The sequence below is a fragment of the Phasianus colchicus genome, chromosome 15 (genome assembly GCF_987193195.1).
Source record: "Phasianus colchicus chromosome 15, bPhaCol1.hap1.1, whole genome shotgun sequence".
Taxonomy (NCBI): domain Eukaryota; kingdom Metazoa; phylum Chordata; class Aves; order Galliformes; family Phasianidae; genus Phasianus; species Phasianus colchicus.
Genome location: NC_143450.1, coordinates 9,897,213 through 9,959,281, shown reverse-complemented (window position 1 = coordinate 9,959,281; position 62,069 = coordinate 9,897,213). Strand labels below are relative to the sequence as shown.

At 41.1% G+C, this 62,069-nt stretch overlaps 1 protein-coding gene across 4 annotated transcripts; it reads right to left on the bottom strand.

Moving 5' to 3' along the window:
- Window positions 1–1,789: 1,789 nt before the first annotated feature.
- On the bottom strand, window positions 1,790–38,382 carry CPEB4 (cytoplasmic polyadenylation element binding protein 4). Of its 4 annotated transcripts, none has more exons than XM_090150596.1 (9): window positions 35,439–38,382; window positions 26,379–26,460; window positions 14,489–14,512; window positions 12,276–12,449; window positions 9,973–10,062; window positions 9,203–9,321; window positions 8,218–8,332; window positions 7,821–8,002; window positions 1,790–4,556 (listed from the first exon to the last, which is right to left on the bottom strand). In XM_090150596.1, the coding sequence occupies exons 1-9, from the start codon at window positions 36,558–36,560 to the stop codon at window positions 4,329–4,331; spliced, it is 2,136 nt and encodes a 711-aa protein (XP_090006722.1). In that variant the 5' UTR covers window positions 36,561–38,382; the 3' UTR covers window positions 1,790–4,328. The 4 variants fall into 4 exon arrangements, with proteins under 4 accessions (XP_090006722.1, XP_090006723.1, XP_031453968.1 ...); XM_090150597.1 differs by having other exon boundaries at window positions 37,813–38,379; XM_031598108.2 differs by lacking the exon at window positions 14,489–14,512 and having other exon boundaries at window positions 35,439–38,381.
- Between the last annotated feature and the right edge of the window lie 23,687 nt (window positions 38,383–62,069).

Here is a 62,069-nt window from a genome sequence, read left to right as displayed (position 1 = left end):
GACATGTGCCCACTTCATCAGCATCACCTCGCGAGCCCCAGGAGCTGCAGTCACAAAGGAACATTTATCCACTGAAAGCTTAAAAAAAAAAAAAGAGGTTAAGGAGAAGCATTGAGTTAAAAGTTTTATTCATTCAACATCTCACATTACAAATATTTAAAAATTATATGCATACTGGTATAAATAGTCATTTGCAAACTATTTAATAACATTAATTTTCACTAGCACTTCAACAAATGAACTCTTTAAAAAAAGTAACTTGTGTTATATAACTTAGAGTAGAACATACAAAAATATGAACTTAAACGTGAAAATGACTTTAATAAAAAATGAATTACCCTTATTTAAAATGCTATAATAAATACTACAACCTCCCCATACACAGTAAAAACTATATGGAAATTCAGCCAAGTAGTACAATTAACTGACATACTTAAATAACTTTTCCTTCTGATAATATGAGCAATACATTGGGGGGAAAAACATATTAGGGATTAGTAAAAACTAGACACCCACTTGCTAAAAGTTTCACTTCCAAAAAATATAACAAAAAAATCTGATGAAAATTATAAAAACTAATTATACTTTAAGATTTAAAAATATAAAAAATAAAACAGTTGAATACAATATTGTCCCAATTCTTACAATGCTATCACAGTAGCTTTAAAATAATAAAATAAAGCAAATGACCAAAACCTTTTATTCCATTTTTTTTAAAAATAATCTCAAATTTACATTAGTAGAAAGATCGATTTCTGATTCTTTTCTTTAGAAACGCCAGCAAGAAAGAGGATTTACTAGAACAGTAGAAAATGACATTTTTAAATGTCTGCAATTAAAAACAAAGAATTACACTGCAAAGATCTTCCAGAAGTCTGAAATAGGTATTGCACATAACTTGAAGTTAACTTGCCACAATTCATCACATTCAAGTTTTAAATCACCTTTTAACAGAAGGTTTCAACTCCTCTAAAAACAAAAGGGGTGAATTATCAAGTCTTTCCAACAGCATCCTTAGAAAACGCTAAATTCATTCACTGCAAGTTTTTAATTTGCATTCTGCAGAGGTCTGTGTATGGAGAAGTAGATACTATACCAAAAAAGCACGGGGCAGTGGGGTTCCTTTACATACAAAATAATCAGAAACACTTTATTTTACATTGCAAAAATAACCATGTAATTACTCTGTAACTACACTGTAAATACATGGCCGGTGCCATGCTAGTGTGATAAAACTACATGCTCATCAGCCCCTTTGCAAATCCAAGTGATACCCTAAGACCGGTAAACTAATTACATGTTAATTATGTTTGGAGCTACATGGTAACCCCAACTACAAATCCCATGTAATCAGAAGGACGTGTCGTCACTACTTAAGTATACAGAGTAATGCCTATAATTGTTTATGCCCTGTAAATCGAAGTGTAACCAAATAATCTGTAAACACGCTTGTCACACAATCACAAGTGAATATTAGTAGAATAACAACTTCTTACATTAGTCATGCATACTAACATTACGCGCCTGCCACCTAGCAGGCTCTCTTTTATTCTTTAAATATAATTTAAAAGAGTAGACACATTTCTGCATCAAACACCTAACATCAATTCTTTATTAATATTAAAAATGGCTAAACATTCACCAAAAACGTCTGCATTTGTGTATCATCTTTAAAAACTCAGTAAGAAGCGGTAGACAATTTTGATGTTTCTTTGCTTTTAAATCCTACGCTATATTTATGCATTTAAATTTCAGGGTCTAAAGACAGTGTCATTTGTCACTTTCATGCTTTTCTTCTTTAATTCTCAACTTTACATATACTATTTCTTAAATTATATGTACACCAAATACCTGGTGCTGGGCTAAGATGTTTAAGCAACATGCTTTCTTTTCTCTGCAGATTCTAAAATAGCATTGCCAGTGCACAACATCCATAATTCAAAATGTATGCAGAGCACTGAAATGTATAAAAAGCAGAATATAAGAAAATAAAATTTATTAAAATTATTTATATTAAAAAATGAAGTATATGAAGATCTCTCAGTAATAAAAGTACAAAAAGCTACTCTTTGCAATATGAAAAATTGAGGTATTGCATAAAGAGATATCCCGTCAGTGAAAAGTGTGCCTAAAAATGCTCACTGTTGGAAAAACAAGATATACAAAAGTAGTGCATAACAAATATACATTATGTGCATGACAAAATAAGTTAGCTACAAAAACACTGTACCGAAATTCAGCAGGTCATGTACAAAGGGAAAATTATTATTCAAAGCTAGTTCTCAAACAGTGTTATTTCTCGTAATGGTAACCCATCTCACCTGTTTACTGGGTAGGATCGGCACAATAGCACACCCCAAAGCCACCTACAAGCATTAAAAAAATTAAAGGAACATTCCAACTCTAATTATGTACTTCAGAGAAAAAAAAGTCCCTGACAATCTACACAAGAGCACTCTGCATTTGCATTACTGTTGTCAATATTTTCAGGGATTTCATTAAAAGCAGCTCCCTTTCTATACTTGACTAATAGACAGCAAATGTCTCCATTTTGACCTTTGGAACTCGAGAAGGTTCATTAAAGCCTGTATTGAAAATAAAAACTGCTTCTCATAAAGATAATCTGGGCTGGGGGACAGGACGAGGGGGCCGGCAAACGCTTTCAGCGCAGCAGATGTTTCCCAAGCAGTGCTGAGGCAAGTCTTTGGTCTGAGAGAATCTAGGATGGTACCACGCCAGTCGGGCGGTTTAGAAGATTGCCACTGAACCTGTTTGGTTGCACACTGCTAAGGAGTAGTTTCAGAAGCTGGCCGGGGCTTTAGTTCAAAAGTAAGAAAAATTATGTTCAGAACTACTCCTTCATTCAGCTATTTCAAACTAAACCCCTGCACCCACTCTTTATCATTCCATTAACATGTACTGTGTTAATGCTTCTCAAGGTAGAATTTGTTTATAATAAAGCAGGCATTAACTTAGCAATGTTGGCACTTCAAATACCTGTGTTTCTCTATTTTTCCATATTAAGTTCTGAAGAAGAGGAATTTTAGCTGGGATTCTTTCTACAAGAAGAGTAAGAAAGGCATATGCATGCTTGCACCGTTTCATGCACAAAACAGTGCAAAACGAGACCTGGAAACTATGGAGGTTCATGCCTTCTGTTACAACTAAGTTAGAGAGTATTCAAAACTAACTTTACATCCATGATGGGAAACCAGTAAGCAGCCGATTTTAGTTTGTGTGACACACTGGAATATCAAAACTTCAGTAAAAATTAGTGATATCCTTGAGGTATCTTAAGGTTTTCTAGTTTTTCATGTCAAAATGGAGAGCAAAGGCTGGCCCCTGATGAATGTTAGTATATTAGGATATAGAGTTATATATAGCCATCAAAAATAAAATCTATATATTTATCCTTCAGGAGAGGAAATGCCAGTTAACTAGTTGTCATTACTCTAGCTTTGGTTGGACTTCTAGGGCTGTAACCAGACAATTGAATTCTCTTAAACATAAAGAAAAAAAAGTGCACTCCCCCCTCAGTAGTAACTTTACTCAACTTTTACATTCAGGAATTCTTAAAATGTAATAATTTTGATGAAAATATAGTAAGCTCTGCCTATCTCATTACTAATTTGGATGTGGGTGGTAGTCAGAGGCAAGGTCAGATATATACCGAGCAAAAATTTCAGCCTCAAAACCCTTAAAAGATTAAAGAAAGAAAGAAGGAAAGAAAGAAAGAACTATCATTATTAAAATGCTGCTTCAACTTTACTCATGCATTTTTGTTGCTTTAAACATGCTCTTTCCTGTTGATAGGTAAACGCTAACTTCATCTGTTGCTGGAAAAATCCAAAGTCAAAACAAAACGAGAGGCAAAAACAGGCTTCCCTGGGGAAAAGTGTCAGAACAGACTTATAGTGTTATTGTTACACGGTTATTTTAATAAAAGTATTCTTATGTTCTTTATTAACAATAATTTAATTAAAAAACCAAAATACTCTATTGTTTCAATTCTCTTAATATTTTTCTCTCCTCTAAGAAAACGTTGCATGAAATTAAGTGTTCTCTCCCTAGTAAAGACAAGAGAATGCAACTCACTTGCAACATGTTATCAATACGAAAAGGAGTTCCCAATACAGTTTTCAATGACAAGATTCTACAAAATACCCATATTATAGGTCATTCTTTCATTATACTATTGTTAAATTACAGACTACTACAAAAGGACATGCTATCTTGAATAAGAGAAAGGGCAGGGTGGGTAGGGACAATCAGGATAACAGAAGAGTGCACTTAATTTGAGGCCTGCATATGAGCGCTGCAGCGATCATTTAGTTCCAGCGGAATGAAATATGTCTTGGGCGATCTCCTCCCTCCTTCACCAGGGGCTTGTGGAATTCCCTGCCAGCGCGTGAATGGATAGCAGCCCAGCAATATTCACAGTAATACTGCAGACAGGTAACATTAGCACAGAAAAATGGAGCAAATTTTCCACCGCAACGGGCCCCCTGACATTCATCACAAAGTTGATCATCCAAGACATATGGCTTAACTTCCACCTGCATACAGAAAACGAGAAGAAAGTTTACAATTCTTAATTACAATGTAGATGAAGACAATCCCACAACATATACTATTTGTATTCTAGCAGGGAACAACACAGACAAGAATTAAATGCCAAAACTCATAGGCATTTAACACGAGAACAATCTTGTTCCCACTGCCTTCCTTGATCCTTCAAAAACAACCAGAATCCAATGCTCAGCATCAGCTTCACGCAAGCTGTCATTTGTTTGCAGAAAGGAACAATCAACATGTTGCTGTAGAACTGATACACACAGATTCACATCAGAACACTGGAGAATTCTGGGGATTTATTTTTAAGAAGCGTGATGCACAACTAAGCTCCTACCCGTTCAGGTAGGAATGTAAACTGTTTACACAACACTGCCTGCAGATTAAATGTAGTTTGCAAATTTCAACGTCTGAATCCCCAGCTTTAAAAAAAAAAAAATCATTATCTTCAATAAACAGCACATCTCTGTTCTCTTTTTCTGTGGCTTTGTCCACTCAGCAAAAAGAGACCCACCTACTCTTGCTGGTATCAAATACGAGGCTTAAAATGGGACTGATGACCATCTACTTAGTTGGCATGAAGGACCAGATGAGCAGCAGACAAGAAAGAAGAAACATTTAAGTTCTTAATTGATAATGACTCACAGGAACTTACCAGCTGGTGCTACAAGGATACATCTACGCTGCAACATCTGCAGGCTACTAGCTTTTAATCTAGGCATTTGCATACCAAAAACAAACCCCTGCCCACAATGCAGAATGCTGACTGTGTGACAGGAAGGCGAAGCTTGCTGCTCTCAGTATACAAGCTGGCTGGAGTACAGCTCATTTAGACATGCCTACGTGTTCAAATAGCACTGCCATCCCTTACAGGCTGGATTTCACCTCATAACCAATAATCACTTCTGCTCCCACTCCTTCACTCCCTAGGACTATGGAAGGTCCATGTGCGCATCAGGAGCACAACAGCAAACCTTAAACCTCACCTTAAAGAAGCATACAAACAAGTTCCTGTCCTGATCGTGTTTGTGAGCCCCTCTCTGAAACCCGTGCCATCAGGCATTTTCAAAACCATTTCCAAATATCCAACAGCAACTGGTGTCTCTACCTTGTCCTGCTATTTCTGCATCTGTTTAGGGATGGCTCCTTCTTCAACTCATAAATCTCAACTGTATGCCAGCTGACTCACAGTTCCTAGCATTTTAAACTCACCCAATCCTAATAGGCTCCAGAGAAGGCATTGTAGTTGGTTCACATCATCTGTACTTACAAACTACTTGGGAGACAATACAGCAGCCTTTTCCCTCCTTCTTTTTCTTCCCTCCTACTGATACTGTTTCCCAAACACTCCTCCACACCAGCTCAGAAGAATGGATTTATAAAAGAGTAGCAAAAGACTGAAGGGAGGGAGACTTCACTTTCTCCCTTTGTCATTTGAGGTTTGCTAAGCAGTTTGAGGTTGAGCTAAGAGGACAAAATACAGTTATGCTGTGCTGACCTCCTTAACATGGCAGCTCTGCAGCTTTACTGTGCTTGAATATATGTGTTCAGAGGCTGGCTTAGGCTGCAACCTAAAGGCCATACTACAGCACAGGTAATTATACCTCTGCTTGCTTTAGCCTGTTACTGCACCACTGGTTTCTGTGCAAGTCTATAAACCACAGATATGAGTCAGAGTCCTCAACACATTTATTCAGTGTGTGCTATAGTGCACAGGACCAACATGACCTGAATTTCTTACCCATGCTGGCTACACGGAGGCTTTACAAGAAGTACCTTAAAGTACAGCAACTTCATCAGGCACACTTAGGGTGGCAGCACACAGCAGAAGCTCAGTAGCAGTGGGCACTGCAGGCCACTGAGCATTTACCTTGCACTGCCTCTCTGAAGGGCACATCTGTTAGCAGCACCTCCTTGCCTAATTTTACAGGAAATCCTTTCTTGTTATTACTTTCATTTTTATTTGTACAGAAAAACTTAATTAGAAAAAAACAACAACAACAAATAGCAAGTAATTAATAAAAAGCATTATTTCCATTGTTGCCTTTTTTCTATCTTTTATGCAACCAAACGCTCTTATAACGAATCCTCTGAGCATTTATCTCCCCATGGCTTTTCTGAACACACAAAATGGGGAAATACAGAGGAGGAGGAGAGAAGGAAGGGGAAACAGATTGCAAAATACTTGCCAGAGTTCACAATTACTTAAATTTCTAGTCCCGACAGCTTCAATGGACCTATTCACCCAAATGTCTGCTTATGCAAGCAGAAGTTGCACAAGGGCAGCCCAAATTATTTGTTCAAAGCCATACAGAACTTATTTCAGAGCCAAGATCAGAACAAAGACATTCCATCTCACAGGCCCTGAGACAAACAGTTGTTCTACCCAAGCTTTATAGCCAAGGGAGAAGTGAAATGATAATCAGCTCATCAGCCAAGTTTGGGGGTTTTCTTCTATAGTGATAATAAAACTGAAATAAATAGTGACAGTCATGTAAGGAAAATTCAGAGACAAAGCAGCAGTGAGAACAACAGATATAGGGATCTCAGTTTCTCAAAATTGAGGCCCAAAGATCATTGCAATGGATAAAGTCACATTTGATATAGATAAGGGCAGACACAAGCAAACTACAAATCTTATCAACATATTCCTTTAATTTATATTAACAAATTAAGCAATAAATAATTATAGATTATCACTGAAACAATTAACTGGGCAGCTTTTACACACGACGTGCAGGATGACTATGAGGCTGTGATGCCTGCTGAAGAGTTCACAATGCATTACTGTGATGTTCTTCAGAACCACTCAGCTAATAATGCATAACAGTAGAGCTACATTCTGCCCATTCTATACAAAGATGCAGAACACGAGTAAAAACTGCTCCACCCTTAACAGATACCCTCCTCTCTGACATTATACAAACACTACGAGTGCAAATCCTTGCAGTGGGAGTATATGACGAGTGTAATATTCTTATAAAAGGGCAAGGCAGCTGACATGCTTCCCATTATGCTAAGCAATTTGAGGAAGTCAGCTTCACAGTTGCCTCCCACGTTCCAGAAGCAATAGCTTTGCACCACTCCATCATTTTTATTCTGTGTTGTATCTTAGTGGCACAATCTAGCCTTAAATACACAACGCATCTGATATAACATTTACAGTCTTCACAATGACACACATTTACATGGAAAGCCATTTCTAGAGAAGGCACTGAAAAAAAATAGAATACGCTTGAAGACCTTACCCGTTTATCTATCTCTCCATGCTGCAGCTGAACAAAGCGAGCACTGATAGCAGCTATGTAACTCTGTTGATTAGAAAATGCAACCCGCCCAGCTCCTTTTGGGTACTTCAGCTCAGGGTCTGTGTCAATTCCAGCATAGCACACCCCTCCATAGAGTCGATCCATTATCATTGCAAGTTCCACTAAACCAGAAAGGAAAATGAAACAGTGTAGGCTTGGTTATTTTTTCTCCCCCTCTACAAGCATCCAATGTGATAGTTCATTTGTATCCATGTGCCCCACTGCAAGTGTCAGGAACACTTCATAGTTCATTTGCTGAAATAACTTCTCTCCCCCCTTGCTCCCCAAATCAGACTGCATATTCAACATGCCCAGTGCTGCGGAACACGCAGTGTACCTGCTCGTAAAGGCCGAGGAACACCACCAACAAAAATGGTTTTTCGTGGGTCAAGAGGCTGTGAACCATCCATAACAAAATCACTATCACTAAGGTTCCAAGGCCGGATCTGAACCTATGGACAAAAAGCCTTTTTTTTTTAACCATTCACAATTCAAAGTATATCAGTAATATAACTTAAAACAGTATTCTACAAAGTAGAAAGCCTGCTAAACTGCACTATTTTTAACTCCCTATTCAGCAATCATTTCCCAAAATGAAACGTTAATAAGCTCCACTTGATTGTACCAAATTTCACCACTTCCTTGTTACCCACATTTCTGGGAAAAAAACTCACCCCTTACTTACGCATTTACTTAATCGTGGCCAAACGGTGCTGTATGAACCACACCACTGCACACATATCTTCACTATTCGAGTTGGTCTAGGCAAGTGTAAGCACCAGACCAGTGTTATCTCAATGGAACAGGCTCAAATGTGCGTGTTTATTTACTATGACAAACTAGCAGCTTTATATTTACCTACTGCTGGCTGAATTTGAAAGTGCAAGAATATGACAGAAGTCTCCCAGTATTAACAGACTTGCATCAGTCACAGAATCATTTGTATTAATAATGTACAGTTCTGTGCCATATTATGCTTTTTTTATTTGTCTCTGTCAAAACAGGTTGCATGCAACACTACAGATAATATTACAATTTTATTGCATATGAAGGATAAAATACCTGCCTGAAAATATATTTATTACATCAAAAGTGAAATTCAGCAAACCTTTTTCTAACAAAACTGAGAATTGTAACTATACTTCAACACTTCCTGATGTCTACTTTAAAAATATGCTATTCATCTTTTTGAAAACTTAATTTGGCGATGTGGGGAAATTTAAACATTAGCATTCTGAAGACAGGAAAAATAAAAGGCACCTGAAGAGTACAATTTCTGGTTATCATACGAGAATTGTGCAGGCCCTGAAAATTCTACCTACCGGTTTGTCTTTGATAGTGGGGCTGGAAACACAGAGATAGAGCTTTCCGTCTTCTTCAATACATGCATCAATCAGTGCCTGCACAGAGCTTTCATCTTGGAACAGCAAAAATGCGTATCCTACCAAAAGGGAAAACAAGCACATAATTTCTTTCCTCTATTCACCTTATAGTACAGTAACTTAGCCCCAAATTGTGCTTGGCACCGTGTCATCATGCTACTATATGACAAAGGACAAACTTTAAGATTCCCTCACACATTCCCGACCAAACTTCCTGTAAGATCTCTGACAGTCATGAAGGAAAGAAGGGAGGGAGATTGCTGATCAACACATTCTCTCCCCATTTCCTTTGAAAAAGAAAAGCCAGTAGTAAGAACTGAACAAAAGCCACAGCTGTGGAGGCATGCTTCCCAGCACTGCTGTTAATATAAGGTGCTAGTACTCTCTGGCATCTGTGAACAGTATTTAACTGCTTTACAGAAAACTAGCCTTGATTATTATTACAAAAGCAAGTAAAGCAGAACAAGGAACAACAGGAAAAAATAAAAAAAGAAAGAAAAGGAAAACCGAATAAAGTAATAACAGGAAGTTAGGGAATAATTGTTTTAGTGCAGAATAATTGCAAAGCCCATTCTAAAATCAGTTTATAACCCAAGGATTCATCATTCTTTCCCCTAAACTTTGGTCATCACCATAAAAATCTCTTTTGAAGTTGAGTCTTATCAAGAAAAATGAATTCTAGAACAATGATACCATTATCAGATATTTACCCTTAGGAGGAAAATAAGATTTGCTTTCTGCCTTGTGTGGCCAGTCTACAATCAAAGGTCCAAAGCGACGAAAGCTAGCAGTGATCTCATCTACACAGAGAGGAAAAAGGCATAAACTGAAATTAAAATCAGTTGATTGCAAGACAATTGAAAAACACAGACTTCATTTAGCTTCACTACATAAACAAACGTGGCATAGCCCTAATGGTTTACCAAATTACAGCAGTGCTTACTAGCTGATGGGGCATCTTCAGGACAAGTCAGAACACATGTTACAAAACAAGGCAGTTCAAAGATCTCTCTCTTATTTTAACTGCCGATTTCAAACCCACTAACAAACAGAAACTAAGTCTATACAGCTATCATAACACAGCTTCAACTATTCTGCCACAAAGAGTTCAAAGGCAACTTGCTAGTAAGCAACCAGCACCGCCAGTGGGTCTTAAAACTGCAGAAAGACTGGAGAAAAATGAGCAGGCTATCACAGGAGTCAGTCACACCTGCTCATACTGCATGTCAGTGCCACATCAGCAAATACTATCTGAGTGTGACCTCCAACTAATACAGAGCGAACTTCCACAATGGTGTTATGCAACATTATAGGAGAAGTGGCAAACAACACATAACTACAGCAAGAAACAACTCTTGCATCCATTGCAAATTTGCCTTCCACCTAAAGTTGCTGGTAAAAATGTGCATGTGCTAGTCCTGTAGGAGTCTTCTAGCTATAATTCTTGTTGAAAATGATAGTTCCCTTCTCCACAAAAGACATTCCACTTAAAGTTCTCTGAACAAGAATTTTTCATTAAGAAAAGGAAACAAAAAGAACAAACTTTCTGTTGCTGCAGTGCCATCTGAACTGGCACAATGCTTAGCTGAATTCTGCTTAAGGTGTTACAGACCCTTCTACAGCAGCACAGTGTTGGGGTTAGAAATCTGAAAAGGTGCTACTGGTTATGTTCCTTTCAGTCTGTTTATACCTGCTGATGACATTGCTAATGAAATAGCAGCTCACAAGCCATAGTACTGACAGCTGCTTTGTACCCAACAGATCATCAGAAATCCACCCAGGAAAAGAAGTGTGTCAAGGCTGCGTGGTGACGAAGATATTAACCAAAGAAAACATTACTTATTACATCTCTATTCCTATAACAAATCTTCATTTAGAACAGTAGTAAGACAAATTTCATTTTAAATTACATTACATAAAATGCATCTTAGAATTACAGTCAGAAGTTCAGACTCAGGTGTGAGACGCTTTAAATCACATCATCCTTTTTCTAATTCACACTCGTGCATTTAGCAAGAGGAGTGCTGACATGAAGCAACTGTGACACATACAAGCTACCTTCCCAGCACACATTTAGCAAAGGCTTTGTGCCTCGATAACTCAGCTTCACACAGACAGAACTATTGGTCTCATCTGTTTTTAAATCAACAAAAGTGACGAAGAAACAAACAAACAAAACTGTAATAAGATTTTCCTCTTGTAAACATCATGTTAGACATGACCTTTTAAATGCTGAAGGAATAAGTTATGTTAAACAGGATAAATGTAGCTCTTATGTTGGACGTGACTGTCAAGTTGTCATGCTGCAGTAATACAAACTGCAGTGCATTACAAGCTCTCTTCCTGACAAAAAGCAGGGACTAAAAATAATTTTGTGATTTGAAAAAAAAAAAAATAAAAGCAACTTTGCAGATTTACAGTTGAAGTTCTTCTAACCACCCCCACATCATGCTCTATACATACAAAAAACCAGAACTTTTTGATGAAAAAAAGCTTCACCATAATTGTGACCCTCACCATACACACTAGAAGCTATCACAGGATGCGATTGTGGCTAAAAATCACCTCTAAGAAACCATACATAAACCTCCACATATGAATTAAGTTACATACACCTTACAAATCTACTAGAAATCCTTTTCTTACTACTAGCTTCTGGTGCATACAAAATGACTGCAAAGTACTGTGACTTTCAACAGGGGATATTTACTTGTTCATTGTTGCACCACCACCCCCTTCTTATACCTCTTACTGCAAACTTCAGTTACACGTGTGATAACGTAAGGTTTTGTTCTTCAGCAGCAAAACAATGTCATAGCCAAAACTAGTCTGAATTTTCTCACATTTGCCACAGAGTAAAAGTGGCAATATACAAAACCTTATTTACACATCAAAGCTCTTCTGTAGAGTTAGAAAAACATTCTTTCAGTCAATTAACAGACAAAAGTTTTCACACCGCTTCTCTGCCATTAAGCCAAAAGGAGCTCTTCTGGGTAAGATTTTCGGAGCGTACCTTCATCGATGTCTGGGGGCAGCCCACCAACAAAAACCTTCCGGGAATACCGCTCCACTCGCTCCCCATTCTGATGGGAGAAGCAGTGAGGTGACCCCAACCCACTGTGCAGAGTCTGATCGCCACGTCCATCATCCAAGAACCCGTCTTCCATTGGAAACAGCGAAGACTGACCTGAAGAGGGGGTTAAAAGAAAAAGAAGGAAAAAACATACTAACAGAACAAAGCACAAACTGTTTTAATAGGTACTAATGCATATTAATGTCTTTTGTGTTGGCAGTACAACTGTTTGCAGTCTTCCCTTTTAATGAGCAATACTGTTCTTGATTTCATATGACTCTCAAAGTTTTCATTATCGTTCAGTAATTCAAATGTATTATTTCAGAGAAAAGGTCACGACCTCCTTCATAAAGGCACCACAACTAACAGAAATTTGAAACAAAATGGTACTTCAAATGGATGCTCAGACTACTGAGTACTGACTACTTTCCATAAATGTCATGTTTCTAATTAAAATTCTTTTAAAAGAACTTTCAAGTGAAAGAGAATAAAAGCCCCACTTTCCCCCACATCCCCACCTCTTTTTAGGGAGTTTCCCAATAGCAGACACTAGAACCTAAGCTGTACATAATCGCTTCCCAGTGAACAGCTTCTTACAAGGCAGAGAGAAAATTTCACAGCGCAGATGGCAAGAAAAAGAATTCTGCAACTAGATACATTACACATTTAGATCTCCTGATAGCAAAACAAATCACAAGCCACCCACTTGCAAATAACAAAAATATCCTGATAAATCTGGGAAGACCCACTCTCATTTACCACAAATGAAGACTGAAAACTCGGCAATACTGAGACATTCTCAGAAGGAAACTCACTTGGATGTTACAAAAGAATTGCATTCATGAACTCAGTCTTAGAGAAAATGTAGGCATGCTTCCCCTCACTGCCCAATACTCTTCTGTGATAATCCTTTTATCATAGATTTCTTTAATAACATTCATTACTTTTAAATAAGATTATCTGAATGCAACTGTATAACGTAATAAGCTGAGCACACAAACTGATCTCATCCCTGAATTCCTTCTTTGGTTACAGTATTCAATAGCTAAACAACAAACTCATTTCTATTCACTTAATGAGTGCTTTAGGCATAAATACACATAGGGAAAGTAACCAATTCATGAGGTGTGCCACAAGTTTTGGGATACATTTCCTTTCACCTGAGCTATGATATAATGTGCCTGCTTTTCCAGAGCTCATTACAATCCACCACAGTCATGTATTGCTACGGTTAATCTACGCTGCTCTGCTTCCTTCCTTTGAAAAGAAATTACTGTCATTTACTTCATTTTAAAAAAGGAAACAGCATCTTGAACAGCAGATTTACCAGATCCAATATCCTGGCTATTCCCATGCAAAAATCAAACAGTTCACAGGTTGAAAGCAAAAATAAAATAAAATAAAATAAACAGTCCACAGAATTTATATGAATAAAAAAAGGGAAGACTTGGCCAGCTTTCTTTATTTGAAACTTCAGGGATCGTTTTACTTCTTTGATTAAAATAACAATCTCTATATAATAAGACCTTCTTCTGTAACTAGGTAAACTTGGCCCTGTACTATGATAAAAATATCGTAATATATACTTAAATGATGCTTTGTTTTTCCCTAATGAACTGATGCGTATTTCATTTCTTTCATCTCTGAAGGCCCCAGTTCTGCAGGCATTGCTGGAGGGGAGCAATTCTCCATACCTTCACAGATCTTTTTAGGTTCATTAGCATTACCACTGCTGTGAGATAACTCAGTACGCATGCTTGCAGCATCTGCTTCTCTAACATAAGAGGCCAGGACAAATACTCACTACAGTCTCTGCTGCATCAAGAAAACCATCAGCACTCAAAGAACCAAAATAAGCTTCTCCAGCATTGGCATTCATAACATACACACAAACAGCAACACAGCTCTACGGTATAACATATCATACACATGTCCACTGAAAGGACTGTGATAGTCTCAGCCTCAATAGCACTGCTGTGGAGTACTACCTAATTCAGTTAAAATGTTTACTTACAGCATGCAGACTAGGGAAACTTATGTGAAACTGATGCTTTATACTCAGATATTTTGGAGTTTGCCCACTAGTAACAGCTTAATGTTTTTCTCCCATGAGACATTGTCAACATTAGAAAATTAAATAGGAATATTGTTACCTCGCCTTCTCCCATATGTCCTTGCTGCATGTTAAATGAGAAAGAAAACAGCCTTTCAAACATTGTTATAAGGACCAAAAGACCTTGATTTATTGCCTTTATTCTAACTCGGTGATTCTGCAGCCTTTTCATATTCCAGGTCATTTAAATTGTTGTTCATGAGCTGACCTCCCCTCCCACCCACAACACCACACCTTCCTTGCACCATCTCTTATTGACAAAACACGTTGCTTTGAAGCTGACAAGGTATTTGTGTAGTCAAAGAGACTTTCTGAAAGCAATGTAACTTCTTAAGTTGCACACTTCTTCTAGCATCTATCCCTCACTCCCCTGCTGGATATGCACCCGTACACAAATCCACCTTTCCTCACGCAGCAGGTGCCCTGCACTCAGCCCACCATGCCCCATGCTCTCTCCTTGCCAACACCAAGCACTGCCATCAATCATCATCGGACCTGCAGGACCAGCCCCAACAAACACATTGGACCTGCAGGACCAGCCCTAACAAACACATTGGACCTGCAGGACCAGCCCTAAAACAAGGAACGTGGAGGACAACAGTGCTCATTTCTGTTCCCAAATTCATTTGCTACAAGCACTTTACGCGACTGACAAAATCCTTGCTTGAAATTATTACTGGCAAATAACTAGCTGAAAAACTGAAATTCAAGGAGAAAATGTCTGGGTGGATAATCTGGCTTTCTGACCTCCTACAGTTTGTGCACAACAGTACAGAATCCCTCACACCGACTTTGTACATCACTGTAATAATTCAACGGCTTCCTGCTGCTTCCTAAAACAAATCAATTCTACCAGCAATAAGTACTACACTTTTTGGTGCCAGCTTCCAGTACCTGTTCAGCACGGTTACACTTTGTCATCACATTTGCACACTCTTTCTGTTTCAGCCTCATTAAAATCTGTACCTGAAAGAAGGCCAACTGTTTGAAAGGCTCAGGTTCTGCTGGCAAGTACTACGAGAAACTCGGAGCACATCACACGTTTTATTTTCCTTCCTCATTCAAAATTGAGGCTGACAATTAGTTTAAGTATTTAAATATCTGCAAACCGCAATAAAACATGAATAGCTCCCACTTTCGAAATAAAAAAAACGTATCAGTTCAATTTCCCTCACAATTATTTGGCACCTGTAAGATCATTTGTGTCTCTGATGCTTGGCTGATACGTTCACAGTTAACACAGAGATTAAAAAACAAGGCCTTTGTCTTCAGAGTGTAGAACATCACCTCACGTTCACACAGATCCTGGCTTTAGGGAAGAACCTGGGGGCTTTACATGTCTTGCTTACGCACAGAATCCAAGACGCTCACATAGCCCTCAAAGTGAAAAGTTTTGGGAAACTTGGCTTTCAGGGAAAGCAATCAGCAACCTTCCAACATTCTGACAGAGATCAGAAGCATGTGCACGTTTCAGAAACGCAGAGCACTTTCAAAACCAGCCCTGCCTATAAAGCCATAAAAATCCTGCCTGCAGTTCCTGAATCAGAACCAAACCGCACGAACTCCTGGCTTGGAACACCCACCCTTGGCAGCACTGCTCTCGGCACAGGCTCGGCTCCCACTGAGGATCTGTGTGCACAATTCAGGTCAGTCCTTCCTCGCTGCTTTGCCACCTGTGTCACTCACAACAATAAGACCTTTTCTCCTTTCCTGGCATGAAAAGCAGCAAAAAAAAAAAAAAAAAAAAAAAAAAAAAAAAAGCTCAGCCAGCAGCTATAAAGCATTTTCAGTGCCAAATACCACTGAAGAAGGTTTGAGAACCAAATACTGAGATTTTTTTTTTCCTCATTTAACTTGTTTTGTGCATTTGCTTCCTCTAACCCACAAAATACCAGCACTTGACATTTCAAAACGTTTCTCAAGAGCCACTTGTAAATTACCCCAGCACAGTACAGATACAAACTTTCTCCTCTCATTGAATTCAGAGCTCATCACATGCCATTAATTTTGCACAATGTAAAACAACCCTGAAACAAAAGAATGCTCTCTTGGCAGGCCAGGAAGGCAGCTAGCTGCCATCTACCAGCCCTGACTCTGGCTTTCATAATTTCATATTAAGAGAAATTTTATCCTAGCTGAACTGCAGCACAGCTGAAGTGCTTGCTGCCTCCCACTCTGCAGACTGGTAGAACGTGCAGCTGTATTTTGTGCCATTGAGTGCAGGGGATTTTCACAAATAGGTCAGCATTGGGGATGGAATGTTTCAAGCAAAAGGAGGAGCAAGCAAGAGGCATTGCATCTCCTGTGGAGAACGTCACCCCGACACACTCAGGGCCACGCTGCAACCGGGAGAACTATGCCAGCATCCAAACACAGCATTCACACTTAGTACTGATGTAAACACAATGCTCCAGAATGAACAGACCGACTGAGTGCTCAGAGTTGAATGATGGCTGTATCTTCATTCTCGCTTCCTTGCTATAGTCCAGGTTGATGCAACACCTTACAGTTCTGTGCTTAATTCCTCTTTGGTCCACAAGCTGCTCAAGGCAGTGATTGTGTTCTTTACATTTGCTATCAAACAGAATAATGCAGAGCCATCTTCTCCAAAACAGACCTGCTTAAAATCCTAAACATAGCTACAATTTTGTCTAGAAGGTACTCACTTTTTTTTTTTTTTTAATAATTCCCACTACACTAAAGCTGGGTTATAGTAAATCAATCTAAGTGGAACCCATAAATATCACTGATACTTGAATATTTCTTCCCTCCAGGAATCCCCACAGGGTCAGAGATAAAAAAAAAAAAAAAAAAGAAAATCAAAAGCAGAGAAGCAAATCACGAAGCACACTTCCCTGCTGCAGAATGGATGTTTGAATTATGTGTGTTTCACAGAAACAGCCACCCCACTGCTGGTGGCACTGAGCTTTGCCTTATGTTAATGTATGACTTCTAAGGAATACACAGGTTATAAAAAGTATCCAATCTTCTCCCTCTGTACATCTCCCGGTTTATGGGATGGAACAACTAACAGCATTTATTTTCCAGACATATGTGATACTGCTATACTTCAAAAATAAAAATGAGAAGGCAGAGTTTGCAGCTGGGAGAAGAAAAAGTATTAAACAACTTTGCCAATAAAGAACGAACCAAACAAGTTCTCAGATACAAAATACACACAAAGGATGGACTTTCTGATAGGAGGAAAGAAAAAAAGGATGCCAGATGCTAAAGATCAGTAGGTAGAATTTATTTGCTAAGTGACAGAATAAGATATTATTAACCCGTAACGACTTACTACTGATTTTATTGAAACACAGAGAAAAGATGCAAAAAACTTCACAAACCTTCCCTTTGTAGTTCTGGTTCACATGCACTGTTCCTGGATCCTTTACACAGAGCACACCCTCAAGAGAGGCAGATATCTGCAGAAGGGCAGGCTGAGCTCTGCCCATGCTTTAATGAATCACTTGAAAGGCGATTCCTGCATGTGACTCAAAGCTCAATTTACATTGGCATATACCAACACGCTGCAAGATTTAAAACCAGAGTTCCTTGAGTACAATAATAGGTTCAAAGCAACTTATTTTTGTCTGTGGAAGGAATGATCACAAGGCAGCCTGGAATGCAACATGACAGCTTTGTTCCTTTTTTTAAGCACCCTCACGCTTCAGTCCCAAGCAATATGGGAAGGGTAACACACACATACTCAAGTCTCTGCATCAAAACATTTCCCCATTTTTCATATTTACAGTAACTGTAAAAAAGACACTAATTTTTCCAGTAATTTATTTGAAAAATAAAGACAGAACTGTACTACAGCCCCTATCCAATTAGCAAGAGAAACAGATACTGCATTTTCAAGGAATCAGCACTTTGTTTCCTCTGCTTAGATACAGCTACTACAACAACTTTAAATCACACATGAACAACCAAGACATTATTTAGAATGCTTTCATGGAGTTGTCTCCACCTCCCTAACTCTTTGTGCACTAGTGACAGTATTTGTATATAGCCTTACTACAAAACATGGGAAAATTATTTATTATAAATAGTGTTATATGTGTTACCTATCATAAGTGTCCCCACACTCCACTCTTCTCATATCCACGCACTCTGACTGCCAAGCCAGGATTCCTGCTATCAGGATTTCTCGCAAAGTAAAACTTAAAGAATACATCTTTGTGTACCTCTGCATCTGCAAACCTGCAGCTATCAGAGACTGCAAAGGTCTGCTCTACTCATCTAAAAACAACAACTCTTTGATTTACCGAAAACAAAACCCAAAACACCCAGCATCACAGCCAACCCATCTGCATTGCAGTGAATGACAAATTAAGCCAAGTGAGGATGAATCTACTTCAAGATGTATTTTCAGACTCCTCTAATCAAACCTTCTTCTTCTTACGTCTCATGCTAAAGAAACCAGACAAAGAATACACAGCTTTATACTCCCAAGAAGTCTATAAAAAATTGCTGAAATCATTTGAAAGAATTTTTATTATTTATTTATTTAAGATAAAGCACCTGGTAGTAGACATAGGATATATATCCAGCCTGAAAGAACTGAGTAATTTGCTCTGATATTTAAAGAAAAATCAAAAAAAAAGAAATTTTTAAGAGCTGTTAACATCTCTTCAAAAAGCAGAATCCAGGCACAGAAGTTAAGCATGGACCTTGCTGAATCATTACTTGTCTCCAGTAAATCAAACAGCATTCAAAACCTAGTTTTCCTCTTCGATCCTCCAATAAAAAGCATTTCTGAATATTAAGAAACACAAGCAGACATCTCAAATGTGAGAAACAGCACACTTGCTTGCATGTACACTCTTTAATTTGTTCCTCTTAGGCCATCACACTCCACTCTCACAGCCAGTAAGTAAGCTGAAGTCTCCTGTGCTGCAGAGCCTTGAAATGACAAGCATTCAAGAATCAGCTCCCTTATTTTCATACCCAAGCTTTCAAGACAAACCAATTCAAATTGCATTTGTTGCAGGTATGCAGAAGTCCAGCTGGAAAACCACAAGTAGAAATTTGATAGTGGTCCAATGGAATTGATACATTAGTGGTTGACTTGAAGGAAGGGTATTATAGAAAGGTTTGCTGCTTTGCAAATAAAAATAAGTCCCAGGAAACTGCAAGTCTTTAACAGGTAATCCAGTTAAACTCCTGTGTTCTGTCCACCTTCTACGATGGCAAAGATACCTTCAGAACAGCCTATCCCAAAAGACTGGCTTAGCGGGGTCACTTGACTGTCTTCACCACAAGAGTTCTAGTAACAAACCACAGCAAGGTAATGCAGTGCTGTTACACAAACTCTTGTCCCATTTATACCTAAGTTTGATCTGTTTTCTTTTTTCAAAACTCATCCTCCTTTTCATTAAATCTCCCATTTCTTCTCGTTGCTCAGATTTAAGAAAAGCACATCAGCCCTTTCATTCTGCCCCTTTCATGCAATTCTATCCTGATAAACATGGTAGTGAGCATGCAAAACGTGGCTAATAAAGGATTCAAAGAACAAACGATTCAACATCAAGGAAAAAAGGCAAACAAAGTGAGCAAAAAGACAAGGAGAGCTATTTTCATCAGCCTGGGAGGAGAGGCAGGGAGAGCTCTGTCTTTTAAAGCCACAAACAGAGACTACTCATGGAACACAGCTCCAAATTAAAGGCTTCTTTGAAGATGATCTAGAATGACCAGCGATTATCAAAGCAAGGATTCAGAAAAGAAAAAAACATTTGGTGCACAGTAACTTTGAAACAAAGCAAAAGATTAAAAATTAAAAAAAAAAAAAAAAAGAAAAGGTGAATCTTAAAAAAAAAAAAAAAAAGTAAATGTAAAACAGAAACCAAGAAAACTTTAGAAAAGATCTTAACCAGATTAGCAAGGCTGTGGGTCTGGTATTCAGCACAACTTCGTTGGCTTTAACACCTGTCAAGATCAAGTCACCGGTTTCAACTCTAAATACTGAAGCAGTGTTGTTGTTGCTTTGTAGTATTTTAAGCAACAGGAACTGCCTGCACTTGCAGCATGTACATTGTTAGAAAATATCTTCTGTAAGGAGTATGAAATGTATTTTATTTAATTTTCCATGCAGACTCTGGAGATGGGACCACATGACCAGGAGCCTATGAGAAATGTTTCAAGATTGGAGAAAATAAAAACACAGACCTCCTGCCCTAATGAAGTTAACAGGAATCTTCACATTGATTTCAAAGCTGGACCAAGATCAGAAAACCCTGGGATATTTGTACTGCTCTGTGATGGCAGGGGAAGGAATTTCCTGGCCTCAAAGGGTGGTTACATTAATACCCTCTGCTCTTTGCTCGATGGCAGCACACATCGAGGTGTTATTCCTGCTTAGCTGAGTAACTTTGCCCAAAATCCTGCAGAAGTATAAACATGTCATCCTGTGACATCTGCATCATCAAATCCTGTACTTCTACAGAAATGCAAAGGTTATCGGAGGCAAATTCATTTTCAAGTATTTCCCAAAGTCTCTAAGCAGTGCCATCACCAACAGGCTACTTTAAACACTTAAAATTAAGGGTGTCAGTAAATCCAGAGGAATTAATTTAATGTAAACAGTAATTCAGCTCTTCCAACTGCTATTTCCTATAACTGGAAACAAACGTTTCTGAACATTTCCTAATAATTTTGGACGATTGCTAAAAATGTTTATAATATAACACCTGAAATACTGCGCTCCTGCCCTGGCATTTTTGTAGTATTTGTGGTACAATGAAGATTTATAGCAAACAATAAAGAAAGCAGCAACAGCAGTTGGACTCAATGATCCTTATAGGTCCCTTCCAACTGAGCTCAGTGGTTAATGGCAGAGCTGGGAATTCCCACTGCCAGGGGGGTTTCACTGTTTGTAGGTGAGAGCTTTGGTGCACTCTGAACAGCTCAGCAGAGTGCATCGACCAACATGTGAGAGGAACTGAGGGAAAAGAACAGCAACAGACTAAGAAGTTAAAATATTGAATATTATAATATCATAAAATTATGAACATCAGATATATTCACAAATAAAGCATGCCCTTATGCACTTACAGAACTTCTGTTCTAAGCCAGCTGAGAACTGTGGCTACAACAGCAACGGGAGCTGCTGATGGCAAACAACCACACGGACTGTTTCCACACCACAGCTCTGTCAGCACAGGGTGTGGGTTATTGCTGTTAGATCCAGTTCAGCAGTACCTTGAAACAACGTCACAATTGGTTTTACCCTTAATTAATATGCACCTCAGCCTGAAAGTGCTGTCAGCTTTTCCTGGTTACAGCGTAGGAGGTGAAATTCAGGAAGATCCCCCACAAAAAAAAAATAATATCCAAGTCCTAAAGACCATTACAGCAAGCCCTGATGGTGCCAGAAGCAGCAGAGGAGTTTTTGCACAATTTACAGTAAGTCGGGCACATCAATGTTGCAAGGGAATGATCCTTCAATAAAGGTAGCTGATGGCAGGCACACGAGTGCTGATGCTGCTCCTGCAGCCTGAGGGGAGACCACAACATTTCCCCTGGACAGGACACTCACAGAGGCCATGAGGACACCTGCAGCATTGGGCTGCAGATGCACACTCTGCCAGAGCCCTCTGACTTTCAGGACTCAGTAAAGAGAATGGTTTTGGTTGGAAGGGACCTTAACATCATCCAGTTCCAAGACCACTCCTGATTGTGTAACTGCACACAACAACAAGAGGGAAGAAAGTTTCATCTTGGCCACCAAATTAAAGCTTTACTCATTGCTATGAAAACGTAAAGATGTTTAAAAAAAACCATCTGTTATTTTAGATTCTAAACCTCAGTTAAAGCTCAGTTTGTCAATGCAAACATAAAGGGCCCACTTGTCTACAAAGGATCACAGTCTTTGTTATGGAGCCCATAGCAAAAAATTGGGCCATATTCTCACTAATTTTCTGGTTCATACAGGAAAGGAAATGGCCCATTTTACTCAATATGAATGTGTTGCATAATCCATACAGCTAGAAAAGAAACATCTAGTTCATCTTCTCCAGCACTCCAAAAATGCTGTCAAAACAATTTTCCTCCTTTTGATCACAGAACACTTTTTAAGGTTCAATGTGGAATCCCCACCTACTTTCTTTACAGCTGAAATAGTTTTTCAGATCAATATTAAGGTGCTGATGACTTCTTTCAATATACAATTGGGTTTATTTCAGTCAGAAAAGCCCCAAATGGTGCCAGTTCTCATCATTTTGGCACCTCTAAAATGCAGAGCTGCTGGCTGACTCGCTCTGCTGGTGTCTGTATGCAGACTCTGACCTTGCCCTACCTCTGAAACACTTCTTTTTGTGCATATTTACATTTGCTTTTTTACCATGCAGCATTCATACAGATAATGAACCATTCACACCCAAATTTTAGAGAGTTTTGCAGTGCCATAAGCAGATGTGCTGGTCTGCTTCAATTTCAGCCTGAGCAATTTGCAGGCAAAAAGCCTTGCACCCTAAGCTGAACCATAGGGTATTTCAGAAATAAAGCAGTCTGCTGCTGTAAAGTATTTAAAGACATTTCAGTGTCACTTAACAAGGAAATATTTAGTCAACCTACTACTATTACAGTAATGCTCAAATTGCCATCTGGAAGAGCCAGATTCAAAAATGAGGCTCTGGATCCCAGGCTCAGCACACGAAGGCCGAATGCACAGTGGAGAAGATGCAATTAGTCTCCAGGGAAAGGCTTCTGCAGATTGTCACTGGCTGTGCAGAATGCAGCACACTCACTTGTGTGGATAAAAATAACATATTGAAATGGCAGCTGCTCCGCAAAGGAAGAGGATTCATGCAGGGGTAAAAAATATACATCAGAATGAGGAAAAGAAACGGTAAAAGGCCTATCAGAAGAGCTAAATGGGAAGGCTGAATATAGTAATCAGGGGTAGTTAAGATTCACCTTTGAACTTCACCCAGCAGACATTACTTTGTATAGCGAGACAACACAATAACATGACTATAAGGCTCCTAAACAAACTGAAAGCATGGCTAATCACCTCAGTCAAGAAATACACACTGAATGGACTCGGTTAAACTGAAGAATTCCTGATTATTCATTTTGCAGGATCCAAAACCTGATGCTTTGAACGCAGCTTTTAAAGATAGAAAGGATTTCTTTAAAATCCCAAAAGCCAGCGGGTTCCAAACTGATTGGTATCTACTGTCTTGTCCATACTCTTGTGGTGAAGGTATATTTTAACATTTTCTCTCTCTGGAACTCCACTACAATATAGAAGAGGCTGGTGTTAGCGCTATGTACTAAACTCACATTAAGTCAACATTACGGCCTCTCAAGGACTTGGAAGACAGCAGAGAGACCTATTAGATCATCTAAATTATTTCCATGCCATTCTGAGATTGCTCTCTGCAGCATGTGTTATTAGTGTCTTGTCCAGGCTATTTTTAAAGTCTCAAACCCAGAAGCTTTTCCCTTTTGAGAGTATCCAACCTCAGTTTAAAAGCATTGCATGCACAAATTAGCTCATTTAAAATACAGAATGAAAATCTTCCTATGAAACTGATAATCTAACTGCAGGTATTTGAAATGGAGTGCAAGATTTTGAACTGACAATTGTAATTCACAATATTTTAGGAATTCCAGATCTGAAGTTCTTAGATTCCTTTCAATCAGTTTAAATAAAGGCAAGAAAAAGAAAACAGAAGAACCTGTTTTAAGACAATCTCACACCAACAGATATTGATGGGAAAAATTTAAAAAAAAAAAAAACATGTGAACCCTTTTTCAGAGTTGAAATGCACTTTGCACTGGCAAGGTGCAATTTTTTTTCCAGTTCTAACACTTGATTTAGCTAAAGGTATTTTTTCTCCTTAGAAATCCCACCCTGCTTACAGATGATCACTACAGCATTACCACACCATGGGAGATCCTAGTTTGAATAAAGATCCATTTCTAAGTATATTACAGCAAATTCATTTCTGTATCAGGTCTGCTGCAGCAGATAAGCAGCCACCAAGTTCAGCATTCTGCACATTTGAGTACAAGCAAGCTTAACACTTGTGCTGTGGAAATCCTTGAAAAAAATGAAGAGACTTCACAACGACCAAGTATTTCACATGAGAATATTTGAACTTTTCTTCTTCATTCTGAGGCTTTTTTTTTCCTTATGCTTTACACCTATTAATCATGAAACATAAAAATGTATAAAGAACTCAGGAAGAAACATCCAGAATAAAATCAGATTGATACCACTGTTCTGGTCAGTATGATGCAACACCTACAGAACTCAACACAAAGCATAGATGACTCTGCAAAGGAGATTAACAATTTCAAGCAGGAATAAATGTGTATCAGAACTATGTGTGTTCTTCACTGCCACACTTATTCCATCATTCTTAAGGTATGGAAAGCACTCAAAAAACACCCAAAGATTACAGTTGCAAATAACCCTTTCAAAGCATTTGAACAAAATATCAAACTACTCTACAGAACCACCCTTATCTAGTTGCTGAATATAAATACATACCAATCTGACTTTATTAACTCAATTTTTAAGAGAGATTTTATTTCCCTCCAGCCATGTCATTTTGTGTTGTTGTGTTGCCAGATCTGAGCAGCTAAAACTTGGGTTGGGCCTGCCTACGAAGATAAGGTCACAGAGCAAATCCCAGGTGCTGCTGTCAAGAAAGAGCACCCTATTCTTGGTTCAGTACACAATGCTGGGGCATATGATGCTGCCATTTAACAGACTGCATACTAAACAAACAAAAGCTGTTACTATCTGTAATTAATGAAAGCCTGCTCCCACCACATAAGGTGGGAAATTATTTTTATTTTCTGTGAATCTATTTGTTCTTAGTTTATATCCACACCAGCTCCCGTTGTCATTTCAATAGGAAAGTGTATTTCTTGGTGTTTCTCATCATGCTGGCACAGAACTGAGGGTGTGCAAGCTGCATTTCAGACTATGGAGAATGCAAGAAACAAGCTACTGCCAATTAATCAAAGGTTGCTCGTCTGAGAAAGAATCACCACTAGAACAAGTCATATTTCATTAACACCACAAGCCTTGATATCTAAAGAAACTTACTTTTAGAAACCACAAGTCTAGCTTTGTTTCTTAGTGGTCTCATGACTGGTTACAAAACTGAACTCTTGGATAATGAGCATAAATAAGAGATTGCCTACTTTCACTTACATGATTAGCCCTCAAACTGACACAGATTACTCATTGTACAGAATAAGAAACTACACTTCTGAATCCGTCCCATAAGCAGTTCCTAATCAGGCTTCAATCAAGTATGTAGACAATGTTTTGAGTACTTCATCAGTTGTAATTTCAAAGAAAGATTATGTTTGCCAAAAATAAAAACATAAGAATAGTTAAGTCCAAACTCACATTGGTTCAACCTGCCCCCTTCCCTTTTCTCAATGTAAAAAAATTCTGCAATGAAGGTGACAAAAATAAAGAGAAAAGTAGAAAGGTAAAGAGCTTCTTAAAATAAAATAAAAAGTCAGGAATACTCTATTCTCCCAGTGACATACCTAAAACTCATTCTTCCTCAAGACTGAAAGAGCTATGACTTCAAGCCGGAAAATACTATAGAGCTGATAGCTATGTTTCACCAATCTGCTTAAGATTTGTAAGCTGATCATTTCTACAGGCTGCACACATCATATCTATTAGAAACAACACTGGCAACTTACACAAAAGACTGGCTTACGTTTGTGTTTCGCATTGTTTTATGCAGACAAAACACACTCCAGCATCCAGTGCTGCAGTAGCTTCATCAAGGGACAGCCGAAACAGCAGGCCTACCCGAGCTGACCCACATGCACCAGGGTGCACAACAGAACTTTACTTTTTCCTAACCAAAACTGCAGTTTCTTATCCTAAGCAAGCACATCTTCCCAATTATTTACTGCAGGAAGCGGACTCCTTCTAAATTTACCTTTCAGTGAATCATTTTCGGCTCTCATTATGTCAATCAGTGAATTCTCCAGTGAATGCATGTCAAAAGTCCGCGTGCGATCCTGCAAGCAAATACAAAGATAGTTTAGGCAACATAGTGTTAAAAAAAAAAAGCCACCTGTAACAAAAAATCTGTTTTATTCTACGGCACTACAGCACATGCTTATACACCGCTACAGTCAGTCTAATACAGAGAACAATGTATCAGAATATGAATACAGAGAATACGAATCTGATATATAATAACCAATCATTTGTTTAAGAACTCCAATATTTAGTTTGTGTTCCTTGCTATACAGATAAACTATGTTAAAAATAATTTGAGTCCACAGTCAGGAAGTAAAGATCAGCTCCCAGGAGACAGAATGGCAAAGAGAAGTCATAAAACAGGTATTGCAGCCTGAACTAAAGAAAATTTGAATTCACAGAATGACACACAGAATTCCTCTCACCTAAATTACTACCCTGATGAACAGCCTAATTCTGCATAATCAGTGCTGATTCTGCACAATTATAAAGCATTTCACACAGGTAGCAGCGCTGCAGCAGTCTGGTTTGCTAGGTGACAAGTTAGCTCTATTTTTAAAGTCCCCAAAATCACAAGTTCAATATTCCAAGCATTACTAAAATTGAAAACATGAAAACAGAAAACATGAGGCAAGGTGTCTCGTGCACCTTACCATTTCATTATATCAACCCAACTGAAGTATACTTCCCAAATATTTCTCCTTCATATCAACCAAAGCCACCACTTAACACAGATATGCCTCAGACTTCCCCAGCTAAAACAACAAATTCCACATCTTGCAAATCCAGTGCTATACTAACATAAGACAACACAAAATATCCTGGCACTGCATTATTTTCATTTTCAAATTCGGGTTAGCCAAACTTTGAAATGTTTACAGTATGATAAAAGGTCACTAATGGAAGCAAAAAATCTCCTTCCCAAATAATTTACCTCTCCATTACCCATTTTACATATAAATCAATCTCACATTTAGTTTTTCTGAGTCTAATAGCTCTAACGTCAGTTCTAAAGGTTTTATTTCATCCATGTTTTAAGGGATTCATCTCTGAACAGAGATCAAGCATGGAAGGTATCCGTTCCAATAAGAAGGTAATTCAACGCACACTGGGTCTGATCTGCTTCTCTACAACTACTGCTATTACTGCAATGAAAATATATTTTTTCTCCCTAAGTCCAGTTGCAAAGCAACTGCCTAAATGAGTGAATTCAAAAGGGAATTGCACCTCTGGTGCAGGACAGAGTGCCACAATGTTCCCTACCTCCCGTAACGAAGTGCTAAAGCAGTTATTGACAGCGCTGCAAGAGCCATTCTTTCTATCAGACAATAATCAGTCATCTTGGACTCGAAACACTTAATACTATGTTAAGAGCAGGAATCCATTAGCTCTTAGAGTCCTGATCCATTTCCAAGGAAGTTATATTCCGACTGCTAAAAAAAAATCCTGTTTTCCTACTAGATTTTCTTCATTTTTCACTTCCTCAGAACAGTCGATCACCGATGCAGAACTGGTGAAGTATTTCCACTCTATTGCACTGCATTTCAAATAGCATTAGAGAGATCAGAGTTAGGAACCATTTGTTGTATTAGCCTAGCCCCAAATCAATTTTGCTATGAAAAGCATAATGCCCTCTCTCTCCACACTATTTACTTCCTTGCTGATCGATGTACCTTAGAGGAAGCATCGCAGGCATTTGGATTCTTTAGTTTCACACTTCCAGCTGGTTTCTTCCTTTGGTAGAATAAAATTACTTAAGAGGATTGAGTAAAAGTTTCTGGGTCTGCATCCTGAACCCACTGAAATCCAACTGCTCAGGGTGGGTACTGGAAGAGAGTTTCTACATTTCCAGCAGTGCTCCTAAAGTGACAAAAACAGCCTAAGCTACAGATGGGAGCACTGTCTGAAAACTCTGTATGGTACAGATGGTGCTCATTTTTCTATTCCAGCTTTTGTACTGCACTGTGTCTCTGTGTACGGGATGAACCTCTGCTCCAAGCCAATAACAGTTCTACAACTCTTACCTCACAGAGAGCAGAACCTCAGTAGTTTCAAGTCCATTAAATTTGTGGCACTTAACATTTCAGTTGGCTGAGACGAAGGGAAAACCAAAGTTGAGCAACTTCTCATGTGCTGCACTAAGAAAGCCTCTTGTCTCTAACCTGTTACGTTGGATTGAGCTGCAGTAACAGAGGGACCTGATGCAATGGGTCAGTACTGCTCAATCTGAGAACAGAGAGTTTGAGCAATAAGAACCAGTACAAGTGCTACATGGTGTTTGGCTGTACTCCTGAAGGGAGACCTCTTTGAATATCGTAGTATGAACTCTGCCACTCCATCATTCTATCAGGAACAGATATTACATTTGAATTATTTGCACAATTTGCATATATAGTTTATCCAATATATCAGGAAACTCAAACTGAAGACAGGTTAGTGGTAGTAGCCTTATTGCCAAATAAATGTGTGACTATGCATTTAATTCTGAAACATCAAAAAGTTGTCACAATTGAGATATTGATCATAGACTGGAAATGAAGCATGGGAAATAGCAACTCTAACTACAAGCTGTAAAGCACTTAAGTCACACTGTAGTCAGTAGGGAAAAGTGAAGTTTTCTTAAGAAGCTTCATGTAACAAGAATTAATAACAACACAGTGGTGCTTTTAATGGACCGATTCACAAAGTCACAGTGCTTTCCATGGAGCTGGACTGCTTACTGTATTCTGATTTACTTATTTATATACAGGGAACGACTACTCTGGAATCAGAGAATATACACTTCACTGACAAAGGAAGTTAACTACAACCTGGTATTAGTTACATAGATTGATCAAAAGAACTTGGCTTTATACAGGTGTAGTGCATCTAAAATTCTGTTTTCTCAGAGGGCTCAAAGGGCATGTGTTTACCCCCTGGGAAATCAGAGAAGTAGAATGACCAGATCAAACACAAGACCATGAAAAAAAGAAACAAAACCACAACCTGAAGTCTTAATATATGACTGTACTTTAAATATCATCCAACATTTGCAAAGATATTCATTAAACATCATTTTGAGAAAGTGGCATTGTTTTCACAAAATGCAGATGAGGTGACAGCTAGCAGTCGGGCTGGGAGCTACTGGGACTATCAGCATTCAACGGCAGCAAACACAACAGTTTTGAACTAAATCCTGGCCAATTATATCTACAGAAAAATAAAAAGGATCCTACTTCTTCTACTGTCTAGAAAGCATCCGTGAGTAGTAGAGTGCTCATACTAACAGTCTCATTGCTAAAGCACAGGCAGCAGAACCCAGCACTTCCAACTCACGACTTCACTGCGGGATCACACAGGACAAAGTACTCTGTGACTACAGTGGTTTCTCCATTATTTTACTCCTATTCCATTCTTATTTTTCCAAGCCCAAAGACATTTCATTCAAAAAAATAAAAATAACAAATGACAGTGGTACCAAGCATATACAAATGGATAGGATATGCTCCCACACAAAAGAAATTAAATGTGAATATTTGATGCACAAGAAGATCATGCTTGGCACTCACAAATCCCATACCTAATCCCCCTCACACATCAGAAAAATGTAAGTCTAATTTTAATAGTAAAGTGCAGACCCATTACAATTAATCTGCACCACAGTACTCTGATCTCCTGAGCAATTCAGGCTGAAAAAGGTGAAAGCTTCCATTCAGCACTTCCCAGGATGAGCCTGCCAATGCTAAGACCCCTAAGTGTCCAACAGGTAAAGCACAGCAAGTTATGAGCTCCTGCTGATAGCCAAGGCTGTACCTGATTTTATAAATCACAATTTCTCTGAAGACTGAGGAATCAATAACAGTGCAAAACCTGGCACTGAGTTAAGCAATTTATTGAAGGTGACTTAGCAGGATTTATGAAGTAGGCGCAGCCATAAAGCTGAGGCTTCATTTTATTTAAAGCTTTGTGAAACCAGAATACTTGCAGAAATTAGAAAACTTATAACTACATTTGCAACCCTCATTATAGCACAGGAAGCTTAAAACTTTCTGAAACCTCGAACCTATTTCCCACAATTAAAAAGCCTGATGTCTGGGGCAAAGTAAGATGTGTGGGGTGAGGTAAATTGTAAGTACTCATACAGGTTCCACATTTCTCTATTAATTGCAAAGCAAATTTGGACTTGATTATACTCCTGGATAGGCTTCTCCTCCTTCCCAGCACCCTGCAAATGCTGTATTCCAGCTCCCCATCCAGAAGGCAGCGAATTACAGGCTTTGAATAAACAGGTTTTTCCTGAAAGGATGTTGCTGTGCGCTGCCCTGCTCATCCTTTATAGCTTCACCAGGGAACCATAAGAAAATGCTGAAGAAGTGATGCCAAGGAGGAGCATTTTGAGGAGGAAGCACTTCTGGTTTTGTCAAACCCTATTTAACCATTAAAAATCACAGACCCTCATAAAAACTTCAGTAACATGTCTGACTCTATGTTAGCCACATATTAAGTTTTTTAATGTGCCTTCTATAAAATATATTCCACAATATCTTGTGTTCTCAGCCTTTGTGCCGGGCTGCTAAGTACGCAATTCATTTTCAAAGCACAACGCTTAATAAGAGCACTCCTTTTAATCTTTGGAAAATACAAACATAATTCAAATAGCTTCTATCAAAAGCTCCTTTAAAAAGAAACCCTGAGGTCAAAAACGCACAGGAGGGCCAAAGCCGAGGTATTAACGTCAGTAGTAAGTTTATAAAACAAGAACAGCGTTAACTTCCACAGTGCTTAACTTGTGCACGTCGTACCACATTAGAGAGCTTCTAATTCCACAAACCAATAGCTGTGGGGAACAGCACACAAAACACTAATTACTACCCAGCTGATGGTCTCATTGAAAAATGGGGGAACTGACATTTAAAAATTCAACTTTGAATATTTATCCTATTTTAAAATGATAGATTGAAATCTCTCAGAATCGTTGCTGCCGCTACAAGGGAGAATAAAATCTGACAAAGCTCTGCAAAAGCTGCAGCCTCATTCCATGCAACCAGCCATCGTGATTTATGGAAAGGCCCCTCGACTACAAAGAGCAAATATGAAAGAGGCATGGTAAAGAAATTTACTTGCAAAGTTTCTTCAAGAAGAAAGATTGGCAAATGTATTCAAGAGGTTTGTTTGTTTTTTGTTTTTTTTTTTTTAATTCCAAATTCCTGGGCATTTGTTTTAATGCACTTCTTAAATCAACCCATTTCTATGGGCAAACAAACCATGACGTATAGCTCAGAATTAAAACACAGTCTGTAATCACGTATGTGTTTTCTCAAACATTCCATATCAGCCTGAAGGAAGAGAAAGTCCCTCTGGCACAGCCCCTCGATGGATTTGGAAGGGGTTATGTACCTGGAAACCAGCCACTTTAGAAGAAAGGAAAAAACAGTTTTGAACAAGTGGATATGATGAAGTGCTCTCCAGCATAAAATTCTTTGAAATGAGCAGTTATTGTCAAGCTCAATTCCGGGAAGAAACACAGATTATTCTAAATTATTTTGTATGGAAAGTTGAACGCTATTGCTTAACTTGCCTTCAAAGACCAATTTAAAAAACATCCCCGCACACTGGAAGATGAGATCTGGAAACCTGGAAGCGCCTATCAAAGCAAGATTTATGCATTGCATAACAGGCAGGATGTTCCACTCTCATGAGGAAGTGCAAGCACACAGCAAAAGGAAAGCCAAAACAATCCTGAGGGCGATGCTGCAGCAAAATGCAATTACTGAACATTCAGTTTGTGAGAGCTGTGAGGAGGGAAATAGAAGGAATAATTTTAAAAATCAGTACTTTGTTAAGATGCAACAGTCACAGTCAAAGACATTTTCATGTATTAATTCCCAGGGAAAACTGCTGTGCCCAAAAACACGCAACTATTTTTTATTATTCAGGAACCTTTTTTTCATTTGGACACCATTTCCTTTTCAAATGAACACACAAAGAACAATGGCTTTTCTCTTTTCAAAAGATCTTTGAAGGGGGAAGGCTGCCCAGCGGTTAAAGCACAATATCAAAACTTAATTTCATTAACACATTTGGTAGTAGTCTTCTCTGACCTCGCCTCAAGTTCCATCTCTGCAACACGAGGTTCCTACAGATGTGTCACTTCTGAAATGTGACGAGACAGAATTCCAAATAAAGAATACAGACAACAAACACCACAGTGGTTTATAGTAACTCTCAAATACCAAGAAAGCTACCACCAAATTGTAAGATTATCAAGCAGATCAACATGGGATTTTCCTTCTATCTGCGCTGTTTGGAATGCCTATTTCAACACAGAAGTCAGACCTTTTTCAAGTGAGCAGCAGTTCACATTGGTGGCTTTTGGGGACATTATGCCATGGCATCCTCTCCAAATTGGAAATTAGCACTTATGCTTGGCTACCCTAAGATTTGCATCTAAACATAGACCTCTGTGCCTCCCTGAGCTTTGGAGAAAAGACAACCTTTGGAAAAAACAAGAGGTCCCCAAGTATCTGCAACTGCTGGTTTACAGCTTGCTTTCTAAAGAAACTCATTTTCACTAGGCTGCAGCAACGCTTGTTAATGATTTAAGCAGCAAAACATAAATATTGAATGAAAGGGTTAGTTGTATCAAATTACCCCATTATGTTGCTGCAGCAAAGACAGCTTTCAATTATTTTCTAAATAGGAATCCAAGAAGATTCCAGTAACAAAATAGCCTTGACCAGTACATTATTGCATCATTGAGGATAGTTCGCATCAATGTATGTATGCATGAACACAAATATACAATAAGCAAAACTCCTTAGTTCTGCTTTGAGTCAGGCACACAATCAGAATAATCCAGAAAAAAAAAAAAAAAAGACAAAGGTCAAATTTTACATCATTTGTTTCCAGTGATTCAAAAATTTAAAAGAGCACAAAGTGACCAAAGGAGCTGAAGATTTTGCACACACAAAAAAAGTTGTAAGTGGTGAGGTGCTGGAACAGGCTGCCCAGAGACACTGTGGATGCCCCATCCCTGGAGGTGTTCAAGGCTAGATTGGATGGGGCCCTGGGCAACCTGGTCTAGTATTAAATGTGAAGGTTGGTGGCACTGTGCATGGCAGGGGGGTTGGAGACTCATGATCCTTGAGGTCCTTTCCAACCCTGCCATTGTGTGATTCTGTGAAGATGGCTTCAGAATTAATCACCATCTTTCTAGCTCTGCAGTGATGAAGTCCTGCTCTGCTGCCCTGCCCTTTTCTTCACAGAAGCAATTGTAACAGACTGGAAAGCACTTCACTCCAACACTTTTCCTTTTCTTGGCATGAAGAAGCGTCAGACTTGGTCTTGACGTGTACAGCTTCATTTCAGCATTCATGTAAACAGATACCAACAGGACACACAAAAATTATTTCTTTACTGTGATCAAAATAAGCGTGTTGGATATTTTATGTTGGAACACAACCCAAAAGTCAAGGTTGACTTTGTCACTTTGCTGAAATTTCCTTGATGTCAAAACAAGCACGCTTCTATTGGTGCTCAGACATTTGGGCCTTACACGCAGCAGCAAGGACACGCTTGATCTCATTCTGTCACTCTGTGCATCAGCTACGTGTCAGGGTAAAGAATGAATTAAACTGTGAGCCAAGTCGTGCTGCAGCGAGGCTGAAAAAAGACCGACTCCAGCTGTGTCCCTTTTTCTAATGGCTTCAGTGTATAAACTCAGTTTGCTAGACACAGGTTCATTATATGAATTACAAATCCTGATATTAACATCAAGTGCTACTATGCATTCTAAATTTACATGGACTGTACCTGATACTGAACTAGCCAGCCCTGCAGCAGAAAGAAAGATCTCTAATGGAAAGTTATTGCCAGCAGCTGCTTGGCTGTCTGAAGGCTGCATAGGCTGGCCCTGCAAGCCAAACAGAAACTGAACAGCTCACTAAGGAGAACTGAATGCTGCTATGTCTGAATCCACAGTGTCATTATTACACATATTTATACCTCTCAGGTGGTTTAGAACATGAGATATATTGCTTCTTATCTAAAATCTTTCAAATTATTTTAAAGTAGGTCACCCTGCTTCTTACAGCACGGCTAACAACAGTGCAATCATTTCAAAATTCTCACTTTTGCCCTCATTGAAGGCCTTTAAAAGCAATCCACTTCACGTTAAAGAACTCATAGTCTTCGGAAATCACTTAAAAGGACTTCACAAAAGGTGGACACACACACACAAAAAAAACCACAACAAGCTTTCATGAGTGGTCAGATGAAGAGCTTTAGATTTTACTGCAGGCTAGACTCAGCATTATACAGCTCATTTCAAACTCATAAAAAGTCAGCCTAGAAGGAGCAGCTGAAGTGTCACACAACTGGTCTGCTGTCAGGATGAGACCATCTGAAAACATAGGAGACCACCACCTGACCTCATCCAAACCTATTTTGGGTAATGAGTTAATGGCCTGTAACTAAAATTTGCTGCCATTGCTGAGGAAAGCAAAATGTGTTGATCATCATCACGTTAACATATTATTTCCCCAAAAACATCACAAAAATTATACTGAACTACGAGCCCATGAGATTCTCTAAAGCAAAATACAAACACTTAATACTTTTCTCAGATGTAATATGTTTTCAGATATTGCAGAAGGCCCAAGATCTCTCACACTTCATCAGGCAGCACTGTTTTCCTCACTCCTCTTAGTGGATATACGTGCTGCTTACATGTAGATTTGTTCATCAGTTACTTGTTAACAGAAGTATTAAGCTGATGGAAACTGGCTAATTGGAGATGTATGGTGGGAAATAGATATTTATACGATCACCACTACTAAAAAAACAAACACCATGATTCACAGCTCAGCGTAATTCACACTGTGGCATTTCAAGTTAGCTGTGTGGCTTTTTTTAGCTGCAAACACAGAAGTAACACAATCACCGTGTTTTATTCAAACCCCCATTCCACCCTCTCTACAGTATTTTAATGCAGTCATGTGTTATTTTCCTTATGGGTATAATAGAACATACTCACCTGAAAAGGAAAAATATTGTCAGCTCTATTCAAGCTGTCTTCCATCCACGATTTTGGAGCAAAGGCTGAGCTGGGTCGAGCATATTTCTGCAACTGGATATGATTACTAGCAAAATTCTTCTTTAAGGGCGAGATGGAGTTCAGGGGTGTTATCCCTCCGTTCAGTCCCCGGCGGTGGTCTCGACCTTGGGACCCACCCCACCCACCATATCCACCGCCACCAGGGCTCCACGAAGATGGTGTAGGCGATGGACTTTGGTAGCTGCTCCATGGAGAAGGTGGCTTGTTTAGATTATTAGCCAAATGAGGCAACTGATTAAAAGCAGCATTTCTATGCGTAAATGGTGGTGGGTGAGGACTTGCAGGAGACCTCCTCTGTTGTTGATGCTGATTGTGATGATGCTGAAAATGCGGGTGATGAGGGTGGTGTTGAGAGAGGGGTCCAATTTGAGGGGAAAAGCTACCACCAAAGCCAGGGCTGACGTGATGTGGAAAATTCTGAAACAGCAGAGCACCATTGTTAGCTGAGGCAGCAGGGACCCCTCCCTGGTGAAAAAAACTTGCGTCTTCATTGATTATCGTAGAAGAAGAAGGAGCTATTGCCGCAGACCAGTTACTGAAACCAGTCAGAGAAGATGCGGTGGATGTCAAGGGCTGTGTCGAAGTACCGAGCCCCGAAGCCTCTTGATAATCAAATCCTGTTAACACCGGCGATTCTATTCTTATTTTCTCCTTTCCACTGCCGTTCTCCGAAGAATTATCGCCCTGATTTTCTTCAGTTTTAGCTTTCTCGGGTTCAGAGAGCATGCCTGCTTCCTGACTTTGACTGGGGGAAAGTTGCTGTTTTTCTAGGGACTCTTGCTTTTCCTGTTGCTGAGTTTTAGATTTTTCTGACCCCAGAATCTCATCCTGAATATTATGGGCAGCTGGAGCAGGAAAGAGCCAAGCTGACCCAGCACTACTGCCATTGGCAGCTGTGTTATTATTTATAAAAGCAGCAGGGCTGGGGGTTGCATTTTGATGATGGTGTGGAGGCTGCAGATGTGGATGAAATCTGACTGGAAAAGCTGACTTATTTCCAGTGTTGTTTTGCACTAACACTCCAAACCCGTAATCCCCCATTTATTATACTTAGGGTTTGAATCTTCCCTGTTAGAACAAGTTGATGTTTAGTGTTTACCTCCTCCTCTTCTAAGGAGAGATTAGCAAGTAGCCTGTTTTTAGCAAGATATTCCAGTTTCTCCCTCCACGCAAATTTATCTCAGATTTGGATCATAGATTTTTTTTTTTTTTTTTTTTTTTTTTGCAAAAGATAGATCTCTTCAACTATTTAAATGCGTAAATTGGTGTCCGCTTCCTCCCTTCAGCCAGAGAAAGGGAAAAATAAATCTTTGGTTCACAAAATAAGAGGTTTCCTTTCTTTCCTAAAGGAAATGCACAGCAATGACAGAAAAAGCTTCTGGGGAATAAGGATAAAGAGATTCTAACTATCCTGTTTTCTTCCTCCTCAGCAGCCTTGACTTGCCCATAAATGAGTTAAGAGCAAAAAAAAAATATACAATGACGTCTGGTCCCCCGACCCCTTGGCAGCAAAAAAATAGATTTAAATCTGGAATAATTTAATACATCTCTATAATCTAATATATATTTGTGTCCTGCTCAGAAAGAGTCTTTGCTGTGGATAAGAGAAAAAAATTTACCTCAGGATTTCAGCATTCAGAGGGGTGAAGAGGGGGGGGTGAGTTGCAGAGGAGGCTTTTTACTGTGCTGCTGGGTTTAACCTATTCTGTGTAGAAATAATATACAGTGTGTGTGTGTGTGTGTGTGTGTGTGTGTGTCGTTTAAAGGGGTAAGATCTTATCTCAGGAAATTAGTATTCTGTGTGTGCTGGGTGGGGAGTGAGTGGAGCGGGAGAAGGGTGGATTATCGATGCTGCTCCTTTTGGGCTGGGTTTCTGAGATCGCCAGACTCACTTCTTATTCGCGATCCGATATCTCCGTGTCCTTCAGACGAGCCCTGGCTGCCCGGAGAGGATTTTCATCTCAGAAATCAGCATTCAGCGTTCGGGAAGAGGGAAGGGAGGGGACAGCGAGCTGCGCAGGAGGAAAGGGAAGGAGGTTTTCTCGCCCTCTGTGCTGCCGGAGGGTGTTCGCGGTGCCGGGCTCGCTCCTTCCACCCAGATCCGTGGGCTCCCTCCGGGCCGGCTCTTCTCCTCGCGGCCGGCAGCAGCGGGCGGTGCTGCGCTCCCAGGCCCGGCTGCGGGTGCCCCGCGGTGTCCCCCCACCCCGCGAGAGTCCGTCTGTCTGTCGGGAAAGGCGGGAGGGGTTGTTTTCTGTTTCTCTCTTTTTTTTTTTTTTTTTTTTTTTTTTTTTACCTCAGGAGAGGAGCAGCCTCCGGCAGGGAGGGGAAGGTGCAGGCGGCGGGGGGCCGGGCTCCTCTCTCCCCCATGGAAGGCGTTTAACCGGTTCTCCCAAATCGCCCGGAGATGACGGGACGGGGGCCCGGCAGACTAACCGGGGCGCGGGGTCCGACGGCGGTTCCTCGGCGCAGTCCTTCCCGTGCTGCGCGTCCTCTCGGCTCCAGGCGGGCTGCCTTCCCCGTCATGTACAGCGGCCGGGCGGGAGGTGGGGGCTCCGCGGGAGACAGCGCCGGGAGAGGGGGCAGGGCTGCGCGGCACCGGGAGAAGCTGCGGTAGCCGGCGAGCCCGGCCGCGACGAGTCCTCCGCGCGGAGCCTCCGCCGCCTCGTTTCGCCTCTATTTTTTTTTCTCTTTTTTTTTTCCTGTTTTCCCCTTTCTCCTTTCCTTCCCCTCCCTCCCCCCCCCAGCGGCCGCAGCTTCCTGCCTCGGTGCCGCAGCCGGTGCCTCCCTCCTCCCCACCCGGCCGCTGCCGAGCCCCGTCTCCTCAGCACCGAGCCGCCGCACGAAATGACAACCAGCTGGAGGAGGCAGCGCGGCACTTCCGGTTCGGCGCCGGGCGCGCCCCCGCCCCACCCCCGGGCCCGGCTCCCCGGGCACAAGCCACGCCCCCCCTCCGCCCGCCGCCATTTTTGGTAAGGGCAGGCACCACTCCCGGCTGCGGCGGCCACCTTTGTTTTGGGCACGTCGCCCGCAGCTTGGTGGCCGTCATAGGTGAGGGCAAAAGGTCAGGCGGATGCCGGAGGGGCGACCATCTTGGAGCGGGGCGGCCATCTTTGTGCAGGGCAGGGTGTCCTCCCCGAGGCAGAGCCGTGACAGGCCGGGCACCCCGTTCTGAAATCCACTGATGGCATTTCGTCCTGTAATATCACGTCTAATATCTAAGAATTAAATAATATCTGAAACGCTGCTCGTTTTTAGCACCCAACGGCTGAGGATCTCAAGTGAACCTTTCCTTACTGTGCCCTGTCCCAGGCCTTGGCCTCCCGTCATCGTGCTGGAGGAAGGGGCAGTCAGTAATGCAACATAACAGCGCTCAGAGAGCTGCTGCTGTAGAGCAGATATTACAGTACCTGGCTTACGGTGGCTGTTTGAGTTCTTGAAATGTGGAAATCAGTTACGAAGAAAAGTTGTGCTAAAAATACTCTGAGAGAAAAAAACAAAAACAAAAAAAAGGTCCTTTTCAGGCCATTCTGTGAATCTGTAGATATTAGGAGGAAGGTTTTCACACAGCGGGTGGTGAGGCACTGGAACAGGTTGCCCAAGGAGGTTGTGGATGCCCCATCCCTGGAAGCATTAAGGCCAGGCTGGATGTGGCTCTGGGCAGCCTGGTCTGCTGGTTGGCGACCTGCACATAGCAGGGGGTTGGAACTGGATGAGCATTGTGGTCCTTTTCAACCCAGGTCATTCTGTGATTCTGTTGTCATTCTAAAATTCTTCTTTGAAACTTTAATTTGTATATTTTAAAGGATTTCCCAAATAAATGGTGGTTTGAAAGAGACAACAAATTAGTGATATATACAGATTGAAGCTAATAAATGTACAATAAATAGGAGTTCATAGAATCATAGAATATTCCAAATTGGAAGGGACCCATGTCCCTGGGATCACTGTTGGATCACTGAGTCCAACTCCTGGTTCTCCACAGCACCACCCAAAAATTAGACCATACATCTGAGAGTGTTGTCCAGATGCTTTTGACCTCTGGCAAGCTCATTACCATGAGCACTGCCCTGAGGATCTTGTTCCAGTGCCTGACCACCTACTGGTGAAGAACGTTTTCCTGATATGCCTGAATCTATCCTGTCACAGCTTCATGCCATCCCTTTGGGTTCTATCACTGTTCACCAGAGAGAGGAGATTATCACCTGCCCTTCTGCTTCCCTGTGAGGAAGCCATAGGCCGCCATGAGGTCTCCCCTCAGTTTCCTCTTCTCCAGGCTGAACAAACTAAGGGACCTCTGCCATTCCACATATATGTTTTCCCCTCTAGATCCTTCACCATGTTTGTAGTCCTTCTCTGGCATTCTCCAATAGTTATCCTTGAACAACTTTATATCAAATTTAGGTAGCTTTTAAATATTTACTGCTCTCACTGAAGGCAGATGCCTTTCAGCTGGACTACAACACTACATCAGAACAAAGCAAGAAGACGACCTGTCAAGGAAAGGCAGGCAAAGAGAAGGGAGGCATGGGGCTGGAAGTAAAGCCACGTGCTCCTTTGTCACAGCCCTCATCTGTGGGCTGAGTCATAGATCACAAAATCATCTAAGTTGGAAAAGACTTTCAATCCCATCCAGTACAACCATCAACCTGACCTATTGAGTCCCATCATAAAATCATGTCCCTTAGTGCCATGTCCAACATATTTCTTAAATACCTGCTGGGATGAGGACTCTACCACTTCCATAATCAGCCCACCTCAATGCTAGAAAAATGTTACAGCAGGCTATGCAGCCTGGAATATCAATGCAGCATCATAAAATCATAGAATCCTTACAGTTGGAACGGACTTTTAATATACCTGTGGTATTTATTAAATATTCAGTGATCATTAGTTCAACTACCTTAGCAAATGTGATAATGGGCTTGGTTGTCCCTGCCTGCCAGGAGCATACAGTGAAATTCCAGTTTTCCTTTGATTGTGGTTACCAGAGGAGTAACACCATGCATTGCACATCTGATTGACTTTCTGTGTATACAGTTATGTGGTTGATGGGCACAGCTGTTCATCCAAAACTGACACAGGCCTGCTTTCTTTAAAATTAATTATTGCACAGGTATGGGGCTTATCCAAGGACATACATCAAAATTCTGGTCTACTACATATCACTGCTGTAAAATAGTTCATTTCTAGAGATGGATGTCCTTTTTGCACATCTACAAATTAAAATTTGCTGATAAAAATGTAGTTCAAAATTAAATGACAAAAATAGTCAAGTTAAAAAGGATAAATTTAGATATTATCAGTGGAAAGATCAACAGAGAATAGAAACAGTCCTGAAAATTTTTCAGTCGGTAGTGAGGTGTTCACTACTACTTCTTCCAAGACTCTCTCCCACCTGCACAGTCCCCATTTGTGAGTTTGGATTGTACAGACATTTTTGCCAAACCCAGTATCTCTCAAGCATTTTATTAAATTATTTTTTTTTCTTTGTAGTCATGTATACATTACCTCCATGTGTGAAAATGTATTTGTTTACATTTCATGAAAACATCGTTTGTGAACATGTAATTACAGGGTTTTAATTTCCCCTTTTGTTTACTGCTTGCAATGTATGTGAGCCCATTTGATATTAAGCACTATTTTCTTCTGTACCTTTCTAGTCATACTGTTATTGTTATTATCATCATCATTGTCGGATTCAGACTTCACAAGCACTTCTGTCAAAAAGCTATGAACCTTGCTCTGGCAGTATATTGCTATTGCATGAATAGTTTGGGGAAGACTGAGTAGACAGCCCCACTTTAATTTCAGGCACACCCTTGCAATGCAGTGGGATGTATATCAGCTTGAGTGATATGAAAAGAACTTCCAAAATTGGACTTTGAACACTTTGCTTGACAAATGAGGCTTGCTGAAACCATGGGAGGCTTCTTAACAGCCGATATTCTGATGGTATCAGCTGCCCAGTAGGATTTGTGTCATTTTATTCAACCTCTTTGACAAAAGAAATGCCTGAGCAAAATACAGGGATTGCAGACACTATGTGTAGTTGCAAAGAAGAACAAATCTCTAAAGAAAATGAGCAGTGTCTATAAATAAGTGTATTTAACAACCTGCGAGGAAGTTGGCACTTTGATGACTTGATGATGTAAAGAGAATCTCAAATAATGCATCTGAGTTTTTTGTTTTTTTTTATGCATAAAAAACAAAAGAACTTCTTTGAATTGCCACAGAAGTTTTGCAGACGCCAATCATCAAGTCAGCTATGTGATTAGCTTACAAATTTGTCAAACATTTAAAAACTCTTTATTACTAACAGCAATAGAATTTCATTTGCCGCCTTCTTTTAGTGGAGAGAATCTTACTTTCCCTGCTGCCTAGTTGTGAAACCAAGCTCGTTTCCATGGAGTGGCTGAGATATTATTGCTGTTTTCGTTACAGGCACACCAAGAAGGTGACAAGCATTTCTAAAAACTGTCCTATTGCCCTAATTCAACATATAGCTAACAGGTTAAGCAGGTGTTTTTGTTGTGTTTTTTTTTCTAATCACAAAGCTCTCATTTTGCAGTCAGATTAGTCCTTTATCACTTAGCTTATCATAGAATCACAGTCATGTAGGTTGGAAAAAACCTTCAAGATAATCAAGTGCAACCTTCTACCTGACCTACAGTCCCATCAATAAATTCCATCACTTTCCCGAGCAGCTTGTCCCAATGCTTGACTACCTTACTCAGGAAGAAGTTGTTCCTGAAATCCAATCTAAACCTCCTGGCATAGCTTGGAAACATTTCATCATGTCCTAATTTTTGCCACCTGAGAGAAGAGACCAACACCTCTTCACAGCAGCCTCCTCTCAGGCTGTTGTAGTCAACAATAAGGTCTCCTCCCCTCTGCCTTCTCTTCTCAAAGCAAATTCCTGTTCCCTCAGCTGCTCCTCATAAGTCTTATTTTCTAGTCACATTATAGTAAGGTATAGTGCCACTTAAAACATAAGATCAACACAATAATAATTACAAACAAAACATCTTGGACATCTAAATAATATGAATTGAAACAAATCGGGAATTTAATCCTAAATTTCTCTTTACCTGAACAATTAAAATGATGTTTTCAAATGTGTTTTCAATAAAAAGGAAGGGAAAGCTTTCCCAGTGGCATTTGCTCATGTACAGGTGAGATTCAGTGTCCAGATTTGCTGCCGCATCCACTAAGAAGGTCCCTGCAGCTTGGCCATGGGGTATCTAACACCTTTCACCTCAGAGGCCCTTCCAGCCAAATTATACTTGGAGTACCTTTAGTCATTATGGTGACTCACACTAATCACTAACAGGACCTAATGGATTCATTTCTGGGAGCAACGCAACTCTTCTGGTGATCTTACAGGAGAGGATTCCCTGCCACCATGGCAGATGCCTGCCAGTGGCACTGGCATGCCAAAGCCCTTGGAAAACTCTTCAATGGGAGACAACATCACAAATGGAAACATACAGCTCCGTGCTGAGGACTTGGTTTCCTTGCCTGCTTTTGTTCTGATAATAGCACATCACCTGATAAACGCTCTGTTATGATTTAGGTCACAGAAAAACTGGGGAAAGCAGATCTGAAGTAGAAAAATCTGTTCTCTCACTTTTTTACTCAAAAAAAAAATAATGAGATCTATGGTTTGCTTGAATCTCATACAGTGCCTTTCAATAGTCAGTAGTTACACACTTAATAAAACACAGCAAAGGGTAAATATTTTAAGAGCAAAACAGAACTCTGATAGCTGGACCGTGCAGCCTAGGGAAGACCATATGACCATAAAAAGGGTAATTATTAATAATAATTTAATAGAATCAGTTGAAAGATACACTAAGCCTGAAAATAATAAAGGAATCCCCAGGAAGAAGGCTGTCCCTGGCAGACTGCAGGAGCAGATGTGTGAAACCCCAGTGCTAGCAAATCAGGGCTCTATTGAGCTGAGAAGTGAATTGAGTTGCAGAGCTTAGAAGGAACTCCTTATGGAAAATGCCTTGCCAGCAAAACTCTTCTTTTTTAAAATCAAAGGACTGTCAGCTCTCACACATCTGCTGATTGCAGCTGTCATGGTGTCATCCAGAAAGAAAGGTGAACCCTCGATGACTCAACACACGAACTTGGTGTTAACATTGTGCACTGCCGACTGCAGAAACATCAGGCTGATGCACCTATTTAACACTGGTGGTGGGGAAACTCAGTTTAAAAAAAAAAAAAACTAAAAAAAAAGGAGCAGAAAGAGGATAAAAATCATTTTTCTAGGAACAAAATTATCAACTGGATCTTATGTATGAAATGCTGCAACAAAGCTTGATGTTTTCTTGAATGTCAAAAGCTCAATCAAGACGTCTACACCTCCAGCTCTATATTAATAAGTATTTGTGTGTCTCGTCCATGCCAAACTCTTTGGCATATGAACACAGTTTAGTACATTAAATCAAAAGTCAAAATTAACACAATGCATAAGCATAAAGACTTTAGAAGGAATGTACTAAACTTCAGAGGGATCCTTTATGGGATTATTTGTCTCTCAGGTGTTCCTCCACCTTACATTAGGTCTAATGAATCTCATAAGACACAGTACTGCTTCATGTTCAATGGCAATAAAGGCAACCAACAGACTCAAAAAGCTGCATCAACATTTCATCCGCAACAATTGCTCCAGGAAGGCTGAGTTAAAAACTCCAGCCGAGCTGTCAGTGGCTAATATTAGCCTACACATAGAGAAAATTTTAATTTCAGGGCCATTTTCAAAGACTGCAGAAATTGTTCTCTTGGCCTCAGAGAAACTCCAACTATTGGTTTTTGTGCTGATGCAGCTGCAACTGCTGTTTGCTGGATCGTATCTCAGCTTGGTCACTGCAATATCAAAGTATAATTTTATAAACCCAGTAAACCATTTAACTCTTGTGTAAAACACATTATACATGCTAATGGCTTCATTTGGCTAAGCCAGCTTTGTCATTTTTCTGCAGCTGGATGAAGGTGCTATATATACTGACATACTCTCATGCATTAAGCAGCCCCTTAATGGCATACATTGCCATGCAGTCTTTAGTCTTTATGAAAAAAATCCTTATCACTGCCCAGAGAACTATTTTGTGTGCAGTAATTATGTAATATTAATGAACAATATCACGTACAACTGTACTTTCCAGCCCTATTCTTTGTATGGAATGTACTTCAGAATGACCTGACACGGCAAAAATGCCTCTAGCTTCCACGGCTCATGTAAAATACAATAAATACATAAATAATTTAGAAGAGGAAATAGTGTTGTGACAGCAGTGGTGTTCTTAGTGCTATACTTAAGAATCTGGCAATGTGGCCTTCACATTTCTCACTTAAGAACACCGCCCAGTCTGCACGCAATGGGCTGCCCCAGGAAGGGCTGCTCTGCCCCAAACACTGCTGGCCTGCAGGCATGGCCCCAGGCACAGCCATGTGCCATTTCCCAAATGTTTGGGAGCAGGTGAGCCAGCTCCAAGCCAGCCAGTCTGCCTGCCCATGGCACCCACGGTGTGTGAGAGGCAGCTGGATGGCAAGAGCAGTGCAGCAGCTGCACTGGGATAGGATCTGCTGGTACGGCAGAGTTGGCTTCCCGGTGTCTGTGTTATTCTTCACTTCTGATATAAAATAACTGGCTCCTTAATTCCTATTAATAAAAGAGGAGTGCATCAGGGTTGTTGGAAGGGACAATTAGTCAGGGCTTACAAAGTGCATTGGTGCTAAGTATAATTTTTACTGCAACTCGGTGACGCCTTCATTTCTCAAAATAAGATTTCATAGCCTATTCATTTACAAAGTGGGCTAGTGCCTTTGGGTATTTGGGAAGGTCAAAAAGACAGATTGAAAAGCACCAAATCATTTAATTTCGAAGTGCATTAAGCACACACTTTCCAATTTTCTGACTAAAATGTTCATCACTTTTTCCAAAGAGGTTTGTATTCAGGGCACAGAAATAGTTTGCAGATTTTCGATTCCTGAAATACTTAACAATGCTATTCAGGGAAAAAACAACAGTGTCTTCCTGTCCTCAAAATCACAGATTCACGTGCAAGGTGTTAATCATTGCAAGTTACAGCTTAAAGATAAAAATAGCATTACAAAATACAATTGTTAACTAATCACTTTCAAGAACGGAATTTTCCTCCACTTTAAAAATCATGAGATATTGTAATTAAAAAAAAAAAAAAAAGGAGTAAGGAAAGCAATATGAAGAGCTCCGTTCAGACAAAGATGTGATGGGTGTGCTTTTCCCCCGGCGTCACCGTACACCTCAGAGCAGCACACCAGGACCCAGCCCTGTCGTTGCAGAGCTTTGCCTGCTACACTGGGAGTCTCCAGGCTGCAGCTCTATTATTAAAAAGGAGAGCAGTGGTAATCTGCTCCATTTTAGGCAAATTAAGTGCAGCTCTTTTACTCCTGGCACATTCCCTGTACAGCTCTGAAATGAGTATAATTCCACGAAATCCATAAAATTCTGTGTCTAAGACTGCTACTGTTATCCCTTCTCTCGCAGATGGAGTCCTCTTCTGGGGTACTTCACAGGGAAGGGACATATTCTGCATAAACCTAATGAATGCTGGTGCCTATGTGCTGGGGGGATGAGTTAAGAGAATTTCACTCTCACCCTGGAGTTCTCTACGTAATGGGCCTCGTGTTGTACCCTAGTGGCCAGGGACAGAGGACACTGCATATTCAGCGTTCCCCACTTCTGCCTTGCAGGGGAAGAAGGGTGTGTTGCCACTGACAGTAGGGTGAACTCATGCTTTCCAATATTTCCCCGTGTTAGGAAATAGGTCCTGTCTCATTACTGGTGACAGCACATATTGGTAGGTCATAGAGCAAAGGGAGAGCCTTGCGTAGAACAGCTGGGGCCCAGAGCCAGAAATCTCATTAAAGTAAGCTGCTGCTATTTCCAGCCTGTAATAGAGCTTTGGAGCTTGATTATATTCAGTGAAAGCAGGTCATTACAAACACAGTGCTTTTTGCATATTATCTAAATTGAAATAATAATATGTTCTCTCCTTTCATGTGCTATATTGATAAATCCCAACTTATGAATGAAACATGTTGATTAGTTAGTTAAAAATAATTAGTTCCGTATTATGCCTACAAGTTTAAGGCTTGATTAGTGCAAACATAACTTTTTTTGATAATAATTCATGTACAGATTATTCTTATAAATGGAGCACACAGGCATAAAAATAATCTGCAGAAATAAAGTGTGTTATTTGATTTCTCTTTTCTTTGCACTTTGACTTGAGATATAACAGTTCTTTGAGAACTTCATGGACAGAATATCTGTAATCAGATTCTGATCTCAACAGCAGTTACCACAGTGCTGCTCTGGCATTATTTGATTGAGACAGTGGTGTAGCAGATAAGAATGTGACTCGTAAGTGTTCTTTGATTCAATCTTTCTAGCCACATAGTCCCAAAAGAACAACACTTATTGCTTACAGTAACTGAGAATATTACTCTGTTTAGCTGCTCATTATTGAACTCATATTTAAATATTCTGATATTAACCTTTTCAGTTCTTTTGTGGAGAGGGTAAACACGTGCAATTTTTATTTTCCCAAATATATCACCATTACAAAGGAAAATCACTGAATGATCAAAGGTGCTGGAGGCTCAGGCTGGTGCCCAAATACAGTGATGGACTGTAAGATCAGTGACCAAGGGGCTGTAACTTGAGCAAGAGACAACTGTGATGTCTCTAACTCTCCCTGTTTAAGTTCGGGTGCTGGCAGAGTCCAGTGTCCACTCATGCCTGGACTCCAGTTGAGCATAGCTGAGAGTCTTGGAGGCCTTGGTTGGGTTGTGCTGTGGGGCTGCCGGCAGCAGTATTCGGTGCCCATCCCACAGCATCACCATTTCCCTGGCCCTGCCTGTCTCAGGTGTGCTCACAGCAGCAGAGATGAGAGGTGTGGGAACACAGCTCCCAGGGAAGCCAGTAGGGAACAAGAGCTTGGAGGATGTGCTGCTGAGATGGGGGCATTGCTGCTGCCTACCCCTGGGTCAATGAGCGGCCGTGGCCTTTCTTTCTCTCTCTTTTGCAGTTTATAACATCTTCTGTCCACTGTAACACCAGTGAGGGGAACATCTTCCCAACCTCAGCTCTCCCCAGCCCACAGCACAATCTGGGGCCATGGACATGGCATTGGACTGGACCTGCCACATCTGTTGGCAAAGTTGGGATGATGTCACCCACATGACCCCCTGTTTAAGTCAGCTTTGCTGTGGCTGTGCATTCTGGTGGGCAAAGAAGAAGCTGAGTTGTGCGGTATGTGGGGACAGAATAAAGACTATCCAATACTCAGTGTGATCAGACGATGCTTATGTCCAGTGCTGTATCCCGCAGCCTGCAGCACACTCAGGTTATGGCCTGCAGGGTGAGCAGGGGCCTGCAGAGGTGCTCATTGCTCTGGAGCACAGCTTCCCACCCAAGCTCTGGTCTGCCTTTTTCCAAGAATATCCAGAAGACCTCAAACCCCTGCTCCTGTGGCTCCAAGAAGAGATCGAGAGGATCTGCAGCAACGAGTGGTGGGAGGTGCTTGGAGGACAGTGCACAGTGATGGGCTTCTTTTGTACCTATGGGCTCAACCGGGTGGCCATACTGCAGGGACTGGCCAGACTGCGACTCATGTGGACTTGGAGGTGAACATCTACCTGTCAGTCTGCTTCTGAGAGAAAATAAAAATAAGTAAATATCACTTTGAAGGAAAGCAAAACCCAACAGGAACACCTTTTTCCTAGTCATCAGTTCACTGAAGCCAGCAGGATTTAGCAACATTCAAAAAGTTTAAGTGCGGTCCCAAATACAAATGTTTTCTTGAACCAGGGCTTCAGGCAGTTATAAGGACTTTTCTTAGCTCCCTAAGTCCTCACACTAACAACAACAACAACAACAACAACAACAAAAAGGGTCCATAACTGTACAGGAGACATCCACTAAAGGAAGATTATACATTGATAGGATTATGGTAAATATACTATAATAAAATTAAATAACAGCCTGGTGAAAATCTTTGACTGTTGATACTACTGTCTCTGCTGTTGCTCCCACCTACAGAACCTCCCTGGTGGCTCTGTGAGAATCCAGCCCTATTTTGGGAGTGCTTAAACTTCAAGCAGTCATCCACGGTGTGGGAGTTGACAGGGTACTTAGAGAATATGAGCCTGTGTATTTAGCTGCTGGAGCACGACAATTCTGCATGAGGCAAAGAATACACTTTTATAAAGCATTTTTATAGAACGCTTTATAGAATGTTTTGCAGAAAACTTGCCAAGATTGGGAAGACAACCAGCCACACGCTCCTTTCACCCTCTTTCCAGAGTGCCAGCAATGGAGTTAACATGGCTGAGGTGTGGATACTTGTCTGCTCGGACTCAGCACTGACATGTAGTCACCAGATAGTCAGTAGCTGGAAATGACTAAATCTCCCCTCTTTTGTGAAAGACCTGGAGGGACTTGCTGGTTAAAAACTCTTCAATCCTTCTCAATCCTCTCAAAGAGCACTTACAGTGGAATGGTAATGGGTTACAGACTCAGAGTGCTTTTAAAGCACTCAATATCGAGTAAAAAAGGCATTAACTTGCCCTCCTTCCCACACTTCGGACCTGATTCTAAATGCTAATTAGGATTATTTTCACTGAAGTGAAGGGAGTTGTACAAGCATAAAATCCATGTAAAAGTGGAATCGGATCCATGAGCTGACTTCTGGCAAATTATTCCCTATTTGCTTTAGGAAATTAAAGCATTTCAGAGAGTCTGGATGATTTAAGAGCTATGTTCTTGCTTCCTAGAAATTAGAATAGTACATCAGGTAATCAATAAATGTATAAAATTGTCTGAAATGCAAGCAGTGCAGAGGTCAGCAGCAGAAAAACTGCAGCTGAAATCGCTTTACATGATATACTGTAAAAGCAACATTATTTTTACCAACAACACCTAGAAACCATTGCAAAAGGAAAGAAATTGATTTAATGGTATAGCAAACAACATTTGTTTCATATACTCTTTCTTTTACCGCTCCCTTCACAAATAAAAGTAAACACATAATGATCCTGTTCAATTAATCACTTGTGCTCCAGCCTCCCTTGAACTTTAAAAAAAAAAAAAATGGGAAAGATGCACCCACACTGGGCCTATTTGTATTCAAAACAGCACTGTATTCAAAGTACTTTGTCAGTATTTTTTTCTCTTCCAGTCCCAAGCACCAGCAGCTGTGTAAATTTCATCAGTGGTCTGTAGTAGAAACTCCTCAGTTGCATGTGAAGCCCCTCCTGTGCCTTCCCTTTAAAGGGATCCCCCCTTAAAACCAGTGGAAGTGCTGATCTTGCTCAAAACATACCATAGGAGTACTTTGGGAAATCAGTGTGTTATTCAGCAGGTAGGAATCACTCAGCTTACACCCTCACGTGTAAAAGAGCTGCTTGATGAGGGTTGGCTTCTGATGGAAAGTGGTGGCATGTGAGAAATTCAAAAAGGAAATATCCAGGACTTTAAAAGTATAAGTAAACTGCACATAGCTTTGTGACTTGTAATAGCTCACAAATCACTGCATCAGCTCCTGGGCTTCTGCCGGAGTACTGTGAGGCTGCTAGAAAGAGGAACAAATGCCTCTGTGCTGCTCCTTCCCCCTGCTGTACAATAAGCCAAGGCTTGTGATGTTGGCCAAAGAATGGGGAAACCTAGGAATGACTTTGGACAATAGATCCTGGTGATCATGAGTCACTAGGTAATGCTAAAGACAGATCTACAGTCAGATGGGGCTTGGGGAACAGTGACTTTATTTGCCATGTGCTTTGTGCCTGACCTGAATTTTGCTTCCTGTATACTCTTAATGGCATTAAAAGGAATTTGTGTGAATGCATAGTGAGGGGTGCCCTTTGATGCCAGCCTTGGTTCCCGAATGGGTTGGCTTTTTGGCTTGTCACATCTTTCTAGTCTCTAAACCTCTGCCTCTGTATTGTAATATGGCATGCCATAAATATCTGTAATGGAATGGATTACATCAGCCGACTTCGTGTTGCCAATCTCAATATTAAACTCTGCAGTAGTCAGGAGCCCTGCCCAAAGGACTATGACAAGCATTCAGCTCCATTTATATTTCAATACAAAGTACAGAGTAAAGCCATATGGGTTTTGGCAGCTGGTACTACCTGTCAGATAAGAATGGCATACAGGAAAACAGTGCCATAGCACTGAAGTTCCTTCTCAGCATTAAGAGCTGTCAAGTACCTGATACACTGCCTTCCTGAATTTGCTGTAGGTTAGTAATTTATTTATGTATTTTTAAACAAATAGTAACTCCCTATCCTCGGCACTCAAGCAACAGTAAAAAGCAGTGTCCTATTTCTGCTGACTCTCTGCTCTGCTCAGGGCTGCAACAGAGGAGAGGGATTCGGTGGAATTCAAACATATTCTCACTCCATCTCAGATACATAAGTGAAACTGGTTAAAGTGCTTTTATGGTTCAGCATTTTCTTGAGGTTGCAATACACCTGGTCAGCTGCACACTGACTAACTGCTCTCACTGTAATTCCAAGTTTGCCTGAATTTGTTTGGTGCCACCATTCATGGGAGATCAGTCAACATTTGGTTCCAGTGAGTTTGACCAGAACTTTTGTCCCAGTGTTAGACTTTTTATCACAGCTTTTTCTTTTTCAATGTGAATATTCTCAAAAGAGGTTGCTCAAAGATCCATGTAGCAAGTGTGAAATAATTAGACTCAGTGGAACACAAGTTCTAAAGTGTGGGAGGCATGATTCAGCACTTCAACTTCCCAACATTAATGACTTGTTTATTTTTGGAGGTTTTCAAGGTAAAGCCAGACCAGCTATTCCACGTGGGACTTAAAGATTCTTTACCTGCAAAGAAAAAGAGGTTGGCAAGAACTCCCTTTATCTGCCATGCTGTTTTCTGACTGCTGCTAGCTGCAGTGAGATGGCTTTATTTCTTTAGTATTTACTGCACAGAAATTGCAAAGAGCAGATTGAGATGCTCTGAGCAACAAAACCACAAAAAATGTTCCAAAATTGCACTGCACATTGTACAAATACAGAACCAGATCCTGTGGTCCTGTACCTTTATTTCAGCAAAGGAGCTGCCCCACTGTTTATTTAAAATTGGTTGCCATGGTGGTATCATCCGGGCTTCCACCCCAATGAAAATTGTTTGCATCCGTGACGCAGCAGTGCTGGCAACCCAGTGTTTGCATGTACCTCTAACACAGGGCTAATTGTGAAAAGGGAACCTGACTGTTTACCTTTGCACGGTAGACAGGCTGCTCAAACATGCACATCCCACTTACTGTTAAAACCAAATGAAGGTGGAAAAGCAGTTGGTGTGACAGCTTCTGAGGCTTCAGAAATCTCAAACAAAATGGAAGGGCCGAAATAAACCTCTGCCCTTCCCCGGGCACGGCACTGGTGCAAGGTATTGATTTTGCAGCACCATGTGACATTTCCGACAAGTTTGTGGTCTGATGTTTTCTGATGGATGGGGAGCCCTGTCTGACATTCAGATCTCCTGATAAGAGAGTGTATCTATTCCACTAATGAGCCTCAATCATTAGCTTCCTTACTTCACAGGCAGATAGTGATCCCATTAGTGAGGTGAACAGCAGCCACCACCAGAAGACTCAGAAATGTCACTGAAAAGTACAAAATATTAAAAAAAAACCCGTATGTTTGTAGGTATTTATTTTAGGTGGCAATTCAGCTTGTGATCCAAACTCACTACGGGTTCAGGTTTATGAACCTCACAAAGCCCTCTGAAGCTTCAGCCTGCTTCCAACTTGGATCTGATGCTGTAGGGCCACATTCTGAGTTGGTTCCACATCTCAAAGTGACTTAAAGCTTGATCTTTAGTGTAAGAGGTTTTCCTGGAATACTGGATCTAGCACAGTGAGCAGATGGGGTTAATGCTCCTCCCTGCATAAGCTGTCAGCACTATACTTTGAACAAAACAGCAGCAGCTTTATGAGCTAGAATAGTGCTTGTTAAATTGAATTAGATCTGGAGCATTAGCATCAGCCTCTTCCCTTTACCTTTATTGGGAAATCCTCATTTCCAGCCTATGTGATAAATAGGGAGAGGAGGAACCTAAGAGCAGCTCTGAACAAAGAACAAGGACCAAATGCTATCAGCAGAAAAGAAAGCCTGGCAGTGCCAACTCCATCGTGGCATGCAGGCTTTTGAAGAGCAGAATCAACCCAGGCTGCCGTGTCTACATCCCTTCCTAGTTTACAAATAAAAGAGCTGGGCAGTCGCCTGTCTGCCTTTACAACATGCATATTTTGTTTCAGATGATGTGCCTGCAATGCTGACTCTGCTGAGCTGCAAGTGAAAGATCTGCTGAGTAAGAAATTATTAAAGGGAAGCAAGAGCCTCATTGTCTTTTGGTGATGTCAGTGCAACCCTTATCAATAATTGAACGGCTTTTCCAGAAACCCAATCTGGAGAGACCAGGGCCCATGTAACCACATCTCTGCCTCACTCAGATGTTCCGGGAAAGGCTGCTTGCCACTGAGGCAGTGCTGTTTCTTTCTTCTGCAGCCTCACAAGGCTGTGAGTGAGACTGCTCCATCTGATACACCGCTGCCCGCCCACATGCTGTCAGACTGAAAAGCATCACAGGCTCGAAATAGGGACTGTTTTATAAGGCTCCAACCCATTTTCTGAAGCCTGGAGCCAGTAGGGTGTTGAAGGGAGGCTGTGTTCTTTGCAGTGCCTTGAATTTCCACTGCAGAGAGGAAGGCTGGGGAGCAGAGCTTCCCCCCACCATTACTTTGCAGACTTGGAGTGGGGAGCAGTGGTCATCTCAGAGCACTTGGATACTGAAACCAGGAACTTTGCATAAAGGCTGAGAAGGGAATTCCTGAAAGCTCCCTGTTAAAATGCTGACCCCAGGGATGGTAGAAGCCAGGTGACTGTGCATTTGTATCACTCCTGCAGAAGAACTCTCTCTCTTAAGCTCTCCAAATCAATATATCCCTCTTGCAATAAATAAAATAAAATACATGAGGGCAGAAAATCAGAGGTTACATGTGATTAGGCCTTTCATACACATACGTATATTCACAGTGACACAAGCTGATAGCCGTGCTGTCCTAGCAACAGATTTTGTGGGACAGGATTTTATCCCTCACTCCAGACCTTGTGGGTTACTCTCATGGCATAAAGAGGCTAGAAGTGGTTCCCTGTGAGGCTTTGCTGCCTCATTAAACTTTGGGTAAGGCACTAGCCCCTTCTCAAGGTCCTTATACTGGACAGAGAGAAGCACAGCAAACATCCTGTCAGGCATTCTGGGCTGCTTCAGTTGACAGCAGCTCATAAGGAGCAACTAAATATAAAATCATCCTCAGGGCAGCTCTAGTTTAAACCAGGGCACGTCAGCCCTCAGAGAAGCACAGAATCTCCTGGACGCACATAAGATAGAGGAAGGATGAAAAGCATTTGAAGTGTACAGCTGAAATTCTGAAAAACAAATGGTGGGTGTGCCGTGTAAAGGGAGAGAAGCAAAAAAGCATTAGAAACATGAAAAGTGCCTGAACTTCAAGCATCCCCCACCAGTTTTTTTCATTGCACTCATGCACTAATACCTGTCCTCCTCACTTTGGTGTCCTCTCTGCCCTAGAGGACCTTTTGACTTGTTCTAACCCTTCTCTCCTACTCTATTTCTTCCACCATGTCTCTACAGTATCCCACAAAATACTGGTGCCCTAAGAGCCACAAGCAACAAAAATAAACAGAATAGCTCAAATCTTTCAGCAACAGAACTGAGACTTCCTGTTGCAATCTAACTCCACATACTAGAACGGCAAAAGATACTCTTTGTGGTTTTCCCATTTGTTCCCAGTTCTGTGGATAGTGGATCCAGACCTAATTCTGCACTTTAAACTGTTATCTGGATCTAACATGTAAGTGTGAAAGAGAAGATCTCCAAAATGCCTCCAGCATACTGGATACCTAATGAAGTCATGTTCCTGCTGGATAATGCTGAACTAGTTCAGTGATACAAAAACTGGAGATGAACTTTGCTGCTCTGGCCTATATCTAAAGGAGATAAAAAGATTCTATCTATATCTTTTGGGCCACACAATTCCTTTCTAAGCCATATTGTGTTTCCAGGTTATATTACAGACAGCTGATTATGCTGACTTTTTGCATCTGAATAATTCCCCCACTTTTATCCATGTATTCAGTTGCAGATTATGGTTAATTCAACAATCTATGAAAATCAACAATTATCGGTTACTGCTGATGTTAAATGAGGTATTGACTAGTATTGAATTATCCAGGCTGACAGGTTTACAAATACGTTTGCTGAGCTTCAGCATTACTACAATTCTGTATAGTAAAGGCGAGTCCTCTCTTGCAGTGCACTTGCACCATCCCTGAGCTTAATGTCCTAGGCTCATTGTGCTGCGTATGAAAGTCTGAAAATAACCTTTTAATCACAGCCTTAAAAGCACAATTTTTAAAGAAACAATAAAGCAGATTCTGCAGAACAAGACAATACCAGTAAGGAGAAACAGCTACAACCTGATCTGCTATAAGCTAGTCCAATTTAACCAGTGCATTTGTGCTCTGCTCCTATACCTCTCAGAGAAAGCACACACCTCTTCTAAATGGCTCTCTACCACTGAAAGAGGTACCTCACAGTCTTTTATCTCTGGAATCATATGAGCATCTAAACATCTCCTGTTACCTCGGCCCCATTGACTTGGTCACCATTCACTCAGTAAGTCCAGAGCAGAGCGATCCAGGTATCTCCATGTCCTCTGCTAATACTGAATTAATATACTATTACCATGGAATGATAGAATCATAGAATCATTAAGGTTGGAAAAGACCTCTAAGATCATCAGGTTCAACCACCAACCCACCCCCACCATGCCCACTGACTGCATCCCTCAGTGCCACATCTCCACAACTCTTGAACACCTCCAGGGATGGTGACTGCACCCTCTCCCCAGGCAGCCTGTGTCACTGCATTATATATATAAAATATTCTGAGAAGAATATTTTTTTAAAATCCAACCTGACCTTCCCCTGGCACAACTTGAGCCCATAACCTCTCATCATATTTGGGCATCCTAATAGACGGTTCTTCAAAATAGGAAAAGCAGTGCATTTGACTTATTGGGCTAGTAAAATTGGGCTTCTTCTTGTGCAGTGGTGACTTATACTGACAGTGTTCCTGAAGTGTGTGTGACTTCCCCCAGAGCTGACTACACCATAGGTTGTGGGCAGAAATACATCCACAGTTCTGTAGATCTTCAAGCCAAAGTCTGCTCTCTGTACAAAATGTGTTGCAACAGTCAGGTCCTGCCCAGCACCAGCAACTGCTCCAGGAACGACAGCACTGAGTGCTGGGTTTGGGGACAGATTGCTTTACCGTTGCTTGAAACAAGAATACCGACCTGCAGAGTTAATTGAGCAGTTGTTGCTAGGAGGCTTCAGAGCTGCCTTCTGCAGTTCTCCTAAAGTGAGGGTTGCTTTGTCTGGATTTTCAAAAAATGTTGAAAGCTAAATACAGCTGGATCAAAATCACCGTAAAAAGGAATCGGATTTTGTGACTCTATTTTACCGAGACTAATATTTTCTGGGCACAAAACTGCTGTTTGAATCAGTCTCTGAAAGATTCACAAATGAAAAGCAGGTTTTTTTGACACTGTTCAACTGCAGTAAAATTGGACCAGAAGATCTCAGTCCAGAGTGCACAGCATAAAAAATGCACTTCTGCTCATATTTAAAGTGATGTGTGTATATGTATATATAAAAAGAGTATACAAACAAAGCTTTTTGCATTCATGTATGTCATTTAGCTGCTGTAACACTTGCAGAGCAAGGTGCCATTTAATTTTTTTTGCCCTAAAACACCAACCCAAAAAACATGATTAATGTATACTGTTAAGTGTCTATATTGGAACTCAGATTCAATAATACTACCCCAAATCAGAATTACTGCATGAAGTCCTTGCTCTCCGTAAAGTTCTTTAGTATTCGGGAAGGATCCACTGAGCAGAGGATAATATATTTCCTAGCGTCCTACTCTAATCTGAGTGCCATTCACTAATTAAAAGTAGATTTTTTTGGCCCAATCTCCACAGTATGTCATCAAGAAAAATGGGAAGTACATTTAAACCAGGTGATGAATTATCAAACCTGCAGCTGTCTGAGGTGGACCCCCTCCACATGGGATCTGCTGTTCGTGTCTCTGGTTGAGTTACCAGCGAGTCTCGGAGAGAAGTCACAGGAGTTAAAAAATCACAGCTTTTCCCATGTACCTTCAAGAGCAATTTGTATATTTGATTCATGTTTCGGAAGCGGAAAAATCATTAACCCTGTTAAAGGGATAATATTGCAAGCCCCAGTGCAGGGGGTGCAGCCTGCTCCTGCAGCTGGATGGGGAGCCAAAGGGAGAAGGCAGCCTGCAAGCCCTGGCTGCACTGCAAAAGGCACTGCTCATTTAGCATGGTGAAAGCATCTGCCTTTGACAGAGATCCTCTCACTGAGGACGGAAAGGAACGTTCATCAACGGCAACAAAAGACCTTGGAGCATCCCTCCTTGGCCCTTTATTTCCTGAGTGTGTAAGTCATGAATGATGAGCATGCCGAGGGTTAAAGTAAAAATAAAAAATCACTCTCTGGGAAAACATACAAGAAAAGGGCAGCTAAATCTCTGACAGATGAGAACACTCCCAGGGTGTCAGCTATGGGAGTTCTGATTTACTTTATCTGGAGGGAGAGATAAGGACTCCACACTACAGCAGCATCTAATAAATGATGCCTGCAGCACAATAACAAGAGAGAGCTCTTCATTTTATTTATTTATTTTGCAGTTAATTTAGTGTTCCTGAAAGCAAGGGCTTTCTTGCTGTGGTCACTGACAACACATTACAGTTCTCCCTCCCTTCTGCCTCTGTCAATAGGCAATTTATAAATAACCGGGTAGGAGGATCTTCACCCCTGACCTGTGGGATCCACCACTTGAGAAGAAAGATGAGGAGCACTGATGCCTGGCCGACAGAGCATGTCCCTGGCTGCAGCCTGCTCATTCAGACATGGTCTTCAAAGCAATAGACAGCTGCGCCATGTGTATGTATAAAGCACACAATTCATGTAACCAGCAACTCTGGTTATAAAAATGAGTTCAATCTGACTTCTGGTTTCTGCTAGAAAAATTGAAATGAAGTCATGAGACAGATCGAAGATGAAATACAAAAGAACAGCTCCTCCACACTCACACCCCAACCTGAAAGAAAACTGTTCCTTTGGGGAAGAAATTAAAAAATCAGCGCCTGATCTGGAGCCATTGCCTCTGCTTTGCAGGAGGGACTACTGCATAATTTCTGTGCACTTGTGCAGAATAGAAGGTGTTGCAAACACCTAGTTTGGTTTTTTTTTCTGCTGTTTCCATGATCCTCATTCTCTCCAGACTGTCCCCAGCTCATTAGTCGTGTTGGGGCAATGATAAGGTGGAGAATGATTACATAGTTGGCTCAGACTTTTCCCTTCCCAGTACAGAATGTTCTTGGTTCCCTCCAGGGTGGAGGCTGACCTGAATGCCTTTTGAAAACCATGTGTGTGCAGCCTTGCACTGTAATGATTTCCAGTTAGGTTGTGTCCTTGTTCCTATTCCCTAGGTCCATCTTTGAAAGCAGAATGAGATTGATTCAGTTCCTGTTGTTGTTTTTTGTAGAATTGGGTGAAGAACTACAGGTCCCCACTGAAACAACTCACCTTTACTCAGCTGTCTTCTGCAAAATACATTGCTATGTCCACTCCTCATCTGGCATTATGTGCAGGTGAATGTGGTGAGTGGGTGTTGTGATAGTCCCTTAGGGAGCATTGCCTCTGTGATAACTTTCTGAGCTACTCCACAAGCTCTGCCAGCGGCCATATCTGGAGATGCTCAGTGTTGACTTTCTAGCTTTGCCTCTCCCTCTTCTGAGCCCTGGGTGCTCTGTGACAGCAGAGGTTTGTCCCCTCACAGCAGTACTGCACACTAGACACACCACAGCTCGCTTTGCTGTCAAAGCAGAAGGCAGCTCTCCTGTAACATGGCACACTGGCATGTGTGTGATCTATGTCTTCCCCGGATCTTCTCCTTAAATCTTCTTTTGCAGAAAATATTGAGATCTCTTCTTTACCAGTCTTAACTGTGGCTTCCTCCTTGGCTCAGCCTTTGACTCAACATTATTTCTGATGCTTGTTATATCATAACTATACATTCAGCTTTAGCCTTCCCTGTCTTCCCACACTGAGGAAATGAGCCCAAGCTCAAATTGCCTTGTGACTTGCCTGTGGCAAACTTCTTCCTGCCACAACCACTGGAATTACCTGTTCAAACCACCCAGCTTGCTCCTGCTCTTGCTCCAGAGCTTCCCACCAACTGCATCCTCACACCTGTGCCCTCACATACAGTGCATACGGATGAAGAGGGGGGAGCTGCAGAGTGAGGACAGGAGGTTTGGGCAGGACCTGAGTTTGGGCAGTGCTGCTGGCAGCAGCAGAGATCCCAGTGCTCAACCCTGTACTCCTGCAAGGCTCTACCTGCTCTTCCAGTTCCCAGCTCCCACAGCTGTCAAAACACCCTGTCAGGAACAAGATGGGTACCTGCCTCTGGCCATATCCACATAATAAGTTCTTCTGCTTCAGCCCTTGCCTGGATCATCTCCGGTGGCTTTGCACCTCTGCATCCAACTCAGCTGCTCACAGAGTCCTGCTTGGCCCAGCCCACAGGCAGCTTCTGGTGCAGCTCCTGTCCCTCTGCATGCCTGTATACCATAGGCTGCACTGAAAACCCCAAGCTAAACCAGTTTCCTATGTGGGAGAACATATCACTTCCCAAAGGAGAGGGGACTGCCTGCCTTACAGATGAAGCCTACAAAGGCAAAAAGAATGGGAAAGAACAGGAGAAGCATGTTCACAGTGGAAAACGCTATTGATCCTTCACTGAAAGAGCAATAGCTGATGATATTACAGCATGAAGTAACCTTCCCACCAAAGCAAAATGGTCAGTGATTTGCAAAATTCCCTCTAGAACATAAAGAAAAGACGAGAAAAGCTATTTAAGGCAGGTTTTCTCAGGCAATGAAAGAAATAGAAGCCTGATTAAGTCTCAGAGTTGTTACTTTGCAGGCAAATAAACACATCCCCTATGCTCTCATACAAAAATTGCTAGTGAAGGGCTGGTTGCTGCCAAGGGAGAACACTCAGATAGGGGGAAATGCTCTCCCTACCATGAGAACATGCCCTCAGCTCCCATCTCATACAACTTGCACAGTCACAGCAACACCGAGCATGGGGGAACAGCCTGCCTGGGACACACTTTGTGGTGGGGAGGGATCATCTCTGCTACCTCCTCTAGTAAAACTTTGCATTCCTTTTTTCACTCAGCTTCAGAGCTATAGCTTGCTAGGTTCACTCTTAAGTGCTAAAGAAATTCCCCCTGGTGCATAAGAGCCAGTAGCATGGTTTGGTATGGTAATGTACTATTCCAGATACAGGCTGAAATGACTATTCCATCGTGCAAATAAATGCATTCTCTCAGAAAACACCCTCTGGAGAATTATTGGAAACCATTTCCATCTGACAGGTTGGCACTCAGCCTTTTCCACAATCAGCATCCATCTCTTCTGGCAGCTACTAATAAGCTCTGTGCTGAACCAGGGTGTAGCACAGGTACATAAAGCAACAGCAAGGAGAGGATTCCTGACACTGTCTATCGCGTGTCTTGAAAGAGAGAGAAACCTTATGTTGGTTGTCCACTGACTTCAGAGGGAAATGGATCAAACCATTTAATATTATTGTAATACAGTAGTGCCCAAAGGGCCATAGTAATGAAAGGGATTCCGTGGCACTGAGTGGTGCAGCAGCATGATGCACCAAGAGCATAGTGAGCTGTGAATAGAGGGAACAAGCAAGCATAGACAGAGCAGGCAAGGGAGCACGGGAGCAAAAGAGTTTTCAGCTTGCTGACAATTCTGTAGACAAGAATGAGAAATGTTGTTTGTCAGAGATTTTAAAAGATAAAAAGGCAGCTTGGCACCGGACAAAAGTGCTTCTCTCTGGCCTTTGCAGTAACCAAGCTCCAGAGCTTTTTTAAATGAAGAGTCAGCCTGCATCTAAAACAAGAAAAAAGAAACATGCTTCATTTGAAGTGTAAAGTGAAATGACTTGGATGCTTTTGTGTCTTTTTCAAAATGAAACCAAAAATGGGGTTTCAGATTAGGGTGTTTTTTTGGTTGTTTTTTTTTTTGCCAAATTTTCTGTTCTTGCGAGGAGGAACAGCTGGGTTGGAGGCAAAGCATATCACACAGCTCTCCAGGAAGACCACGTGGAAACAAGCCTCGTTATCCAGACAGTGTCAGCTGACAAACTACTGCTGAGGTTTTCAGCGCACTTCTGTCCTGAGGAGGATTTCAGGGAAGAATATGGAAGAGGAGATGGTGGCCTCAATGGTACCCAGCAACACTAGAGGAGAGGCTCTGGGAATAAAGGTGGGGGGTTTGGGACGGATGTGTTATGAGAAACGTAAGAGAGAAGGAACAGAGAAGGGATCCGAGTGTTTTACAGCCTTGCAGACGTCACAGATAGGACTGGGATAGAGTACCAAAGCAGTTCCTTCCCTGGGATATCCTGGAGAAGGGAACATCCAGGGCAATGGCATGATGAGGGATGCTCCAGCCCAAGTGACAAGCCAGAATACAGATCCTTGCTTGTGACAGAAATACTGGCATCTCAGCTCAAGAAACTAAATGCCATTTCCAACATGAAGGGATGGCACCAGCCAGTGCTCTGAGACTCTTGCTAAGCCCTTACCCCTCAAGAGGCTGTGGAGGTTGATGTGGAAAGTATTGTATTGACACAGAAGTGAGGAGCTAACCTGGCCATTTGCGGTGAGCACAGCAAGGAGACACTGACCTCCTTGACCAAATGTTTGCTGAAGGCTTAGAGAAGACTGCGTGCTGTCACACGGAAGCTGACAGTGACCAAAAATGTGGGCTCTGATGCAAGGGTCTGAGCAGCCAGCATGGTTTCTCTCTGAGCTGGCAAAAACATCTATCGGCACCCACAGAAAGGCTGGGCTGTCACACACAGGCTGCAAGAGACCTTGGCAAGCAGTACTCCTTGTTCCCTCTGTTTGAAGCAGCCCGTGAGTGGGCAGCATTTTTCTGTATTATTCAAAATCATTTGACAAGCTATTTATTTTTTACCCTCTAATTATTATTTGATATTCAGGTATCCGGTTGGAATTCATTCCTGCACTGTAATGTGAGAAATAAAAGTGCTGGGAGTTTTCCCACTGTGAAAGCTCATGGAGAGCCCATACAAAGTTTGCTCCTCCACAAGCACTTGCATACGTGAGCTCAGTATTTCCACCCAGACCAGCATGAAGGCTGCTTAGCTGTGTGGGAATGCCTGGAGAAGGCCTTTGAAGCGGGCTGGATCAAACTGGAATTTCAGTTTAATTAATTGCTGTAGAAAATGTCACCGGTATTATTCACC

Bases quoted from the DNA above. Each gene is read 5' to 3' on its own strand.
- CPEB4 (XM_090150596.1), bottom strand. From the start codon at position 36,560: ATGGGGGATTACGGGTTTGGAGTGTTAGTGCAAAACAACACTGGAAAT. The intron at 14,513-26,378 runs GTAAATTTAGAA...TTTAACATGCAG, and splicing joins CGAAAATGATTCACTGAAAG to CAAGGACATATGGGAGAAGG. The intron at 8,333-9,202 runs GTAGGTAGAATT...TTTTGTCCATAG, and splicing joins CCACTATCAAAGACAAACCG to GTTCAGATCCGGCCTTGGAA.